Below are 72,089 nucleotides of genomic sequence, written 5' to 3'. Positions count from 1 at the left end.
CAAAATAGGTCCACATGACGAAGACGAGGAGAATAATAAGCAAAAACAAGATGATGATGAGGACGCGGATATCAATGAGTAGAATTGTTCATTTCAAGAATACTGGGAACTGTTTTATAATGTCTGTGACAAATAAATGATGAATATAATTGGATGAATTTTATATTTTGTCAACCTGCATGATAAACGTTTCTTACAGTTGGATTATGAACCTCACTGATGGGAAATGAACTCGGAAATCAACTGCAGAGATCCTTTATAATTTTCCTTGAAATTAAATAAAATTGTTTTTTTTCAATAGATTGAGAATTTAGAAAAATAATTGACTGAATTTTTACTTTTGTTTTCAATTTTCAGTTTCATGTGGACCTGAAAATTATCATTCCATTATGTAGGGTGAACCAACCAGTGTTCGAACCAGACCAGTAATCGAACTAATTAGTACTTTTTCTATAAAATAAATTAGTAGAAGGTAGAGATGCCTCGCATTATACATGAAAAATAAAATTCGGATGGGCTGTTCCAAACGCCCAAAACTATTTGAAAAAAATAAAAAAAATGAATGCTAATATCTCAGTTCATTGTGTGTCATTTTGAACATGTGGAATTCTGATTGTACGAATAATCTATATTGTCTTTCATTGATTTGTAGAATTTTAAAAATAATCTAAATATTCTTAATTACAATTTAATTTAGTCTTCTACTTTAAACGTAGTAGTTTTTGAATATGAGGATAACATAGGATAACAGCCCCCCCGACTGAGTTCAATATGGCGGATTGATTTGGTTTTAGAGTGAAAGATACAGCGAACGACTGATCGATCGAGTTTATCTCATTTTTGTTGTTTTTATTGTTTTGTTTTGGAATTATTTTTGTGGTGGTGAGTGATTGTTGAGACCTACTCCTGGTTGCATGTTTTTAATTTTTTTTTTTCTTGGTTTTCGAGCATAATTTCGGGGGATGAAATTTAGGGTTAGGATTTTGTTTTTCACCGGAATAATTTTAATTGGTTATTGCTCATTCCTTTGGCAATTCAATTATCTCGGTAATAATTGTTTTCGAGCGAAAATTTCAAGACATTTTTTGCGGAGAATTTAATTCTCTGCGAAAAATGTTCATGAATTGATTTTTTCCTCGATACGTGTTTATTTAGCATTTATTTTCATGTTGGAAACATGAAAATAAACATATATTATTCCTCACAGTGGTAGGAAAAAAACACTAATAATAATCACACGCATTAGGATTGCAATATTTTTCCGAATTGAAGGTCTTGCAGTTGTTTAGTGAGAGTTTCTCCAATCCCTTCGTAAAGAGACAAATTTTTTGTAATGGATGGCATGATAGTCATGAAGGCAGGACACTGGTCCCGATCACTGGCACTCCACGTGCCTCACAACTTTTTCAATTGATTCTTTCCTTTATGCTTCAAATAGGGTGAACCAACCAGTGTTCGAACCAGACCAGTAATCGAACTAATTCGTACTTTTTTTATAAAATAAATTAGTAGAAGGTAGAGATGCCTCGCATTATACATGAAAAATAAAATTATGATATTTCCAAATGATATTGTGCTGATTAAAAATGTCTAAGTTACCTTATTACCAGCGGAAAAAACAGTTTTCGATGACACGCCGCCAATAGCATATTCCCATTACAGAATACGCATTTCGATTACTGGGTTTTCACACATTTTCAGCTTTTTGTATTCATATCATTAATTGTATCGTCAATTAATATTCATAATATTTTTTTCTATTATCTATGGAGATGTACAGGGGAGTTATAATTATTTTTAAATGAATTTTCGACTTGGCTATATTTTTAAATCTACGTCAAAAATAACTGTGACCTTATTCGTTCGAACACTGGACGATTCACCCTATTCTTGTATTTTTTTGTCATTCCGGCCATAAGGCAGTGTTTCACGGACGCTCCGCGTCCGTAAATCTCTGCCTACGGCAGTCATGACAAAAAATATTGTTCGTAATACGGCCAAAAAAAACTTTTCTGGCGAATATGAGGTTTGCAGCACGAGCCGGAGGCGAGGGTTGCAATCATATTCGTCAGAAAAAGTTTTTTTCGGCCTAATGACGGAATATACTATTTCGGCACGCTCCGCGTGCCTAAAAGTCCAATTTCCGCCACATTGTGATGAAAAATATTGTTTGTAACTCGTGAAAAAATGTTTTTTGCACTCGTTACGAAATATACTATTTTGCACTCGTTACGAAATATACTATTTCGGACGCGAGGCCCGGCCAATGCGAAACCCATAACGTTACCGACCGAGGCCTCCGCCACCCCATAATAAAATATAACAGGCGATTGGAGTATTATTTTATTGCGCTATTTATTGCAGTAGGATTAAGACGAGCCGTAGGATTAAGATTGGAGTCAAAGATTTTCTATAGACTCTCGATTTTTCCATTGTTAATTCGTGACCACCACAATCTCATTTATTTTTATTACCAGTGCGAATTTCCACCCTCCGGGTTTTTACTTTTTTGGTGATCCCTTTACCTGGACACTCGCTTGGGGGTCGCTCCAAGGCGTCGGGAGCCCCGTTACCTGCAATTGACTTTTCCAACGATGGGGCGAGCATCGTCCCCTGCTACAGGGAAAGGCACAGAGCGCGCTTTGAGTTATGGTAGCTCCCAGACCCAATTAGCTCAGTTACAATAGATTGAATAGGCCCTTTTGTACCGGGCGTAGACTACCGGACTTTTATGACCCCCTTATGGGGCCTCGTACGGTGAAATTGACACTTCTGGAATATGTATTTTATTGGCCGTGACTATTCGCACCATTGCGTGAATCACTCCTGTACACTCCATACACTCCACGCATGCGTGAAGTTTGTGTGTTTCACGCAGCCGAATTTTCATACTGCTGTGTATTTCACGCAGTTGAACGTTGTTTAGTGTAACTGCATTTTTATTTGCAAAAATTACGCTTGTGAAGTTACTATAATGTTATGTGCCGCAAACAAAAAAAATCGTATCGTTCACCAAAACTGCCTCAACTATTTTCTTATTGTAAATCGAACTTCAGATTTTTCTCTCAGTGTTTAAGAGGGCAGGAGGTTTGAAAAAACTACTGAAATGCGGGTAGATCTGAACTCTACAAATTCTCCTTGTTTGGTGAATTCCGAGGCTCAAATGTTATCACGACTAAATCCTTAGCACCACGAAAGTGTTATGAAACAAGTTGAGGATGGGCTGAGGAGAAGAAATATTTTTAATAAATGATTAAAAATACGAGGTGGTTGACAGGTCTGGGTGTCGCCATGATGCTTGGATACCCCCTCCAAAATATTGGTAATTGAAGGAGTCATAATTTTTTGAAAATGGCAAGTTTTTGTAAAAAAATTTTTTTTTTTTTCAAATTGGCCCCAATATCTCTGCGCGGTTTCAAGCTATCAAAATGCCCTCTGACACACTCAAAGAACATGAAAAACTCTTCAAAATGAGACGTCATACATAGAGCAAACATTTTTTTTATCGCTAATTCCTCAAAAAGCTAATTTTTTATAAAGATGAAATTTTCACCAAAAATTGTCAATAAAATGACAAGAATTTTGGCGCTAATTGGAGTTTGTCTTTCGCCGTAGCTTGACGGTTATCAATTTTTTCAGTGAGACAAGTATTGAAGCTGACCGAAAATCGCTATTATTCACGCAATTATCGTCCAAATAAGGGAATATTCAATTAAATATCAGCAAATGGCAGAGATTAAACTCACTGTATCTTCTATTATCCATCTGTATGATTTTTTAAGTGAAAAATTATTATTTCTCTAATCATACAACGAAAATACATTTTTCAAAGAGCTTTCAGTTGTTGGCAGTCGAGGATTCAATTGAGTTGACTCATTTTTAATTATTCAACTGAATATTCACTAATTTCGGAGATACTCGCATGAATAATAGCGATTTTCGATCACTTTCAATACTTGTTTCACTGAAAAAATTAATAACCGTCGAGCTATGGCGAAGGACAAACTCTAATTGGCGCCAAAATTCTTGAAATTTCGTTGAAACTTTAGACGTAGGGGTTTATTGTTTTATTGCACTATCGCCGGATCACCCTCATCGATGGCGACGAGGCGACATTCCTCAAGTACGGAAATGACGCGTAAGGCCCAGAGAGTGAGCGGCAGTGGGGGGGGGGGGGNGGGAAGCTAGGAGAGTAGGGCAGCATATTTAAGGGATGAGGGAGACACGGCATAGTCAGTCGTTTGCAAGACTTGGTTATCGAAATTTGACACAGACGGTAGACCAAGTTCTTGTGAAAAGCGCCGGACGGTTTGGACGGTTAAATCGAGAAGTTGACATTTATTGTAAAATAAGTGCAAATATAGTCAATTAAAATGAAATAAATTCAGTGGGTTTATCTCTTGAAAAGTATCCACACATTGGATTATTTACGAATCGTGAATTCACCGATCGATTTTCCACTAGTCTCGGAGATTCCTCTCCCCTCGTAGATGCCAATTTTCCGAGATTACTCCCACCCCGAAGAAGGAGAAATGTCGCAGGATAGTAATAACACCGACCAGAGCTCGGTTTCCGGTGACAGTGGGGCTGAGCACAGTGACAGCGATGACTCCTCCACGATGGATGAGGATGACAACGAGCGGAGGAGAATCGAGTGTCAGGAGAAGGTCGATGTTCTCGAGAGACAATTTGTATTACTCAAGGAACAGTACGTGATTTTCCTCCAACCATATCGTAATCGAAAATATAGTCATAACAGAGAAAAATCACGAGGAGAAAATTTAATTTTGTTTTTGAATATCTTTGAAACCTAAAGGTTCAAAGAAAGAAAAATATATCATTTTTTGTGGGGAATTTCATGAATGATGTGACAATCTCTTGAAATTCTCCTTCAAACCCCAAAGTTTTAAAAATATTGATGGAGAAAAAATTGATTAATTTCATTTGGAAGCCTCAGTTTTCGAAAATATCTCTGAATCTATGAAAGATACTAAAATTTTCGTCAAGATTTTTTTTGTGCTTCATAAAATTCTTTACAAAAAATGGTATAACAAAATTTGTCTATCTCTCTTAGCTTCGAAGATATCAACTAATCACAAATCTAGAATCTCAGAAAAAAGACAAAAATTGCAATTCCTTTTTAAAATATTTTTGAAACCAAAAGATTGAAAAAAATATCAGATATTTCTTGTTGGGAATTTCACGAATGAAAGCAAAATCTTTTGAGATTCTCCTTCAAACCCAAAAGTTTTAAAAATATTGATGGAAAAAATTGATCAATTGCACTTGAAACCCTCAGTTCTTCGAAAATATTTCTGAATCTATGAGAGATACCAAAATTTTCGTTAAGATCTTTTTTGTAGCCCGTGCAATTCTCTGTAAAAAATGTCATAACAAAAATTCCGCTATCTCCCTTCGCTTCGAAGATACCAACCAATAACAAATTTCGAATTCTCCCATTCCAGACTTTATCACGAACAAATGACTCAACTAAATCAAAAAGTCCAAGAGATAGAAGACGAGACAGCCGAGGAATATTCAGTTCCCCTGATGCGCCTCCAGGAGAAGATGGAGACGAAGATGGAAGTGGCAGAGGTGCTCCAGGAGATGAGACGTAAGAACATTGAGCACAAGTACGAGGGGGAGAAAAAAGCAGCTGAGGACAATCTGAAGAACGAGAAGACAATTCTGCGAAATTCGATCTACAGCGATCTCCAGGAGAAGATCCGAAGGCTGGAGGAGGACAAGAACCTCGTGGACATCCACGAGGACCTGTGGCTGAGCTCCACCGGAAGGAGAAGACGAGGCCACAACAAGAGAAAACGCACTGTCTACGTCAATGGACCATATATCGTCTACATGCTCAATGAATCAGAGATCCTGGAGGACTGGACGCTCATCAGGAAGAGTCTGAGCTGTCGAAATGCTGGGATAATGCTGAATAAATAGTGTACATTACTAAAACCGTAGGGACTTACGCGTTGAAGTGGATGAACTCTTTCGTGGAGGAATAATTCAAGGGAACTGATCTAGTGAATAGTAATTAATTAAGTGAGCTGTTGGGCGGGTAATTAATTGAGGGGAGGCAGACTGTTGAAATAAGTGAGGTAATTGATATTGATTTATTGAGGAGACTTGAACTTCTGTAGTTGTTAGTCATTTCTTAATGGAATTAAAGAACTTTTGTATTATGAATTTATGAGGAAGGCGTTTCAACTTTTTTTTCGTGCATGAATATCCCTTCGTTCGTACCAGTTAAGTGGCTGGTAAGTAATTAGTTTTCAATTAAACGACTGAATGCAGGGGATTTTTCCTTTCGAATGGCTTCGTGGTCGTTCAAATTCAAGTTTTGGATTTTTTGTGTTACGTATGTAACAACGTTTTTCTTCAATTGTTTGCTGATGAATGGATGGAATCGAATCTTTTCTTCCAAATGTAGGCATTGTTGAGCCCTATCGATCGCCATTAATTCAAATTTAATTCAGTAGTGAAGTGGTAAACCGGTATAAGTCGGCTTTGACTATTGCCCAGTTTTCAATGAATATCTCAAAATCTAAGGGAAATAGCAACATTTTTGTCATAACCTTTTTTGTAGAGCAAATTGAGAGCTACAAAAAAGGAAATCACAACAATTCCGCTATTTCCCTTAGATTCCGAGATATTTATTGAAAACTGGCCAACAGTCAAAATCGACTTATACCGGTTTACCACGTCGCTACTGAATTCATCGATTAGTTGTTTAAATTTTCGGAGAAGAAAGGGGTAATAAGAATAATGATGATAACATTCAACTAAGTTGAAAATCTGACAAAATTAGAAAAGAAATTATATTCAATTTAATAAAATGAAATAAACAATGAATTACACATGATAGAAGCAAATGATGTGCAAAATAACCGTTATTATGCACATTGCTAATTTATTAGTAAAAATAACTGTACTATACGCAATACAAGAGCAATTCTCCACTTGTTTTCTATTCATCTGCATCAATAAATGCGAGGGGGAATTAATGAATATGAATGGACTGCAAGATCAATAAAAATATCTCGAAATCCTCATCCAGAAATTCTCATCCTCGTGAATTCAATAAATGAAAAGACAAATAAAATTGAATATTCATATTCCTTCAAAAATAATTTCATTCTCTTATGACGTGGACGTAATTTCTGCACCTTGTTTACGTATTTATGCACTCGTAGAAGAGGACATAGTGAGAGGGAATCCAAGGAATTCCCCATTCGTTAATAAAGTTCAGGTACTACTTGCTTACGTTGCGCATTCCTCGTTCCAAATCCCAGGCAACATGACCCCCGCCATTTTTTATATTTATTTATTTTTTTATTGCTATATACAGACCCAACAGCCCACGGGCCAATTATAGGCTCAAAAGAACGCATCGGATATTTACAGAATCTTACATATTTATAAAATAAAAGCTTCAATAATAAATTAACATTTGCAGATCAAGATGCGGACGATAAAATTAGATATAGGGGAGGCTTGGGTAAAATGGACACTTGACTTTTCTTCAAATGTTAATGACGGGTTGAAATGTTGATGAAATTTAGTAATTTTTGTTTTCAATACAAAACAAAAGTCTTTCCCTCTGTCATGAGCTTAAACTGATCTCAATTAATAAATTTGTTTCTGAGTTATGAATAATGTTAAAAACGTCGAAAGTGCCCATTTTACCCCACCCTCCCCTACAAAAAATTGAGAAAAAAATTCAGATATGTCGGTTATAACACATGACAATCATGGGCGGAGATTATATATATATTTGTCACTGCCTGAACTCTCGTAACTCAGGACCCGTAGGAAACCTCTCGAGTTCGCAATCAATTATTGAGGCCGTAATATCCAATCAATTCACTTTTTTCGTTTATTTATTCATTTTGCGGTAATCCAGGGGCAGTCCAATCGCTTGGAACTTAATTGTCCATTAGGGGATTCCCCTCCGGCCGACATGACAGCTACTGCCACCACTCGGCTCAAAAAAAACCGGAGACAAAATATTATTAATCTATAATTTGTCTCATCAATTGCATTTTAACGCAATTATCACTAAAGTAATCCACAGATTAACTAATAATTGATTTTTTTTTCTAAAATGAGTGACAATTCTATCTGGACATTGAAACTTTTATTTCTCTGTGGAGCATTGAACTCTTGAATAACAGAGATTTGAGACGAGGTGCGAATTTTTTTACTAATTAACATTTTGGGAGATAGCGTCCACTGTGCCTTCCAGTTGGGAAGGCCATTCTGTGCTTTAACGAGCAATTTGCGTTCAGGCGATATGTGGTACCTTCTGGTGACAATAACCCCGCACTCTCTGATGGAGAGACACCCTCAGTTAGACACATCCAATGACTCGTTAAATTAATTATGTGATAAACTCTGCGAAATTGTGGAATGAATGTACTTGTGATTGTGATGTTAAAGTGGTACGAACAGACCTTCATTTTTAATGATTAAAATGTGGAATAAATGTTAAAGCGGCTGTACCATTACGATAGATTTAAAGATTATTGAAAACTGCGATGGGTTTCCAGAAAAATCGATTGGGCTTGAAATCGTTATTTTTTTCAATTTAATGACGGTTTTTATTTTTTAGATCTCTATTTTTTCTCATAACAGAAAATGATCGACTGATTTGCAACTTCAATGATTTATTTATGAGAAGAAAAAGTTCAAAAATATATGGATATTTTACAAACTTTTGTTAAAAATAATTAACGCTGTTGGCGCTTTTACCCTTAAATAAACTAAATGAGAGAAAAATAAATTAATAAAATAGTTTCATTGATTATGAGCTGACGAGTAATATATCAGCCGTCGAAAAAGCCGACTGTAGTATTTCATTGGATGAATTTCTTGAAGAAAATGTAGAGAATAATTCCTCTTGACCACAAGTGCCGGAAATTGAGACGAGTATGTTCCCCTAACCACCCGAATGTTTGTCATGGGGAGATCGAAGTGTTTGAGTTGAGTTTCTCGGATGGATCAATGAATTTCCCACATGTTATTGGACGGAGCCAGATGTAAACAGCGTGTACAAATTTATGAGGGGGAAAGTAACTTGCCCCACATGCTTGGCACAAACTTGGCGTGAATCTACCCGGCATAAATCTACTTGCTGCTAGTGTACTTGGCGAACTGTTGATTGGCGTATTTAAGAGTATGTATTTTACGGGAAATGTACTTAACACGGATGTGCGCGGTGCAAATTTACTTGGAGCAAATCTACCCGGGAAGGAGGAATGGGTGAAGATTGGCTGAGGATGGCCCGGCCTGGGGCACCACGTATGAATTTCATTAAAAAACCTAGCGAATTCGCTAGACAATTCTGTTGGATTTCTATTTATATTTCTATCAGTGTTATTCTATAGAAAAAGTCAATAGAATTCCATTTTTCTGTGCAACTTATCCTATTGAGATATTTTCTATGGAATTTCCTCGGCTCAAATTTTCTAAGATTTTTTCATTCTATTTTTCATTTTTTCTCACCAAGAAAATCAAACAAAAAAATTTGAGAAAGGGAATTCTATAGAAAATATCTCAATGACATAAGTTGTATTGAAAAATCGGATTCTTTTGCCTTTTTCTGTAAAATATTTTTTATTGTATATTTCAATAGAATCGGCCAAAAACTAGTAGAAAGGTCAACAGAAATTCAATAGAATTGTCTAGCGAATTCACTAGGTTTTTTAAAATTCCATTGTTGTGGCTCGTTCCGCTCGCCAACCCCCATGACCCCCACGATATTTTTTCTGACCCTCGTGACCTCATTCTAGCCCTCGTGACCCTTATTTTGACCCTTAATTTTGGTCCTAATTTCGAGTACCAAATTTTCATCACCAGAAGTCGATTTGGATTTTTATAGCATAGATAATATAGACCCTTACTTTGACCCTTAATCCGACCTTTGTGAGCTAAATCAGAGCCTCATTATAACCCCCGTGACCCTTATTTTTTTACCCTGTTGGCCCTTAGTGTTTGACCCTTGATTTTTGGCTCCATGACCCTGATTTAGACTCCTACTCTAACCATTATGACCCTTAATCTGACCCTTATTTATACCCTTAATCTGACCCTTATACGCCTTACATGGGCCCTTAATCAGACCCTTATGAACCTCAATCTTAGAACCCTCGTGACCCTTATTTTGACCCTGGTGGCCCTTACTTTTGGACCCTTGATTTTATGACCGTTGACCTGACCCTTGTGACCCTTATTTATACCCTTATAACCCTTACATGGACCCTTAATCTGACCCCTTTGACCCTCAACCTTAGGACCCTTGTGAACCTTAATCTGACCCATTTGACCCTTACGCTGACCCTCATGCCCCTTATTCTGAGCCTCATGACTCTAATTCTGACCTTTATAACCCTCACTTTGACCTTTGCAACCCTTAATTTTGAAGTCTTAATTTCGAGTGCCCAATTAATCACCAAAAACCCAAGCTGTCACAGACATACACATAGACACGATCCTAAAAACATCATTTATTCCTGTTTCATAACACTCTCGGCATTTGCATTCGAAACCAGAAAACTAGTGAATCGGTCAACTAAAATGCTTCCGTTCGGAAATACCGTGAAAAGTTTTGTGAAAACATTTCAAACACCTGTAGCAGATTCCCGAGAGCATTTCAGATGAATAATGGTCATTTATCGATGAATAATTCCATTCGGTTGTGCGTGGTCATTCTATTCTCCGCAGTACCCACAACCGTGAAGTGGTTTCGCCCATTCCTCATCCACCTCATGAAACGTTCACCGCACTCCTGTTTCTGGGTAAGCCGTAAACTAATACCCAATGCAGTCGTAAGAGACTATCGTACCACCAACTAACGCACTCGTGTTTTTCCACCGACTGTCGGTGGCTCTATTGATTCCCGGAATACTAAAACGAAATGTTGTTGAACTTCCTATGTTTAATATTTATGCCAATCATGTTGCGGCTGAGTGATACCTCCGTAAATATGTCAGAAAGGATCGTGCGGCGGGCGGCGCGGTTGAATATATTCGGGAAGCGGAAAATGTTGTTTCATTTATTTCAGCGAGAATTGCGTTTAATTCATTTGGAGGCTTCAGTGGTTGCGATAATTAAAAAATATTGATTGGCAGGGGTGGTGGGTGGTTTTGTAAAAAATAAAAAAGGAGAAAGCACGCGAGCTATGCCGAGTTTATTATTAGGGACGGCTGTATAATATGCATTCGGCTATTCTGTTCTATCACAATGAAACATGAAATTGTAATGCTTGTTTTATGGTGCCGTTTCGGTGAATGAGATATTGGAGATTTTTTTATTGCTAGCAAAAAACTATTGTTATTTGGGTCGTATGGGGTTTTTCCCGTTTATTGGGTATTTATGACGAGCATTTATCAATTACACGGAAAAAAATACTTGAGTTGAGGATATTTTATACTGGGATTAAGTATTTGCGTAAATCTTATTTAAGAATAAAATATATGTGATTCAATTCGATTCGAGGATGATTATTTCGTATCAGCCAGAGTTGTACCAAGCGCTGTCAAGTGTAATGTAAGGGTCAGACACTAAGAGTGAGAATATAAGGGTCAAAAAATGGAGGTTACAAAATGAGGGTCGGAATATTAGAGTCAAAAACTGAGGGCCTGAATGTAAAGGTGAAGGAATGAGGGTCAGAATGTTAGGGTTAAAAAAAGAGGGTCAGAATATTAGGATAAAAAAATTAGGGTCAGAATATAAAAGTAAAAAAAGTGGGTGTCAGGCAATGAGGGTCATATAAGGGCTAAAAACGGTGATCAAGCATAATATATGACTTATATTTAGACCCTCATTGCCCGACACCCACTTTTTTTACTTTTATATTCTGACCCTAATGTTTTGACCCTAATATTCTGACCCTCATTTTTTAACCTCCACTTTTTGACCCTTATATTACACTTAAGAGGACTTGCTACAACCCGGCCAGATACAAAAGAATCATCTTCGAATTGAAATACACGTCCCCCAATTGAGTATAAAATATACTTTACAAGGCAACAGTATTCGATTTTTTTATACAATTTATTCTGTTGAGATATTTTCTGTAGAATTTCCCTGGTTCAAATTTTCCAAGTTTTTTGTTTGATTTTCTTTATGAAAAGAAAAGAAAACTCGAAGAGTGTTTAGCGAATTCGCTAGGTTTTATCTACTAAATTTTTTCGTGGGTGACTAGATGTCCTCAAATAAAAATAATACATCGTAATCACGCATAACTTTCAATAACGAAATTCTTTAAAATGTCCGTGAAACTGCAAAAATTCCCCCGAAGTCCGTAAAAATCTGTTATAACTCCATTTATCAACAAATTCAACAAGTATTCAACCCATCCCAACCCCTAAAAACCCCCTCCAAAACAATAATTCCCAATTCAACAGGAAAATCGATGAATCATTCCCTTTTCTCCACGTTAAACCACCCTAATTGAACGACCAGAATGCCCCAAAATACTCTAATGTTCAATCAAAGCAGGAGCACTGAATAGTACTAAATTATTACTAAATTACTCCAATATTTCAATTAATTAGAAACTGGAGACCACATTCACGCACAGTTTCGTGATTTCTACCAATTTCCATTGATCTTTCGCGTGCATTCAAAGTGTTATATTCAATTATCGAGCAATTGCATAATCCCCAGATTTAATTAGCCAATATTACCAGTACTGATACTAATGTTACCAATACTAAAGTTATCACGTATAAACACATTTCGTAGAAAAACCTTACAAATTCGCTAGACAATTCTATTGGATTTCTCTTGAACTTTCTGTTAGTTTTCGGCTGATTCTATCGAATTTTCTACAGAATATTTTCCCCTATAATAGAGTTATTTAAATATAAGTTATTCTATTGAGATATTTTCTATAGAATTTCCTTCCCTCAAATTTTCTAAATTTTTTTGTTTGATTTTCCTGATGAAAAGAAAAGAAAAATCGAATGATGTCTAGCGAAATTCCTCGAAATTTCCGTGAAACATGCGTTAAAAACTCCTCCAACTCCAATTCAAATTTTCTATAACTCCATTCATCAACAAATTCAACAAATCCTCAATCCCTCCCACCCCCAAAACCCCCCAATTCAACATCAAAATTAATTAACAATTCCCATTTCTCAATACTAAATTACCCCAATTTTACAATTAATTAGAAACTAGAGAATAAAATACATTAACGTAAAGTTTCGTGATTTCTACCAATTCTCATTGATTTTTCGCGTGTATTCAAAGTGTTATATTCAATTAACGTGCAATTGCATAATCCACAGATTTAATTCGTAAATAAATTTCTAGAAAAACCTAGAACTTATTCTGCGGAGATAATTTCTATAGCATTTCCTTGCCTTAAATTTTCTAATTTTTTTTGTTTGATGTTTTTGATGAAAAGAAAAGAAAAATCGAATGATGTCTGGCGAAATTCCTCGAAATTTCCGTGAAACATGCGTTAAAAACTCCTCCAACTCCAATTCAAATTTTCTATAACTCCATTCATCAACAAATTCAACAAGTCCTCAACCCCTCCCGCCGCCCAAACCCCCCAAAACAATAACTCCCCAATTCAACATCAAAATCAATGAACCATCCCCATTTCTCCCAGCTAAACCACCTAGGACACCCTCGTTGGACAGATGTTTGCGGATTACTGACGATTACTGACGGCTGGTTTGGCAAGCATGCGCTCTCAGGCTCCCCTGATTCCTGAGCCTCGAATACGGCATTTTTGGGGAAGCCAGTGGTGTGGGTGGGAAGGCGGAGAAGGGGCAGTCATGAGACAACATCAGGACTGTAGCGTCGGCTACATAAAAGAGGTAAGGCAAGGGCTGGTGGGGGTTGGTGAGGATGAGATAAAGGCGCGAGGGGGTGGGGGGTGGACTGGTGGGCGGAATGGGTGCTAGTGTGTCAGTTGTTCCAAGGCAGAGGCAACTCAGTCTAGTGTTAACCGTCATTCATCGCGAATGCCACCTCGATCAGGATCGCGAACAATGCCGCGATATTCCGCGCGTTCAATTCAAATTTCCATTGTGATTCTCCTCGTCGCGACCGATGTAGAGTAAAAATAAAAGGTCTCGCGATAAAAATTTTAAATTGAATTTTCCGCCATGACTTAACAATTTCAAGGACACATTGTGTCCATGTGGGCGTGTGTGTTAAACCGCGAGTCCTCGTGTACAGCAGGAAATTTTGTTATCGTCGGAGGAGGATCGATCGAGAGGATTACTCGGAGAGCTTTCAAATTATCGGAATATCCTCGCGGATACATGGGAACGTACGAGGCAAGTTCCACAGGCATGTTTTCAAAGTTGAGAAACGCTTGGGGGAAGCCTTTTTTTGGCGAGTGGAGTTGCGAGAAGGGGGAGGAGGGGGTGAGGAGGCTCGGGGGAATATTGCGAGGGGTTTTTAAGGTCGAGGGGTCAAGTAACTCGGGGAATTGCGGGTCGAAGGAGGCGAATCGCGGGATGATTATCTGGATGAGAACAGTGATGAATGGGGATATGAGTAATTGATGGAATTCAGGGGAGAATTGCGGGACTGGTTGATTATGGCTGTGAACATAACCTCGTTTTGAGTCATCATTTTTAGGGCCGCGGGGGTGAGTGGTTAGGGGGTGCGAGGACTTTTGTTTGATTGAGCTCTTGGCGGTGCTCGGGAGCGCCTGTGGAGGGGTGTTATGGGGGGGGTTGGGGGGCGATATTGGTGGGCGGGTTGGGGGATCAAGGGGATTTACTCTTTTGTGAGAATCTTGAGCGATCTTGTAATTTAGGGAATAGGTTTTAGTTGGTGGTCAGTTGGTTTTAGTGGTGGGAAGTTTGTTTTGGGAGTGCGAGATTTCTTTTTTTTTTGGAGCGATGGACATTGTTGTGAGGCTCACATTCACTGATGGGTTTTTTCGCTGTGTCGTTTTTTTAGGTGATTTAATATAGAGGACCTTTCACTGCCTGCGGGGATTTCCAACGTTTGTCAATCGAAGTGATTCGTGTCGATATACAGTCGCACCTATCGATGCGTGGCATTGATAGCATTGAGAGGCGATATTGGTTGTGAGTGATAGAGACTCAAGGGGATCTCCACTTTTGTGAGAATCTTGAGCGATCTTGTAAATTAGGGGATAGGTTTTAGTTGGTGGTCAGTTGGTTTCAGTGGTGGGAAGTTTGTTTTGGGAGTGTGAGATTTCTGTTTTTTTTTGGAGCGATGGACATTGTTGTGAGGCTCACATTCACAGATCGATTTTTCGTGATATTTCGGTTTCGTTATATTAATTTAATATAGAAGAATTTTCACTTCATGTAAAAATACTCAACTTTTGTTGATCGAAGTGACTCGTGTCGATATGCAGTCGTACCTATGGATTTGTGACATTCATAGAATTGAGAGGCGATATTGGTTGTGAGTGATGGAGACTCAAGGGAATTTCCTCTTTTGTAAGAATCTTGAGCGATCTTGTAATTTAGGGAATAGGTTTTAGTTGGCGGCCAGTTGGTTTTAGATGGCGAGAAGATTGTTTTTGAAGTGTGAGATAGCTGATTTTTTTTTGAGCGACGGACATTATTGTGAGGCTCACATTTACAGATCGATTTTTTGTGATATTTCGGTTTCCTTATATTAATTTAATATAAAAGACTTTTCACTTCATGTGAAAATACTCAACTTTTGTTGATCGAAGTGACTCGTGTCGATATGCAGTCGTACCTATGGATTTGTGACATTGATAGAATTGAGAGGCGATATTGGTTGTGAGTGATAGAGACTCAAGGGGATTTCCTCTTTTGTGAGACTCTTGAGCGATTGGTTTTAAATGGCGGGAAGATTGTTTTTGAAGTGTGAGATAGCTGATTTTTTTTGGAGCGACGGACATTATTGTGAGGCTCATAGTCACAAATAGTTTTTCTGTCATTTCGGTTTCTTTATAGTAATTTAACATAGAAGACCTTTCACTTCTCATTGAAATCCTCAACTTTTATCAATGGAAGTGATTCATGTCGATATGAAATTCCGCCTATTCCGACTGTATAGTATTGACAGATCGACGGGCGATATGGGCCGTAAGTGATAAAGCCTCGAGGATTTACACTTCTCTGAAAATCTTGAACGATCGTCTAATATCATCGGACAACTCGCAACTGATGTTCAGTCGTTTTCAGATGAAGATAAAGCTCCCTCGCAGGGTGAGATTCCTGAATTTTTGACGCGCTAGACGTTACTACCATGCTAACCCCCACAGACAGCTCTTTCGTTTCATTTCAGTCGACTCCAAGGCGTTTAAAAATAGAAACTGAAAATGGAAGATTCAATCCATTACCATGCTTCCGTCCAGAAGCAAAAGGAACAGTTTCTCGATTCATCCATGAGTTTGATTATCCCACGGTATTGACATTATTACTCCTCCGTGGATGAAAAGAGGGATAAGAAAGGGGATGCAGGAATGAATAGGATGAAATGAGGTTGAGAGTGCTCACTAGATACATTTTGGTAATTTCGACGAAATCAAATAAAGGCCCTTTTATGAGAATGTCGGCGACTGGTCGTTCTTCAAATGTCGTATTTACGGAAATGAGAAAATAATCCGCGTCTATCTTGACGTAATTTACGTACCTAACAGCGAAAATATCGGAAAAGAGTCTGTTTTCGGGGGGAAAGGGCGTGATACGCAGATGTCAACGGCGATAAGGGGAGAGCGATTGTTTTTTATGGCGAATTTTTAATGGATTCCTCATCTGTCAACGCGTGGATAACATTCCTTGTAAAATTTCAGTAATAAATTGGGGAGCTTTATTAAGTGTTGAAAAAATGGGAGCGAAATTTCTAGTTTGCAGAATTAATTTAATTACTTTGAGAAAGTGGTTAGTCAATTTTAGAAGAAAAATCCCTGGAATTTGGTACTAATGATGCACTTAGCTCAAGCGAGAGAAGTTTTGGAATGAAAAATCGTTTAGTGCTTTAATTAATTTTAGTTTTTTGTTTGATTTTCTTGAAGGGAAGACAAATTAAATGAAAAAAACTTGAGAAATTTGAGTAGAGGGAATTCTACAGAAAATATCTTGATAGAATGAGCTTCAGAGAAAAATCATGTTCTATTGACTTTTTCTATAGAATAATTTCACAAAAAAAACCTGATTCAAGTATATTTTATACTCAATTGGGGGATGGGTATTTTCATTCGAAGGTGATTCTTTTGTATCACGCCGGGTTGTAGCAAGCCCTCTTAAGTGTAATATAAGGGTCAGGCACTGAGTGTCCGAATATAAGGGTCAAAACATTAGGGTCAGAATATAAAAGTAAAAAAATGGATGTCAGGCAATGAGGGTCTAAATATAAGTCATATATTATGCTTGATCACCGTTTTTAGCCCTTATATGACCCTCATTGCCTGACACCCACTTTTTTTACTTTTATATTCTGACCCTAATTTTTTTATCCTAATATTCTGACCCTCTTTTTTTAACCCTAACATTCGGACCCCCATTCCTTCACCTTTCCATTCAGGCCCTCAGTTTTTGACTCTAATATTCCGACCCTCATTTTTTAACCTCCACTTTTCGACCCTTATATTCTCCCTCTTAGTGTCTGACCCCTATATTCCACTTGAGAGCGCTTGGTACAACCCGGCTGTTACGAAATAATTATCCTCGAATTGAAACACCCATCTCCCATTCGAGTATAAAATATACTTGAATCAAGTTGCGAATTCGCAAGGTTTTTCTATTAAATTTTTTCCAACTAAACTGGAATCTTTTTTCTCGGGGAATTTCAACAATTATCTAATGAAGATTGACGATGTGACAAACCAGAAAATAGAGAATATTTTTGATAATCATTTAACTGTGACAACTGATCACTGATTCCCTTTCAACCAAGCCATCAACATTGGCCAAAAAACTGTTTGCATGCACGGTACGCAGCAGGGCATCATATAGTGGGTGGCAATCGATATTTGACATTAAGTGATGAATGGAAAATTGAAAGAGTGAACACAGGGGCTCGCCAAGTTTCTGATACAGCGGCAGCATAAGCGAAAACATTGGGTAATGAAGCATGTTGCTTCAGGGGTGAAACCACAAGGTAATGGACGACTCCGGTGAGAGATTTGTAAGAAGCTGATGGGGAACTCCGTAATGCAACTTGCAGCGTTTTATATAACGAAGCGATAAGCAGTTAATCTCGTGAAAAGAAGTTAAGTCAGTTATATATTTAATTTCACAATTAACTCCGTAATCACTCCCACGTTAACGTCTTCGAGGGGCTTGATAAACTTTCAGCGATGTTCAGGGAAACTTTGTTGCTTCGCAAGTCTTTCCCGTGACATTATAGCTTTATTGAAAATTTTATGAAGTCTGCTCGCCGCTAAATCCGAGTAAAACTGGGGGGAAATACTTTTTCAATTACTTGTTCAGTTTCATCAAATATTAACCGGAATGAAATTCTTATTTTGAGATTTCGTAGATCTTGAATTGGGACTTTTGAAAGGATCTAATAGAGATTTTCTGGTCTTGGGAGTATTCAGGTATCTTTGAGTGTTGGTATGGATCGCATTATAGATTCAACTATTCAATCCTCATATTTATCAATTAAATTGCGTCAGAAGAATTTGAAGAAAATCATGAAGATTGAGCGCGATTAAAATTACACTTTGCACAGAATTATCATTTTTTTTACATTTGTTGTTTATAAACAAATAATTTAAATCGTTTAAACTTTCGGAAGCCTCAGAAATCTTCGTTTCTTTCCCATTCCATCAAATATTCAAATCACAAAAGTATTCTTACTGTTTGAGTAAACTAAAATAAATTAACAAAGTTTGTTTTCCTGAATAATTTCCAGAAACATTGAAAACAATAAACCAATTCCGTTGCGACTCATAAAAAATAAAGAAAATAAGAGAGGTACAATAAATTCAATTATTGGAAATGATTATTTCGAACAATAATTATGTTTGTCCTCAATGGAATATCGTCCACCCCTGAAACCGGGTAATACGCTCTCCGTTGTTTTCAAGAGCCCTTTGTCATAGTTTCGGATGCCCTCACCCGACTGTTCCCGAGACAATAGAATTATCGATGATTTTTTTGACATTCTCCACTCCTCGGGAATCGGCTCGCTGCAGTGGCCCATCGCCATTGAACCGAGTTTGCGATATGCACCGGGTGTCAGGTATGGTAAACACGTAAAATGAGGGGGAAAAAAAATCCCACGTTAAAAATGGTTCCCTGAAATCACGCGAGCAACATACGCTCTCGCGTTATCACGATAGGAGTATGACTTGCCACCTTTCGTATCCTGTAAATGGATTTTTCTGTTCTATTTCGTTGCTCAAACGATTCAATTGGCTGCTGTATCGATCCCCAGTAACCGGCTGACCCGGTTCCAGGAGTTCATAATGACAAAAACCCTTCATGTACCAGCAGATACACCAAAGGACTTCCTTGACTCGGGGGTTTTTGCTGGTGACTGAGATAGTGTCGGTTCTCCAGGTGCTCTTGATGTTTTTCTGTTGCGCGAAAATCCCATGCAGGATCCATTTTTCAACCGCCGTCGAGATTGCTGCAATGTTGAGGATGTGATTCGCATAATGAGAGGGGGTACTCAATGATTGGGTGTCACCGTGACTTGGGAATGAAGTAGATTATACGCGGTTGCAGCGGAAGGTGAGATTTCAATGGTCCAGGGTCCTCGTTAAATCAAAATGTCGTGAAATTATTCGAAGACACGAGAGGAAATCGATACGAGGACAACGATAATCCCCCGGACATGATATACGCCCTTAATCGAGAATGATGGGGCTTCACGTACTTAAAATATTGCATAAATTTGGATTTTTATGGTCATAACGTGATGTCTCCAGTCATCTCCAATATAGGGAGTTTATTTCATTTCAAATACTCAAATACAAACAGAATGAGAATCATAAAATGAATTCGATTATTGGGAATGAATTATAGAGATTCGGATAATCCGAGGGGTCACTCAATGATTGAATGTCACCATGACTTCGAAATGAAGTAGATCATACGTGATTGCAGCGGGCAGATGAGGTTTCAATGGCCCAACTTCCTCGTTAAATCAAAACATGTTGAAATTATTCGAACCCAAGAGAGGACATCGATACAAGGACGACAATAATTCGCGGTATATGATGCACGTCCTTGATAGAGACCGAAACAAAAATTTGGGAAACCTTCATGAAATGGGAATCCAGAGCTCAGCGTTTTTATGTGTCACGTTTGCGATTTAAGAGATTTCCTAGTACGACACTAAAATTCTCGGATCGCCAAGTTGAACTGCAGCCTGACTAGCGGGATGGCTTGGCTCGCAGGGGATCTAATCGGAATGTGATATCGGAAGGGTATTATACTTGAAGTAATTTCAAATAATTAAGATCTTACGGTGAATATTAATTATTTTTTCTTGAGATACATTCACTTGAATCCAATAAAACAGTCCTTGGCGTCAAGTCACATGTATTCACCACAAAAATGGAAAAGGTCTATTTTTTTAAACCCAATATAATCTCCAGTTGAGAAATTTTCTGCTTTGATGAATTGATCAAAAATTCGTACCTAGGAGACGATTACATTGAGGAATGAATTGAATGTTGTTTTCTCGAATGAAGCCGATGTTTTAATTGAGCTTTCCGTACATCACATTGAACGAAATTTGTGATATCCAAGTTTGTGTTGAATTGCCGTAATCTGTGATTCTGCTATTGTAAACTAATGCTATTTTTTTTAGTCAAGAAATATAAACTTCTTTCAACTCAACGACATCTTACTACAATCTCAAAGCTTTTTCCGCGTAACAATATTCATCCTGATTCGACATACGAAATGCTGACTTCAATTATAATTTACTTGGAACAACGTATGATCGTGTTGATTGAGATAACAACGTATTTATTCATGAGAATAATTTTGATTTTTGAGTAAACCAACGAACTTCTGGAGTTGGCAAACTTTTGGCTAGAAAGAAATCAAATACTCTCATTATTGCGACAAATGAAAGGAACTTCAATTCTAGAGAAGTTCGATTGCTCCCAATCAAATGTATCTCAAGAAGAGATAAATGGTATTCATTATGAAATCATGTTTATTTGAAAATTAAACATCAAAGGAAAGTTGGTTCCAACAAAATTCTTTTGATAAAATTAATTTTTTCTGTCAGTGCGGAGTTTCTCCGCCTCGTTCGCTGTTTTTTTCTATCTCAGCTATTTGACTCCTGCGTCAATTCAAAGTTCTTGTATACATGAAACTCCGCCGTCCCTCTTACGGCATTCATTTTTCACTTTAAAAGAAAAATTTATAAAGCTCTACGAAGAGAAAATGGGGCAAAAATTATTAGGATTCGCAAGCACATTGAGCGGATAGGCCTTGCGAAACAGTTTCGTATATTTGATATAGCGAGTATGGCAGAATGGGGCTGACTCATAATAAGAAAATATAAGCTGCATGAATATTGAGAACAGAAGAAGGGAGTTTTCTCATTGTGAGTTGAAGCAGTGACTAGGCGATATTCAGACCTTATTCATTATTCCCTCTTGCCGATATTTTTTCCTTATTCCTCATATGTTTCTGTTGTGGGTCGACTTCAAGAATTATTATACATCGAGGGAGTTATTGTGAACATATGTATCAGAATTATTGTACCGCAAGGGTCAAATTTTTCTGATGACTGACGTTAAAATAATATACTAACCCCACCTATTGCCACCGATCGGTCTTCACCGGGGAATCCCCGCTTTCTCGGTAGAATTCATTGGAGGGATAATATATTCAGACAAATGCATTAGAATTTCATTTAGTGATCGTAGACTCTTTTTTTCAAGAGTAAATTTTGTCGTCCGGTTTAACCCTAAGGATTATTAAGCATAATGAGTTATTGGGAACATCTTCCTCGAAATTATTGTATCGCAGGGATAAACTTTTGTGATGACTAACTTCAGAATAGTATACTAACCTCACCTACTGCCACCGATCGGAGCCGATCGGTCTTCACCGGGGATTCTCCGCTAGATCGTTACCATTTATTGTATTTTATATAATAAACAATATATTTTGACAAGGGTGACACCGTTTTTTGTTTAAAGAAAATACTGCAGAATAATATTTAATTCACTGATTATAACCTATTATTTTCTTAAAAGTAGATTTCATCGTTGGATATCACCTTTAGTATTATTACACAGGAGAGTTATTGGTAACATCTCTATCGAAATTGGGCTACTGCAGGGGTCAAACTTTTGTGATGACTAACTTCAGAGTAGCATACTAACCTCACCTACTGCCACTGATCGGAGCAGCGGGGGTTCCCCGTTTTCTCACTTTTTTCAATTTAGTTTTTTCAATTCAATTTTTTCAATTTATTGTATCGTTAAAATATTTTGATAAATGCCCATCTAATCAACTCGACTCCACTCTAATCAATACTTCCTGTTGATTAGAGGGGGACGCGACTTTTTAGCGCGACCATTGTATTGCTGAATCCGCGCCAAAACGCCGGCGCCAAACAGTCCTGACCCGGTTTAGATAGAATACAATAGACTCTAATCGGTAAACTCTAATCGGAAGAACTTGACACTCCCATTCGTTTGCAACGAAGCTATCGGGAAATATTTGGGCTAGAGGGGTATTTGCTGGATCCTTCTTCTGATTATGATCTCTCCTTTCAGCCCTTCGATAAAAAGTTAATAGGAAAATTGTATTTACACATACCTGAGTGAATTTGAAACATCACTTTTGAAGAAACCATCAGAAAGCTCACTCTCAGAGAAATTCAGGAAAAATTCGAAATTTTCACCAATCATCATAAAAATCAAATCAACCAATACAGCTATCGTAATCATCTTTAAACTTATACAAATTTTTTGAAAATTCTCGAATAAATCAAAATCACGATTATTGTCATCGCCTTCATCTTCGAACTCGGTCAAAGGAACATCTAAACAAATTTTTTAAGTCATCATTCAATCGATTCAGAACATTTTTTTTAGTTATCGTCGGAGAACTGATTTTCGAAAAAATTCAAAAATTAAATAAACTAGTCGATGAATTAAATTTTAATTAATGGCGATCGATAGGGCTCAACAATACCTACATTTGGCAAAAAAAATTCAATTGCATCCATTCATTAACGATCAGTTGAAGAAAAACTTTGTTACATACGTATGGACGAGGTAAAAATTGCATTCTCCGACTTTTTGGATCAAAAACTCCAAAACATGAATTTGAACAATTACAAAGCTTCCATTCGGAAGCAAAAAAACATAATACTCAAACTGTATCCCATTTGGTGTGAAATTTTTCCCCATAGTCATGCCATAATTCTCCGTCTTCCAGATAAATAATGCAGTGGATGGCAGTTACCAAGAACATCTCTGGGAATTCTTTTATACCTAGGATGATGCATTTCAATGTAACGATAGATCCTCACTCACCAGAAAGAAGGATATACGGAACATTCTCCACCGTCTCATCCGTAACATCTCCCCCAACGCTCGACATGATTCACCTGCGCAACGTGAGATTATTCTTCAGCGATGACAAGGCAAGTGTCAGTGATAGGGTGGTGAATACAATGACGAAGATTGTTGTCAGTGAAGAAGTCAATGGTGGTGACAATATGACAAGTGAAATGACTCCTGATCGTGACGAAATCAACAATTGGTGGGCAATGATCGCTATTGTGCTTGTCGTTGGTACTGCTGCTGGTAACATATTGGTGTGCCTAGCTATAACGTGGGAGAGAAGGTTGCAAAATGTTACCAACTACTTCCTCATGAGTCTCGCTATCACTGATCTCATGGTGGCTATTCTCGTGATGCCGCTCGGTATTCTGACCCTAGTGAGAGGTGAGTCCTTTCATTTTTTATAAGGGTGGGAATGAGTATTGAGAACAGAGAATAGGAACATACGGTTCCTTACACTTCATGATTGATGATTGCCAGAGAATATTTTCATTCATTTCCGAAAAAATAAATCCGCCAAATTCGATTATCACATTCATGAGACATCAACGTGGGGGAGACTATTACGTGACTGAATCAGTTATGAATTGAGAAAGATTAATGAACGTGTGGGTATAGCTGCATGAATAATTGTAGGGGGGAACTGGAATTAGGTGAAGCATGATGGTGCCGTTATCTGTTCATGAAATCTCTCACCATCTTGTCTTCAATCTGTACGGAAAAGCTATCTTACTCGTTCATAACGCTATTTGCGAGGTGAAATAGAACGAGGTAAGGGATATGTCACGGGAGATGGAATGTCTTGGCAAGAATTGGTCAGAAATAATTCTAGAAATGTCTAGAAATGTCTCCGATAAGTCTTCAAAAGGTCTCGATCGAGTCTTGAGGCAGTCTCACATGTTTCTGGTACCTTGAGAAGTCTAAACCCGAATATTTCCCTCAAAAAAATGAAAAGTCTCATGCCCCAAGACTTTTACGGTACTTCGTGCGCGGAATGTTCGAAGTGTCTCGATAGAAGACTTTACATTATGTGGATAATAGTTGGTCACGAGATTTTTTTGAGGTCATCAGACTTTTTTTTCATACTCCCTAACCACCCCCGATTAATTTCCACCCCTAGGGGCGATGATCAAACAAAAAATGGCTTCATCAAATATTTTTGGTTTCGTGCGGTCCGAAAATTCAATTTTTGAGGGGAATTATTTTTCAATCTTATACTTTTTATCACCTTCTCTGCCTACCCCCAATCATTGTCATACTCTATACATTCCACGGAAACAGACGTGTCTTTATAATTTAATATTACGACTTAAATCCCATGTTGGAGGAATTTCTCTGTTATCCTGTCTGTTTTTCTCACCTCTACATTCAGCAATAATTTTTTAGATTGATATCAATTCACCCAGGATAATATCGGAATGTACTGATTGCCCAATTGTCCACGTAACGTAGTCTTCCATCGAGAGACTGAACATTCCGCGCACGGAATGTTCTTTCTATTTTTCTGATGGAAATATTCGATTTTAGACTTCCCAAGGCACCAGAAACATGTGAGACTGTATCAAGACCGATCGAGACGTTTTGGAGACTTATTGAAGACCACAATTTTACACGGAAATTAATAATCATTTTATTTCTGGTAAATTCTTCGTAACAACATTGACTGCTTGATATTTTAGTCACTGCACATTATGTTGTACAAAATAAAGTAATGACAAGGTCATACAGCAGAAAAATAAAAGCAAATAACTAGAAACAAGCAGAGGTCGTAAATAGCCATAGTACAACAGTGGGAGATTGCAAATAGTGTGTACGCAGGACAAACAACAAGAAAAAGAGCGAAAAGGAAAAATGAGGTTGAAAGAAAGGGAAGTCATACTATCAGCAAAATAGTAACCCAACAAAATAAAAAGAAAGGGAGCATGAAGGAAAGTTTGTGAGTAACAGAGGCAAGCAGAATATCGTCGGAGTAAATATCACAACGGTCAAATAACATTTTCGGAGAATTTCCCCCAGAAAAAATTGCCCGAACTACTTAGCTAACTTCAACTTCCAGCGAATCGCATTTCTTGATGAAACTAACAAAGAAAAATTATCATCACTCGTCCTTGTCACCTGCTCCAGCGGCGCAGAACTGGAATTGTAACGCTGAATGCACACATTAAATCGTTTTCCATCAATAATGCGACCGACTGAATTGCAAAGCGCTGAGATAAATTGTCCTCATCGGCAATTGCTAGGCCAGTCGGCCCAGCTGTTGCAATTTCCAGTTTCGCACCCGCATTTCAATATTTGCCAACATCTGGGCTAGTGATGTAAAAAAATTGCGTTCTAAATGGAGATAGAATGGATTCTGGAGACTTTTTTGACGATTAAAATGTTGGATTTGTACAGCTTGTCGATGACAGTGATGAAGGACGATATGAAGACACGGGAATATTCGAAGCCATGTGATGGGCTCCAGGATTCGATAGTGAATTGAAATTCGGGGGGACCGTCCACGATTGGGGGTTTGAGAATTCCCTAGTACGTGGAGACAGAAGCCTTCGTGACTAGCATCGATTATTTTCGCAATTACATATCGTTGAATGGATCTTCGCTTCCGTTTAATGTCCGTCGAGTGGAATAATTGACTCGGGTTAATTCAGTGTTCTAGTTGGGAAAGGAAATCTTGGTTATTCTGGCCACGGGAATTATATTTAAGGCTTCAGTATCAATTGTCGACTGAAGTAAAAATTTAATTGCTTTACCACAATAGCTTGGGAGTAACGTTTGATATTAGGAATTGTTACAACATTATGCTTTCTTCGGAGAGATTACGAAATAATGACTCATCATTGTTTTCGGCAGGGTATTTTCCGCTGCCAGCGATGTACTGTCTCGCCTGGATCTGTCTGGACGTACTTTTCTGCACAGCAAGCATAATGCACTTATGTACGATAAGTGTCGACAGATACTTGAGTCTGCGTTATCCGATGAAATTTGGACGAAACAAAACGCGGAAACGTGTGACCCTCAAGATTGTTTTCGTCTGGCTGCTCAGCATCGCCATGAGTCTTCCGCTCAGTCTCATGTACTCGAAGGTATGTATTTATTGCCTTTGCTTAAATATATTCGTATAACGGTGAGTCAAACTAACGGATTGACAAAGAATAGGGTTCTAAGAGTAATTATTCCTTGAAAAAACCCAATAAACTAGCCCCAAATAAAAACAACACAGAAATTTTCCGGGAATGATTTTCTGGAAAACAAGATAATACCAAAAATAGTTATAGATCGAGTGATAGAGTGAACATCGATACCAATTCAGTAGCGAAATGGTAAAACGATTCAAGTCGTTTTGGGCCTCAGCGGAGTTTTCGATGAATATCTCCGAATCTAAGGGAGATAATGAAAATTTCGTAATTACTTTTCTTGTAGAGCGAATTGAGGACTACAGAAAAGGTCCTAACGAAAGTTCTCATATCTCCCTTAGATCCCGAGATATTCGCTGAAAACTAGCCAATAGTGAAAATCGTCTTAAACCGTTTTACCGCTTCCACGAGAAAATGATTCTTCAATTGACCAAAACTATAGTGCGAAAGATTCATTAAATTTCGTTGGAGATTCTCTTTGCTGCCTCCAACAGGAAATTATGAAATTGCTCGAAGGTAATCTTCCTATTCTACGTTTGTTCAGAATATTTTACATTCCTTTGTAGTCTTGCCTGTCATTCCTTCTCGTGCTGAATGTTTACAAATTGTGAAATATACTGACTCAAACCGGGACCTCTAGATTTCAAAAACATGCAACTGCGTGATTGATTTTTCAATTTCAAAAAGGACTTCCACGATGTTTCACACAATAACGAAATAATGAATAAAATTCGCCTTGATTCTCTCAATTACACTGTTTATTCAACTTGTACATAGAAAAAAGGAAGTGATTGGAAACCTCTTGTTGCGATAAGTTCGTACGAAAGGAAAATGACATAATTGGTTAATTGCGAAAGCTCTCCATGAGTTACTCCTCGGTATATTCGAATGGCTCTGGTGGTTCTGCTTCCTTTTCCTCATCTGGCTTGGGTCCAAAGGCTGAGCCAAAAATAATAACCGAACATTACCACCGTATCGCCTGGATATGAGAAACCAACAAGTAAAACTGAAAAATTGTACATACCAGCGACTGGTTCCACAAGCTCTTCCTCCGAATCGGGCTTGATATGTTTCAACATGACAATTCCTCCAATTTGAATATCCTTCACTGGAGCGTACTGACTACCCTCAACAAGCTGAATAACTTTGAGTTGCTGACGAAGAATTCTGGCCGGATTCTGGAGAATTTCAAAGCTCGGCTCTGGCTCTCTCTTCTCCTTTTCCTCGTCCTTACTCTTCTTCTCCTTGTCTTTAACCTCTTTGTTCTCCTTATCCTCTTTCTTCTCCTTCTCATCTTTCTCTTTTTTCCTATCGTCTTTCTCCTTGACAGAGGATGAAGTTACCGCTGGCTCTTTAATTTCACTACTTTCTTTCGTCTCTACAGTAGGTGGATCCTAAAAGACATTTCAAATATAATTTCAAAGGGAGTGAACCGCTCCGAAAAAAAAAACAATTGAGTTCACGAAGTGCTGTTGCACAGAAGAAAAATGATATCCAATATGACTGCAGTAACACCCACCGTGCACGTAAATCCGTTGATTCATTTTTCACACATTTCTCTCAAGACGAAACTGGATAATAAATTCCATCAACTTACCACTTCCATTAATTCATGTGAGTGACGTACACGTCTCTCCGATTCACGTCTTCTTGCCCTAGCAGCGATACTCAATACAGCTGTTGTAACCTTTTCACGCTCCTCACGTTTCTTCTCCTCAAGAGGTGCTGGATATGCATAAACGCTTGGACGTGCATTAGAGCGAATCTCAAGTTTTGGCATTTTGAGTTGAGCATTTAGGCCTATCAAACAGGTTGGGGTAAATGCTAGAGCAAGACAGTGAGCTAGTGGAAACCAGTACCAGTACTGGGTAAATACGAGTGCTCCTACAACGGCCAACATATTAGTATGACCAGTTCGAGATTGTAGGGAGACAGTGACGTTACGTCCACCTGTTGAGAAAGATATGATATATGAGTAAGTTTTGCTTCTAAGGAAACAATAGGGAGTGAATGAGAGGATTCTTGGAAACTTGGCGGCAATTCAACTTTTCCCCCTTTCTGGTGTCAAGGGGACGCTTCCGCATTTGGTTCATCAATTATCAGTGACCGATCCAACGTTCATGTTTTTTCATGGTTCTCTTTACCAACTTTTTTTCTAGTGGCACTCTTTCACACGCACTTTACTCAAAATGCAAACTACGGTGCAGCCCTGCGTGACGGTAGTAACGCTTGAGAGCGGGGGTATCTCATTACGCAGTGTAGTACCAATAATACAGCTGAGGTATTAAATGACACTTTATTTTTCGCATTTTCGTGCTGCTTGAGTCTTGCAAACTCAAGGCACACCTGCGATTCAATGTTACGGATTGACTACAGTTTTGGTTTGAAAAATAGACATGGATTGGTTTTACATCATGTTTACTCCCACAAATTTCGAAAAGGTTCATTCTATTGTTGTCTTTGTCTTTTAAAAGAACAACGAAAACCCCTGATGAGGGCTTCCCAGGAAGTCGAAACTTTGGTTCATCTACAAGAATTCCTCATTCAATTATTCTTTAATCGTCTAGTTGTTGAAGACCACTGAGGCCAATACAGAGTCATCAACTCAAAATGGAATACCTCAATGGTCAAAAAACCTCGACGGAAATCGCCGAGGTACACCTGCGATTCAATGTTACGACCTGACGATACTTTAAGTTCGAAAAATAATCATGATTTTCACACATGTTGAAAATCATGATTATTGGCTAGGAATTTTGAAAAGGTTCATTCTATTGGTGTCTTTGTCTTTTAAAAAAACAACGAAACCCCTTGATGAGGGCTTCCTCATTTCATTATTCTCTAATCGTCTAATTGCTGAAGACCACCGAAGCCCTTACAGTCATCAAGTCAAAATAGAATACTTCAACGGTCAAAAAATCTCGACTCAAATCGCCGAGGTACACCTGCGATTCAATGTTACGACCTGACGATACTTTAAGTTCGAAAAATAAACATGATTTGGTTTTACATCAAGCTTTACTCCTAGAACTTTTGAAAAGGTTCATTCTATTGGTGTCTTTGTCTTTTAAAAGAACAACGAAAACCCCTGATGAGGGCTTCCTCAATCAATTATTCTTTAATCGTCTAATTGCTGAAGACCACCGAAGCGCTTGCAGTCATCAACTCAAAATAGAATACTTCAACGGTCAAAAAACCTCGACTGAAACCGGCGAGGTAGAACACCAAAGCATAAACGTAGATTGTCATAATCAAACTCACCAGCATCGATGATACCCTGAGCGAGGATGGCTCCGAACTTCGCCATGACGTCCTCATGTTTATCGATCACCACTTTGGCATAGAGAGCCCGAAACTCTTTGATTCTCGGACAAGTTGCCTCAGTCTGCTGTATGAGGATCATAGCAGAAGCAATGAGGGCACCTTGTCTAACAAAATTCACTGGATCGTTGGCCATGGGATCTAACAAAGCAATTGCTTCCTTCAGACCTGTACCAGCACACGCTATTCCAAGTGCCATTGCAGCGCCATATCTCACATGTGGGTTGTAACTCTCAGCCAGAAGAGAGACAACACTTGGGCACTGCTCCGGTGTTCTGTAAACATCAATAACAACTGCATACATGAAAACAAAGCATTCACTTCTGTCAAACAGATGTAGTTAAATTCCGCGAATCTTTTCTCAATCATTCAAATCTCCATTTGAGTATTTGTGTCAAGGAGTTTTCTTTGACGAAAATAAATTATTCTCCCGTGGTATTGATCCACTGCAATGTAAATGTGTATGGGTGTTACCAGGTTAAGAAAAAAAAATAATTTATGCTTCAGGATGACGCCTCCGTGCTGGTCGATGGTGATTGTCAAATACCCGATCCACTCTATAAGCTAATTGGTAGCATCATATGCTTCTACATCCCTCTCGGTGTTATGTTACTGACATACGCACTAACAGTTCGCCTATTGGCGGAACAGCACGAGAGTCTGAGTGGTGCACGGCCAAAAGGTTAGTTGAAGAATGAAAAATTCATTAATAGTTGGTACAACTCATGCATACAACATGAAAGAGAAATAACTTTACTGACGAAGAAATAACAAGGTGAAAAGAATGCAAACAGTGTGACATTTCCAAGTTGCAGGTTTCGACCGACAAAGTACATGGCGACGGCTGTTGGGTAACAGAGAAAATGGGGCAAGTAGTGAGATACCACAGCACACATCTGCAGCATCAACCGACACCGAGCCAACAACATTAGACACACACGATCTTTGGTTACCAGAGAGTGAACCACCACCATCGGCAATGGCGGCATTACGTGCATTTGGCGCTGAAATGCTGAAACTATCGAGAGGTTTGGAAGGTGGTGCACCATTTGGACTTGGGCAAGCATCGATCGCCACATCAAGATCAATCACACAACAGCAGGAGTATGAACTATCTACTCAGCTGCGTTCCAGCTTCAGAGTTGGGTGAGAAATCGATTGCATTGTTAAATTTTCATCCAACTTTTGGTTACTCTGCAAGTTGTAGGAATATCTGGTTGGTTTACTCAGCCAGATTAGTTGGACGATCATTTTCACTCGCATTCTCGTCCTACTGCGGAAAATTATTCCCGGCCAAATACACTGGAAAAGCGGGGGGGATAGCAAAGTCGGAAGCATCTCCACTTCCATTGTCAGGGATAGAATAAAGATTTCCACTGGGACTCATTTCCGTCGGACGAAAAAAAAGAATGAAGGGGAAAAATGTGAAATGAATTGTGCCATTAAAAGGCATTAAACACCATCAAGTTACCTCGCGTATTTGCCATTCTCGGAATACCACGAACATTTGCCAAGTTCTTTCTTACCCGTGTATTACTCTACCACCCTCCAGCCGCTAGAGTAGGATTAGATGGATTGTTCTAGAGCGTTGGATGAGTATTTGCGAAGCACGTTCTGCGGGAACATTCCGCGATATGAAACACCGAGAGAAGAGAAGTGCGAGGATTGGATTTGTTAAAGTAGAGCATTCACTATTCATCACTTCTGATTCCACGTTAGCTTCCTCCCGCGAACGATGTCTTTAAAAAAAATTGTGTATCCTCATAGGTCATTGCCATTGTGTTTTCTGCGGGAGTGATTCAATTCACGCACGAGTGCACTTATTCAGTAAAAATATCCACCGAGAGAAGCCGTGAATATTTTTAATTAAAAGGGGTAGTTGAATCGCACTGAAGATCAATTAATTCCACTGATGACAATGAAAAGAATAAATCCTCTGACCGGACTCTATAATACGCTTATTTGATCATAAAAGGAGATTTGTCGTTATATGACTGCAGGGGTTGCCTGATAAAATTTCTAATCGGGTAATGCCGGAGGCCGAGGCTTTTTCCCAGAATTGGTTGGGAAAGGCCAATAAGACCGAACTGCTGCAACAGTCTGATGTACTTTTTTTTTACCATAGGGTTTTCACCACTCACTACGAAAAGTCCTTGATTACTTGGAGGTATATTCGAGACTCTATTCATCTCCTCTTGAGCCATCAATCTGGAAAGATTCAGCGATTGCTTTCAAAGATTTATCTTTCTCATCACTTATTTGAATAATATTTCAGGAGCGGTGGAAGTGCAGCCAGCAGTGAAGCAGGCTCAAAGGTTAGTTTAACAACATTCCAGGATGAGGCTAACCAACCAACACCCTGGAGATCACGGAGACGTGCATATACTTACAACGAGGCATATCTTCAAAGAGTTATGCTGGATTCGCCCAAGGAGTTGCGCAAAAGAACCTTCAGTTTTGACTCAAGCGAGTTGTTAAGGGCACCGCCCACACTCTCCAAGAATGTCGCGAGGACTGAGATTTATCGGGAGAATTCGAAAACTGGGGAGAGGAGAGATGTCACTCTCCCCACAAGATGCACATGTCCGTACTTCGGGGAATCTTCAAAGAGGCCTTTCTCCCAGAGTGGAAAGGAAGTCGTCATCATCTCAGGCGATAATTTCAAGTCAATCAACAAAACATCGGAAGTTGGCTTGCATCGGAATCCGAGGAGTGAGTCCAAGAATTGCGAGACAGCCAACTCCGTCGTAACGTGGAGGACCGGGAGGAGAGGCTCGATGATTGGTAAGTGGATAATTTCTGTTATGTGAAACACTTGAGCAGTTAGCTGTTTAATTTGATTCTAGGCAGCACAAGAACTGTGCGAACGCCTTCGCGACCCGGTGAACTTCGTCGAGCAGCGACACTGAGAGCACAAACAACATCAACGATATTATCAAAGAGAGATGCATCCTCACCCTGTTTATTGAGATACACAAGCAGTGTGCGAGACCATCATTCACGTACAAGCAGTGTTATATCCAGAAATAGCTCGAGACATGGTAGGATCATAAGACTTGAGCAGAAAGCTACTAAAGTACTGGGTGTTATATTCTTCACATTTGTGGTACTTTGGTCACCATTTTTTGTCCTTAATCTCATACCAGCTGTGTGTCCAGACTGTGAAAAACAGATTAATAAGAAGATATTTGATCTTGTCACGTGGCTGGGTTATGCAAGCTCCATGATAAATCCTATTTTCTATACAATTTTTAATAAAGTCTTCAGGCAAGCCTTCAAGAAGGTACTTATGTGCCGATATAGAGAATCATCATGACGAACAACAAGGTAGGTGGGGTATGGGCGACCCGTTGTTGTCGTCACTGAAGTATGAAGCTTTGCTCGTACCGCCTGATTTCTTCGGAAATTGGCTTAGTTAAGATGTACTAGATTTGGTGGGAACGTGCAAACAGTTGTGGAAGTACGGGTGAAATGTGAGAGAGGCTCAGAGTGCAGGAGGCAAAATAAATACGCGGAAAAAGCGATAGATCAAAATAAAATGTGAAATCACCTTTGTCGCCTTCTGTGAAGGGGAGGATGGAGAACCGAATTTCTGGATACATTGAGCGAAGGAACAATCTCTGTACATTTAGCAAAACAACCTATTTTTAGAGACTATATGATACTCTAGATTATTGTTACTGCAATCACTTTACTCGTTGATAACGATTATTTGTGACTAGCCTACTAGGGGATAATGTGGAACTTTCAATTACTAGTATGTCGTGATTAATGATGCAAATTTTTTTATAGTATTGGTTATATTTTCAAGACTGGTGTTTGATATCTGAGGTACTAACCAATTGCTGAGGAATCAAGTAGTTGTAGAGAATAGTTTCAGCGCGTTATATTAAACAAACATGAAGTACGAATTAGTGAATTATCATGTGACAAATCTGCGAAAAAGACGAAAAAACATTGTTGTGCGATATCATAATAGAGAATAGAATACCCGTGAGAAAGCCAAGACGATCATTGCGATAATCGAGATAAAAATGTAGCAATGAAATCATTAGCTGTCCGTTGATTGATTGAATTCAAACGAACTGCGTGTCATTAAATCAATAAAAAACAAATGGAAATTGAAATAAACTCGAAATGAAATTTTCACCTCGTGATTACTAACTCCTTCACACCCTATCCTTCCGATGAGCAAGACAAGACCAGTATTCTAAGCTGAAGAGGCCTATTCAGAGTGATTCGGGTGCGAGGAATGTGAACAGCTCGGATTCTATCGTCCATCACCCCTCATGTATTCTCAACTCAAGTGTTGATACAAGTCTAACAAGCACTCGCACAGTATGCGCCATTATATTTTTCGTTGAGGGTAAAAAAATCACCCCGCTAAAGGGCTCAATATTGAAGCCTTCCACACAGTTCCAGGAGTTTCACCCCCAACCTCACTCGACGCCTCCCAATATACTGCTTGACCTCGTTAGAGAGTCTTCCATGAGATATGGAGTGGACTATCCCCCGCCCACTGGGGTAGTGGTAGAAAAAGTACCTTCTCCAAAGTGTAATTTCCACTCAACTTTAGGCAGTTTTCCGCGAGGCTGAGAGGAGTTTCAGGATATTAAAAGAGGAGTGACATTTTTAGACAGTTGTTTCGTCATGAATGTTCCTTTTCAGATGTCGTGAGCTATCACATTTTAATCATTTCGAGTCGCAAGACTCTCTCAAGAGTGAAATACGATTGGAGTTATTATTTTAGTTGATAAGGAAAGTTGTGGCTACCAATGAACAGTGATTTATTCAAGATTAGGTGAGAAAAATCCCATTCACATCAACTGATGCTACGACAGAGTGAATTCTTAAGCCGCAAGTTAAGAAACTCACACTTTAAAAATGTTGATATCTCCGTTATAATAGTAAAATGGTATTAAAAATCCCTTGGCTGAGATTGCGGATGGTTAAAAAAACAATGAAAATGCATAAATTATAGTAATATCGTGATATTTCACAGAAATGGCGGCAATTAAAAGAATAGGTACAATGGAAATGGCATTGATCCTATGCTCGTTTTGCAACCAACTGTCAACTGGTAGCGGACTAAACGCATGAAAAAATCATTGAAAAGGTTGGACTGTCCAATTGAAATATAATTTCGTGGCTCGAGATATTTTTTAATGTTGCTTTATCCCAAATAGGGTACTCACGATGTAATTAGTTCGGATATAACTTTTCCATATCATTCAAATCACGAGACGATAGGGACATGTGTCAAACGTGCATGGGGACGAATGAGCGAGCGTAGGGACATGGGACTTTCCACGTTTATGGACGATTATCAATTAAAAAATGGTAATTATCATGATTATTTAATATAAGTGAATTCTAATTCTGAAGTTTTTACTTTCTGATATCTAATTTAAAACACTGCATCTCTACACTCATTTCAATAGAAATATTGGACTAATGATATTGTTACGTGTCCCCCTTCGAATCATAATTCAATTTTCCATCATCTTGAAGACGACACGGAACCCCCTTGACAACGACTGTCTTTTGGAATAACTTGGATTGATTCATTCTCTTTGGAGATCTCTTCGACGACTCATCTTCTGTAACTAACTAATTAATAAACCGCCCAACCATTTGAATATTGTGTTGTCTCCCTTTTTCACCGGTTACAGAATATGTTCACCTTAGCTACACGAGCGTAGGATCATTCACGTTATTGTGCGCAATTTCCTTCTCCTCGCGCATTATCCACCAAGTGCGGCAATTTTTTCCCAATTTCCCATGGGCACGTCATCATTTGAAATTGAAATATTGGAATCTAGAGTTTCAATAAAGCGAACTCTTTCATGCGGAATCGAGATGATCGATTTTTCCAACAATCCTCAAAGTGCACTGAATCTGCGAAAAGTCAAGTGGTAAGAAAGTTTCAATTTACATCTCAATCTGTGTTGAGGTCAATCAAAGAGGTGTTCACTAATAGGTCCATTTATGAACTATCTGGAGCCCTGTCGGATTTCAATAGAGGGGCACTTATATATCGATGGTTATCTCGACGTGCTTGGCGTCTATTACATCGAGAATCATGGTGAGTGCTTCTCTCCTATTAACATGACGAGGGGTTGGCATCGGACAGCTATGATAACGCCAATTTCAGGGGCTAGCGGTGGCCACCGTTTAGGATTTGAGTAGACATTCACTGACGCAGCTCTAGGCAAACTGTTTGGAGGATATCATTTAGATTGATGATTGTGAGAGGTCAACATGTGGTGATGATGTTGTCTTGGGTGAAATTATCTGGTCAGGGGACATAGTCTATTTTAGTGATGAGGCGGTAAAACGATTTGAGTCGACTTAGCTGAGTTTTCGCGGAATATCTCACAATCCGAGAGAGATTGCGAAATTTTCGTAATGACATTTTTTGTGGGGCTAATTAAGGGCTACAAAAAAGGTGATGATAAAAAATTTGCTGTCGGCCTTAGATTCTACGACATTCATTAAAAACCGGTAGTCTTTCTCACTTGTCCTCCTACATTGACTTTTTCATGAAATTATGAATTCTCAGTGAGAAAAATCCTTGAAATTTCAGTGAAACTATCGCTTGATAGAATCCCCACGAAGTGTATCGGAAATTTCAGCCGAAATTATTCAACACTGACCTTCATTTCTCCACAGCAACACATCAAAACGTTCACTCGGCGCTTTTTCCCCCACATATTTCATTAAAAAAATTATAAACTGCCCATATATTGACCCTCCCCCCCTTATTTTGCCAATCCCTATTCACCAAAAAGTTTGTCGCATCATATATCCGAAGTTCGCCAGTATCAAAACCGCAAATGCTCGCAGGGAGTTTGACCTGTTTCCCGCCAGCCACACACAAGAGTTTCCGTGATATATCCCCCCAAAAACTGTTTCCCCCCTCATGACGCTGAAAATGGTCATAGGTCATGTAACTGCAGCTACCGCGGAAAGCACACATTTCCTCAGTGGGAAATGAGTTACCCTACGGTTGTCATTCACGCAGGGAAATTGAACGCCCCAAGGTAGCACAAGGGAAACCGAATTTCCGAATTATGATATCTAAAGTTGCTGTGAAAACTCAACAATAAGAATTATTGACACAATACCGGGGATAAAATGAGAGACAGTATCTCGACGACAGAATAATCGATGAAAGAAATATCCGTTTTACTGGAATATCTGAGATGAGAAATGTCTGATCGTGGATAATCCCTCAAACAAAGACGCCGTCGACTTCTATTTATCCATCAAAGAGGAAACATTTCTACAGAGTTTTACATCTTTCTGACATCAGACGAAATTCCTGGATGGGATTTTCGAGTGGGTGGAATGAGCAAAAGACGGATCACTCTCAGTGTTGGTTTAGACTCTGTCATCCGTTAAGATTGTTATTTATTATACGCTGAGAGGAAGAATTAGCTTTGCCGAAAAACTTTATGTTCCACGTGAGAAAATTTGGTGGAGTGAAACAGTTTTACTTGCGAAAATTAAGCAATTTGCATAAGGTAACTAATCATTTTAATCATTTTGAGTCCCAAGAGTCTATCAAGAGTGAAATACGATTGGAGTCATTATTTTAGTTAATGAGGCAAGTTATAGACACCAATGAACAGTGATTTATTGATGAATAAGAGCGAAAAATCTCATCCACAGTGTAATAGGAATGAGAACACTTGCAAAAATCGAGGCTTATCTATCGAGAACGCTGAAAATCATGCACTAATTGCGATTTGCTAATTGGCTGCACTCGAGTGTGATCACTGCTATACTTCAACCCTCATTTGCATTCTCAACATATTATCACATTTTTTGCAACTTCAGCAGTAGAGAATAAAGTGACCATTTTTTTGGAGGAAAATTAAAAACTACACACGCACGTTTTTCTTTCCATCGTACTTCTGCTATTGAGAAATTTTCCACAGGATTTTTTTTTTGCAAAATTTCACAATTATTTCTACTTTCATTTAAAAAATTGAATAATAGAAATTGAAAATTTTGAGCAGAGAAATTGTTATAGAAAATATCTCAATACAATTCTGTTGATTTTTCTGTATAATATCCCGAGTCGAGGACCCGAGTCGAGGATTTGGTTCTGATTGGACGTACACAGGTCTTTCAAGATCTCCCCAGACCTAGATGGACCTGGTAAGTCCGAATCAGTTCTGCGACGTACTTTTCCAGAGACCATTCGAATCCTCAGTTCTTTTCGGTCCTGAGAAGCCCTCCTCGATGCTACCGAGAACGCGTGATTTTACGACCGGGTGAAGGGGAAGGCATGTATGCGGAGGGTTGAAATTTGTAGCCAACGAGGAGACAGGGTTGCAGAATATATTTTAGCCACCCTCATCTCCCCGTTTGCAGGCGGTGTTTAAATAAAAAATAGTGAACGTTGATTCTGTATTTATTGACCCCCTGATGCCAATGAAACCCTCGGAGGTGACAGAAATGGGGAAAAAAATATTTCAGTTTCACGTGGGTTAAGGGTGAAAGTCGACTTTCGCCAAAATCGAATTTTTTAGCCGGGTGAACGTTGATTCCAACTATTTAAGCGACGGGCTATTCAGAACTCTCAAAAGTATGTGGAAAAAGTGAAAACTGAAAAAAAAAATTTTTCACCCGGACCCAAAGGGGTCAGATCTTGGATTTTTCCAGGGGGAAAGTCGACTTTCACCAAAATCGAATTTTTTAGCCGGGTGAACGTTGATTCCAACTATTTAAGCGACGGGCTATTCAGAACTCTCAAAAGTATGTGGAAAAAGTGTAAACTGATTTTTTTTTTTTTCAAGTTTTCAAAGGGTCAGATTTTTTGTTTTTCTCGGGAGAAAGTCGACTTTCAACAAAATCGAATTTTTTAGCCGGGTGAATGTTGATTCCAACTATTTAAGCGACGGGCTATTCAGAACTCTCAAAAGTATGTGGAAAAAGTGAAAACTGAAAAAAAAAATTTCACCGGCGGCCACAGGGTCAGATTTTCGGTTTTTACTTGGAACAAGGGTCAGATTTGTTAACACTTTCTTTTTTTATTTGGACAATGCATGCAAGCGGAGGGGCAAGAGTGGCTAGAATAGATTCTGCAACCTTCTCCGCTTGTTGGATAAAAATGTCAAGCCTCCACATACATGCATCTCCCCTCCACCCTCCCGTGAAATGTCGATTTTCGAGATTAAAAAAAAAACAATAATTGCATTTTTTATTTCAATAACGCATGAGTAAACAGGGATATGAACGCAGATTTAATATAGGCCCATAGAATTACGGGGACCGGCAAGGATTTGGAAAGTCTGAATACAAGTTCTGCTTACACCTAACAAGTGCTGAAATGGGACATAACCAGAGGTAGAAAGGTCTCGAAAGCACTTGGGAAGAGGCATCCCAAGACCTATCCAGTTCTGAACGGAAAAACCTAAGTAGAACTTGTCAGGTCCAATTATTCGACTCGGGATGTCCCATTAAACATTTTTATTGAAAAAAATCGCATTAGAAATGCGTAATTTTTCAACAGAATCAGCGAAAAACTGATGAAATTATCCAGAGAATTCGTTAAGTTTTTCTACAAAATATATTCGTCCATGCAGACAAGCCGGTAAATTGAAAATGAAGATAATGGAGTAGACGATATTTTCATCCCGTTAAATGAGCAAAAGCATACTCCTAGCCGCCCCAGAAATCAATTAACGGCATTATTATGGAGCAATTTGCGTCATTATTAGAAATTTCTTGGCGAGGCGTGGTTATGAATAAATAGAGCCGTTGAGTTTATCCTCAAAATCAGGCGGTAACAAGGTTGCTAGGTAACATCCGCGAGACGATGCATCAACTACACATCGACAGGATACTGCTACCGTAGCAAGCCCTTTTACTGTCTGATTTTGCTGGATTAACTCTCGCGGCTTATTAATTTTATAATAAAAGTTGAACCTCATGGGCTTATTAAAAAATGTGTGCTCGGCTTTTCACTCGTAATGGCCGGCTCAACTCTTATATTATCAAATTTTTAAAGTTCTCTTGAAGAGGGAATACCGCCGGCAGAGAATGTTTTTTTTTATCTGCGGAGGGAAGTTTGAGAGGACTTCCTCGGTATTCAGAATTTGGCAGTCAATGCGAACCCAGGAATATTGAAATGATGATGAGTGACAAACCCCAGAGATGACTGCATGCACCACTATCCTTGAACGCGCAGAAAGAGGCGAGGAGAAAATTAAATCATCATACATATTGCCTTTTTGAAGCTTGTGCTATCAGAAACACCAATTCCCATCAGCAATTGACATTTCAAAAAATCAATAGCAACAATGAATGATGAAGTGAAGATGGAGCGTCTGGGATTCGTGTTTCCATCTGAATTAGGCAACATCGGTGAAGCGTTGCATCAACTACACGTCGACAGGGTACTGTTACCTTTGCAACCACTTTACTATCCGATTTTGCTGGGTTAACTCTAAAAGCTTATCAATTTTATAATAAAAGTTGAAACTCATGGGCTTATTAAAAAATGTGTGCTCGGCTTTTCACTCGTAACGGCCGGCTCAACTCTTATATTATCAAATTTTTAAAGTTCTCTTGAAGAGGGAATACCGACGGCAATTACATGGGCGATTATGAGAATGTTTTTTTTTAATCTTCGGAGGGAAGTTTGAGAGGACTTCCTCGGTATTCAGAATTTGGCAGTCAATGCGAACCCAGGAATATTGAAATGATGATGAGTGACAAACCCCAGAGATGACTGCATGCACCACTATCCTTGAACGCGCAGAAAGAGGCGAGGAGAAAATTAAATCATCATACATATTGCCTTTTTGAAGCTTGTGCTATCAGAAACACCAATTCCCATCAGCAATTGACATTTCAAAAAATCAGTAGCAACAATGAATGATGAAGTGAAGATGAAGCGTCTGGGATTCATATTTCCATCTGAATTAATGCGCTGATTAGAATTACGCTGAACCAATCTAGAGTTGCGACTCATCTCGGAGAAGGATGTCTGCACTTGTTAACACCTTGGTTACAGGTCTATCTCTATTTCTCCAACTTTGGCTCACAATGCCGCATCCCCACCCGGAGAGTCCTACACCCACTGTTTCCCTCCCTCCTGGGAACTATGCTTTCAGGCGTCTGTGACCACGAAGGTGTTAATGTCAGATTACCAAGGTGAAAACTCGCTTTCCATTAGTTGATGGCGAAATACTCTTGAGATTTGAAATAGCTGCGGCGGAGGAAATTAACTCTACATTTTTCTTCTAATTGATGTATGATCTTTCGAACGCTTGTACAGATCTTTATGCCCTTTCATTCGATATTCCTTTCTTCAATTAATTGTTTATAATCATTATGATTGCAAAAAGCTATACGACCGATGAGAATAATTTCTCCCAATTTATCAGCTGTTAAATTTTCACATTACAATAAATGATTTCTCCTGTTCTAATTCCTACGCTCACTGAATAAGATTTTAATCATAATTACAATTCAATTCCTTCTAGAACACACTTTAGAGTGTGAATTTCTGGAATTCAATGTTTGCTGATACTCTGGTGAATGTGCGTGCCCACACTGTTATCAATTTTTAGTTAGTTCTCACGGTAATTCAATTAATCTGTTGTTCATCTCATCAATATAATTGCGTGCTTAGAATATTGTCATCTCGTGTTTTCAGCACCAAATTAAAAATTAAAACTTCATTTGGAATATTGAGTCACAGCTTCTTTTTATTCATATCAGAAATTTTGTATTTGGATATTAATATTATTTGTTCAAAGTGAAAAAATCGATCATCATTTTCACTATATTGCATTCAGATTCTCCTATCCTTAACGTCAAAAATGTGAGATCATCTCATAATTCTAGCTGTTAATTCCAATCAACTTTGTTCGAAGAAAACCTTAGTAAATGCAATATTAAGAAAGTATAATTATTCTGTTTTCCTCTGACCTAAATGATTTGAACAATTATGATTCATTTATTCACGTTTCATAGAATGGTATTCAATTCTCTGTTGTTTGTTAGGCGCGCTTCATGAAAACTCGACGCAGGACGATTGTACTCATTCATGAAAACCGCCTTACTTTCTCCATTCGTTCGAGATATTTTTTCAGAAAGTATTCACATCCGAGAAAAAGGTTTCAGGACCGTAGAATTTTCAATGGACTCCCAACGAGTTTTATCATTTCAAGAGTACAACGGCAAATTGGCCCCTTGATTATGGTAAACTCAAATAGAAACTCATAAGTTTCCTCCGTCAAGTGTAGCTAATTTTGCATGTAGTTTCACTGCACCCTTCAATGAATAATTGGAAAACTTTTTCAAGTTGATAACGAAACCGAATGATGAATAAACAGGTAATCGTGGAGGTGGAGAGTTTGATAGTTGAGTTTGTAACAACTGTTGTTTGAGTTCGGAATATTCAGTTTGTACATGCAAATTTCAATTTATTATGATAATTACTCACCTAAATAGGAGGAATCCGAGACCTGTCACTGCTGCGCGACGCACATCGTCATTAACGTCAGACACCTTCAAGGAAGTAATTCAAGAAATTATACGGGCTTTTTATTGGGATGCTCTTTAAGGATAAGAGAACTTCTCAATTTCGTGCGGAGTACAAAATTTGGAAGATAAATTGCTATTTTTACTAGAGTTATTGCATTTTCCACTAGAATTCTGGTGCAAACATTTAATTCAGTTTAAGAATTTTCTTTAAAAAGTGTGATTTTAAAAATATTTTTTAAAAAATGTTTCTAACTGTTGCAAATGGAGAATAAAATCCAGATCTTTCAAGTTTAAATAACAAAATCATTGCAAAATGTTCACGATCGTAGGGTAAAATATGGGTTTAAAAAAAAGTTGAAAATTCTCGGATATTCTCAATTCCATGAAAAATGATAGAACTGTAGGGACTACATAGATTCACAAATATTCACAATGAGAAAAAAAATTGAAGTGAATATCGAAATTTTTACTAGAGTTATGGCATTTTGAACTAAAGTTCTAGTTAAAAACTTTTAATAATTTCCTAAATATTAATTAAAAAGTCGTCTGCATCTAATGGTTTAAAATGTAGAATAAAATCCAGACACTTGAATTTTCGAGAATAAAATCACTGCAAAACGTTCGCTACCCTCGGGTCAAATGGGGTTTAGAGGATCTGTTGCGTAGAAATATTTGGAAGGATTTCAACGAAACAAAAAATATATATCTAAAGCACTTCTCTAAAGTAAAGGATATCCGCAACTCGATGGGGATTCGAAGAGAATTATTTCGCCTCGAGTATACTGAACGAAAAAGAATAAAATTGTAAGACATATCGATTTGAAACTCTCCAACTCTCTTTTATACCATTGATTGAAGTTATTCACCATCAATTCTTTAACAAATCTCATCAGTTTTCTGATGACTGGACGGTTTGGTCACTGATCAGGTCCCCACGGAATTGGAAAGTGGGGGAGAGAGGAAAGATAAAACTGGGGCAACATCTCAAAGTGCTTTAAGGGCGCTAAAAGCCAATAGAATTTGTTGAGTTGATTGAGTTACTGGATCCATTACTGGAATATCTCAATAATCTAGTTGCGTTCAATATATAGATTGATTTTAGAGTCTTTTTAAATTTCATTGCATGCAATAAATTGCTCCATCGATCGATACAATTTTTTACGTTAAAAAAGGGGTTTCAGGGGAGAGCCATTTTGAGATTAACTTTTTCCCCCTTTCGTTCTAAAAATAGTATGAACATACTTTAGACGATTTGTTGAGTGCAATGAGGAAAAATGAATTGAAAATGCCCAACAAATATTTTTTCCTACATCGCGCACGCATCAAAACATTTTTATATTCAATTTTAATCATAAATGGAAAATAATTAATTTGTGAAAAAAAGTGGCAACGTCGGCCCGCCATAATACTTTGTTTCTCAGAGTTGGTAAGCCTGTCACGCCCTAGTGAAGGTTCTCGCTGTACACAGTCACGTGCATAAACGCGTGTAAATTTTTTCCATCGCGACTCGTTTATCCGAAAAATTCATCACCCACGTCGTTCTAATTTCCTATCGATGAGAAAAATAATAGTAAATGAATCCCAGGGCCTCTCTGTGAAGTAACCTCAAACAGAGATCCCTTTACATCCACGACTCTCTTTTATACACGTTTGAATTTACCGTGTTTATCCCCACCCGATCGGCAGGTGCTGCGTTGTCGCAGTTCACAGCTGCGCGCGCAGAAATTCTGATTTTTTGTGGTTTTTTGGTAATTTTGGCTAAAAAATATTCTGAACCGATGTAATTTTTCTTGCAGAAGGTGTATTTATCAATATGTCACACGTGGACGAAATTTCGTGACATTGGCTGCATTTTTACGTTCATGATGTGGATTTTTCTACATTTGCCATGAGAACACGAGTTAAATGCGATTTTTAAATAATTTATTTCATTTGAACCATTCTCTGCAGCAATCTGAAACTCCGCACAGGGCTGCGGAATATATCGAAGAATGCACTTAAAAAATTTCATAAAATTGGCTGCATTTTTTTTCTCGCCGGTTCCTCATTAATCGTGTTATTAAGCCCTTCTAAATTAATTCTGGTCAATAATAATAAATTTATTTATATCAACCCCCATTTAAACAGCATCCACAATTTTTAACTTTAACATTAAGGAATGTTCACGCTACTTTAAACTGGTAATAACCACAGAAAAAATGAAATAAATGCCTTGAGTGTCCAATAAAAATACTTACCGCAACGTGAAGAAGTTTTCGAATCGCTTGATTATTCCCAGTGCCACAATATGCCATAGCCAGAGTGTACATTCCACTCCTCCTCAGAATCGGATCTTTGTCAGCACATAATGAAGTTACGAGCGGATCAGCTTCTTCGAGACGTCCGTACATCGTAAACGCGATACCCACCGCTAGACCACGTAGAATTTTCTCGTGCTGAGTCTCCTGGGCGTACTGTAGAACAGAAAAGGACGTTTCAGGCATTATAATTGGATTTTTTTGTAAGTGAAAATTTTAATTGATAGAAGTAAAACTGCTGTAATAAATAGATTAAAAAGGTTTGGATGTAAGGGAAATGAAGGAATAGTATTTTCCTCGTGATTTTTGCAGCAATTGCATTGTAGATTTAGGTATTTTTTTGTGGAGACAATTTTTCAACGAACAAAAGGTTTTCTAATGATTGAAATTTTGATCGTTTTATGAATTTTCTTTAAAAAGTGTCATTTTTAAAATTAAAAATATGTTTTCTAACGGTTGAAAATGGAGAATAACTCCAGGTCTTTTGAATTTAAATAACAGAATTATAGCAAAGTATTTAATACTCTAAGGTCAGATGGGATTTAAAAGGAAGCTTTGATCTTTAACTGAAAATATTTCAAAGGATTTCAACGGAAAAAAAATGTTTAAAACACTCGGATATCTTCTATTCCATGGGGATTGGAAGAGCATTATTTAGTCCCGAGGGTATTGGACGGGAAAAAAATTATAATCGTACCGACTACATGATGCATTTAAAGATATTTTCACTGAGAGAACAATGCAGAGTAAATACAGTATCTTTTTTACTAGAGTTCTGTTGAAAACATTTCCATTGTTTTATGAATGACTAAAAAGTGTAATTTTATAATAAAATGAAAGTTTTCTAACAGTTTAAAATGAAAAATAATTCCAAATGTTTCAAATTTAATAAATTCAAATAACAAAACCATTGCGAAATGTTGAATACCCTGCACTGAGAGGAAACCGAACAAGTTCTCAAACAAGTCCTGTTTGCGCCAACAAAATCATTAATTTAAAATTACCAAAAAATAATTGCTTTTTCAATTAAAAAAATTGTTTAATTGAAAAATTTTGATTAATCTACGAGTCTTCTTTAAAAAGTAGACTTCGCGATTTTTGACATTTTTAAAACGCTTTCTACCGATTCAAAATGGAAAATAAAATCCAGACATTTTTAATTTTGAAAAAGAGGAGATTCTTACCGCAACCATGTCCTCAATGGCCTGAGTAGATTTAGAACCCAGCATGACCATGCCCATGGCGATTCCAGCAGCTTCTCCAGTGACAGCATCATCCTGGTAGAGATTAAACTTGAGTTGTTCGTAGACGTCTTGACGGTGGGACCCCATAGCGGCGAGACCGAGACCCAGACATCCGCCGTGACGAACCATCTGAAAAAGTCAGAATAATTATTTCATGATATGAAGGATACTAAAGGTTTCTGCGTACCGTGGGGTCTATTGCAGGCCCTCGAGACAATATGAAAATTGAATTACAAGTTCACAAACTGTGGAAAATGTTGTAGCACGTCAGAAGTGGAATGACATCTTTTAATTTTGGATATTTAAATATTCATGATGAGCGTTTCAATCATTGATTTTGATTGGATGAGAATTTTTATGAGAAGTTCTTTTTGTTTGAGTATGAAATTATGGCATCAATGAGATGACAACTGTTTGATTTTATTAGATTGACACTTTTTTTCGTCTGAACACACATAACACGTTTTATTTTCTACTCCGCAATGTTATTTTGAATCAAGTTATTTAATTATTTTTACGATGTTCTGAGAATTGAATAAAGAGAACTGAATACCATTCTATGAAACATGAATAAACGAATCATAATTGTCCAAATCATTTAGGCAAGAGGAGAATAGAATAATTCTACTTTTTTAATATTTCGTTTACTAAGGTTTTCTTCGAACAAAGTTGATTAGAATTAATATCTAGAATCATGAGATTATCTCACATTTTTTACCTTAAGGATTTCTGATATGAACAAAAAGAAGCTGTGACTCAATATTCCAAATGAAGTTTTAATTTTTAATTTGGTGTTGAAAACACGAGCTGACAATATTCTAAGCACGGAATTATATTGATGAGATAAACAGCAGATTAATTGAATTACCGTGTCAACTAATTAAAAATTGATAGTAGTGTGGGCTCACACTTTTGCCAGAGTATCAATCAACATTGAATTCCAGGAATTCACACTCTAAAGTGTGTTCTAGAAGGAATTGAATTGTAATTATGATTAAAATCGTATTCAGTGAGCGTAGGAATTAGGACATGAGCAAATCATTTGTTGTAATATGAAAATTTAACAGCTGATAAATTGGGACATATGATTCTCATCCGTCGTATTGATTTTGCAATGATTATAAACAATTAATGGAAAAAGGAATAACAAATCCGACACGTGAAAGGGCTTCTTATCGCTAATTGTAGAAAAAAAATGTACTGATATTGAAAGAGACGAAGTTCCCTTGCGTGAGTAGATAAGAATGAGAATTATTCATTCATGATGAAATCAACTTTTCAATGAAAAATTCTAGAATATTCTGGACCATTTCCGAAGCATACCGGGGAGCACATCAATCATAAAAGATCTCGTAAGCTCCTGAATTAATCGAGGAGTTTCTAGAAATCTCCGGAGATTTCCAGAACCCCGTGGGATGTGCTAGAAAGATTTATCGGGGCTTGGTAAATTGGAGAGTTTTCCGCACGATTGCCAAATTTTCCAGAAGATTATGTACAGGTCCAGATCTCTGCAATTTTTTAGAGCCTTCGGAAATCTCAAATTATCATGTCCTACGGACTGTGATTTTTCACATTACACTGGTAGAAAAAAAATATTCACAAACATTTTGCACTAAACATTTAACAAGTGCTCTGTGATGACAAATTCCTGTCGCAAAACTAGATTTAGTTGTCCCAAAAAATTATTTTCAGAAGAGTATTGTGTTGATTCAAACACCTTTAAAATGTTGATTTTTCCCCCCTCTCCATCTATTGATCGACTGCATTATTTCTTTCATGCGCTAGAATATACATCATTCCCTGAGGATCAACTGTTGGAAGATGTGTCCAAGATTTATCAATACTGAATTCCAAAATCATCATTCAAAAATATTTTCAGTCAACAATTCGGAGTAAATACTCTATTTTTTTTATCAAAGTTATCGCGTTTTTTCTAAAAAATTTCAATGGCTTCATAAATTTTCTTTAAAAAGCGTCATTCTTTAATTTTTGAAAAATTGGTCTCTAACGATTGAATACGGAGAACAACTTGAAATTTTTTAAAATTAGTTTTATCAATATTGAATTCCAAAATCATCGTTCAAAAATATTTTTCAGCTGTTCATAAGCTCTTTCATATTTTTAACACTAATGTAACATTAATCTCTTCGCAATCGTTCTCTTTTCCACCGAATTTCAAAATAATGTAAACTTTAATATGGGACAGGCCGGAGCAAAATGGACACTTTAAACCGTTTAACCACTTCGCTACTGATTTCTATGATAACGTTTTCAATACCTCATTCTGGGCATCCTTCAGCTGTCCAAGAAGATAATCTGTGATGGTAGCCCCATGATTGGCGTGAATTAACCCAAGAGCATACAAGCCACCGCCCTCGGAATACCCAGCACCAGCTCCAGTGTCACGGGGTAGATACGACTGCATCAGGGCGAGGGCTTCCTGCTCGTGGCCCCGATGGATCACACCCAACGATGCAGTGGCTGTCAATTTGGCCCAGTTCGTTGCTCGAGCCAACCATTCGAGATTATCCCTACAACCATAATAATTCTCTTATTGACAATATGAATCAAATATTCCTGATGTGGAAGAAAATATGAGTGATATAGAATATGAGAGAATGACCTTGAAAAGATAATTTTTTTATAAGACTTCATGTTATTTAACACTTCTAAATTCGCTGTCATCAATAATACTAGACATCACAACTTATAGTTGAAATTTACTTTAGATTTTAATATTTAAATTGATTTTAACATTAAAATACCCAAAAAAAAATTGCTCACCATTGATCATTTTTAACATGAATTTTAACTTGATTGAGTGCAAGAAATTAATGAATTATTGATAACATGATTCATGTCATCATTGAAATATTCCAGCTATCGAAGAAAATATGAGAGAATGCACTTATTTATTTCAAATTTTAATCTGTGATAATCGAGATGTGTACACTACTTCAAAATAATATGAACATACTCCAGTGAAGTTATGTAACAAGGAAGAATTAATTTAAAACGTTAAAAAAAATAATTGTTTACTATTAATCATCTTTAACATGAATTCTAACTTTGATGAGTGAAAGAAATTGGTGAAATATTGATAATATGAATCATGTCATCATTGAAATATTCCAGACACGAAAGAAAATAAATCAATCAAGAGACGTACCGCAGGAATTGATCACTAGTTGTGCCAGAATGCATGAATGCATTGGCAATGACAGTGGCAGTGTGACATATGGAGACCCTAATAGCATCTTTCGTGTTCTTCAGGATTAGCATGTCTGTGTGATTACTCCTGATGAGGAATTGCAGGTGAAGGTCGATGGATACTTCTCCACCGAGAATACTGGATAGGGCGTCTACACGTTCTTGCTGTTCGCGTTCTTCAGTCGTCTAACAAAAATAAAAGTTCAATTAAAGATAAAATAAATAAAATGAACGAATAAGCATTTTTTCTCAAACGTATTTTATTCTTCAACACCAGCAATTGTTACGTTCAGATTTTTTATTGAAAAATATCTGCATTTGATGGAGGAAAATTTAACCAGATGAATTATCTTGATGTTGAGATCATTTTTTATGAATACGTTTCACGAAAACATTATAAACATTATTTTTAGTTATCGTGGGACAACCGATTGTTGAAATAATTTAAGAATTAAAAAAATTATTAAATGAATTAAATTTTAATTAAAGTCGATCGATAGGGCTCAACAATGGCTACATTTGAGGGAAATAAATGACGAAAATTGCATTTTCGGACTTTTTGGATCATAATGGGTCAATATAAGCCAAAAAATCCGAAACTTAAATTTGAACAATTCCAAAACTCCCATTCGAAAACAATAAAAATAATTACCAAGCTCTCCACACTTCGTTCCACCTTCTCCTCCACAGGCGTTGAATTTTCCGTGGCCACAGGGGTCTCAGCACTAGCCTCAGTAGCTTTAACAGTGGGTTTGACAATTGGTTTAACCATCAGAGCACTGGGAATGGGTGCAGTAGCCCTCAGGGCCTGCAGAACACGCCCGAGGAACTGTTGAGTTGCTGATTCGTAGAGATCGAAGGCAATCTGATACGCCATGAGGACGCAGTCCTGGGAGCCTCTACTGAGTCGATCCAGAAGTTCAGCAACAGCTAGGGGATCGTCGAGAAAAATCAGGCACTGACACATGTTGACGTAGTCTGGGGTCCCCAGGTTGCGGTAGAGATTGACGAGGCACCTCAGTACTGTGTTTCTGAATCCTCGATTTTGAATGAGGCTCATGGCGACCTGGAAGCAGAATGAACATTTTTCAATTTCTTGTTATTCAACTTATTCTGAATATAAAGTAAAAATGCTCTTTGAAAAAATTAAGAATTCTTTCTACTTTTTTTTAATTATTCATTCATAATTTTTCAAAACTTCTGCACGATGCAGGACTTAATTGACAATTTTAGATGACGAAAGATGAAAAAAAAACATCGAGATAACGTTCGAAAGATAGTAGACCCGGGCCTTAACCTGTGCAATGATCCACTCGTTTATTTTCTGGCTTTTAAAGTTATATTTTCTCGTTACACTCAACCACTCAACGAAGTTTATACTCCTTTGAAATCGCCTGACCCTTTCTCTCTCGTATGTTATGGAATTCTTTCTCATTCTCACCTGAAAAGCGTAGGAGAGCATTCCGGCGACGTCGTCGGACTGCATTATGGAAGCCTCGAAGATGTCCATTCGTCGAGTCTCCAGGGCTAGGCCGAGGGCCTGACGGTACTGATTGTCGTCGAGACACCTCTGGAACATTCTGTTGACGATGCCCTCGAGACGTGGATCGATTCCCTTGTAGCCTGCAGGGGTACTCCCCTCGGCCTCCATCACCCGCTGTTGGGTGTAGTAGTCGATGCATTTCGCTATTGTCGTGTCCACGTACTCGTTCCTCGCGTTAACGTCGAAGAGCTCACCAGCCCCCAGGGCATACGTCAGGGAGTCCTCGAAGCTGCCTAGGTGGTAGTACACTTTACTCGCCACTAGGGCTGCCAGCTCGTGCTGATTGAAGGCCTTGTCTTCGTGGAGGATTTCACTGCGAGGTTCAGGAATTATGATTAAGGATATCCAAGTGTCCTTTACAGTTTGGTACTGATCACATTATAGACTCAACCATTTTCAATCATCAAATTTGTCAAGTAAATTGAGTGGGAAAAATGTGAAGAAAATCGTGAATTACATTTCGTCATTCAAATTACATTTTTCACAGAATTTTTTTTTTAATATTCGCCGTTTAGAAATTAATAGTTAAAATTGGTTAATCTTTCGGAAATCTTATCTTTTAGGCATGAAATGGATTTCTGGTAAAATTCTGAGTATGAAAAATTTTTTACGATTTCGAACAAATGATTCGAAAAAATCATGGTGGAAAATTGATTGTTTATAAATTATTTATAAAAAATTCTCGTAATTTTCAAGAATGCAATTTAAAAATTATTTCATTAATCTTTCCTCAAAAGTAAACTTTCTAATTTTTTTTCAGATTTTTAAAATGTTTTTTAGGAGTTCAATAATGCTCAAGTTTGGCATTTGTTTGTTTACTTGATATGACAGAGGAAATTACATTTTTGAAATTCGTGCCGGCAAAATCGTGAATTGTCAACTAAAGATTGAAGTGAAGGAAATATTTCTATTTCTATTTCTATGTATTTTCTTATTCATTCGCAAGATCATCTTGAAATGATGGAAGTTTAACTTAAAATGTTTTTTAAAAAATTTTCAATAGTTGTTCTTTTCTGTTAACTATGGAATTAACTCCGTTATGCCTAGTTTTAGACATAAGAAACCGAAATTTAAAGCAAATCGAATTCTAATGAATGAAGTAATTATTCATCTCCAACATTTCGACGAACAAAACTTATATTTATAAAAAGATAACTATGAGGCCAACTAACAATGTTTTGTTCATTCACCGAGGAAAATTATGAATATTTCAGGGATGAAATTTGAATATAAACACTTACATCTTCTCGATAGCTTCAGAAATCTCCGGCCAGAATTCATCAACAATCAGATCGAGTTTCTTCAAGGCAAAAACCTTGAGATCTGGCATGGGCTCCTCCAGGAGGGAGATTATGCCGGCTGTCATTAAAAATCAACAAATTACTGACATTCATTTTTCTGGAGAACATTACGGGGTCGATTATCTCAAAATAATGACGTTTGATGCCTCAGAAAGACAACAGTTATGACAATAGCTCCTGCAAATTGTGCATTTTATTGAGGATTTTGGGGTTAGGTGCTCCAAACCTGCAACTCATCCTCAGAATTTACGTTCAGACCTTCTGATAATTGAGAGGAATGACTCCTATTATTCATAATAATCGAGTGATTGATACCTGCGGAAGTGATATTCATCTTCATTGGCCTGAATTTACGATGAATACAGGCAATTGTAGGACTTCACTGGTAATAGAACTGATGAAACACTGAAACAACAAGAACTATATATTCACGGTTGTCAGTTCCCAAGACTGATGATGCAGGTTATGTTCTACTGCGGTCAACACCCCAAGCTCTAGTTCATTCAAGGTCCCTAGATGTTCGACGTTTTAGCCGACGTCGGTGTAGAGGATATCTGAGTAGTCGGGGCGTCAACGACAGCCGATAATTTTTCGAGAAAATTGAGTGAATTGCGCAAGTGGTCGACGGATGGAGCCACGGACTCGGTTTTGAGAGTTTGAAGATAAGGGCAGCCAAATTTATAATGTTAAGGTAGGATGAACGAGCCGTAGGTGAGTCCTTGAGTGTAGCGAGGAAATATAAATTCAAAAAATGAAAAATTATCACTCGTCGTTGATAATTTTTTCCATGAACTCTTTCGTTCATCATGTCGTTCATCATTTTTTCCTGTCGGATTCGATATTTCTTTCAATTAATTGTTTACAATAATTCCCATTGAAAAAAGCAATACGACGGATGAGAATTATATGGCCCAATTTCTCAGCTGTTGAATTTTTTTTATTCTTCGAGATTTTTTTTTAGATTTCAATCTTTTCAATCTCGAAAAGTTAATTTTCTCATAATACTCTCTGTCATTTTTGCACTTCTATATTAATTATTTTTAATATACTAGACTGTTACTTGAGCATAAACTCAACCAGAATGCTTCTATTTAAATAACTCAAACGAAGTGAATTAATTTGTTTACTTGTTTCAAAAGAAAGGACTTCACTGTATCAAATAAACAATTCATAAATTTCAAATGAAGTTTCTATTAAATTTAAGAAAACATTTTATGAATTTCAAACAAAGAAATTTTCATAGTATAAGAACAATCCTTATTTATTTATAAAGAATTTATTTCCATCAGATGATAAAAAAATGAAAAAATATGCCAAAAATAACAAAATAAAAAAAATTTATTCAACATAAGCAGAACCTGAACTAGAAAAAAATTTTCATCTTGAATGAAAATTTTATTTCAAACTATTTAAATAAATTTATTTACTTGTTTCAAATAAACCATTTTTGTGGGTATAAAACTTGAAAAAATTCCAGAAGTTTTCGTTATTGTTATGAGCTTCAATTTTGATATTATTTTGGTCGTCAGAACGTTTTTGTGAAGAATTAAATTTCCTTCTATCAAGTTGGTTAATTTCCCTCAAGTTAATCTGTTCCACTCCATCAAATATTCGGCAGAGTTAATTTTTTCTTTCAGTGTGAAAAATAATTAAAATGCTCGATAACTACTGAATTCCCTTTCGCAACAGAAAAAACAGCAATGCCAAACCCTTCTCATCCATCCCTTGTACTGAACAGTGATTTCCCTCATACAATGTCCGATGACCCATCGCCAAATACCACCCCTCTCCCCCCCCCAATATTGACAAAATGCCCGACCGTCAACGCTATCTCCCGTCTGATACCAATGACATTGCCAAGCCCACTCTTGCTTCTCCAGCAATGGCGTAGGCGTATGATCCCACGATAAATTAATTTTTATCACTTCGTGGGTGGCGGATCTTTCTATTGGCTGCCGATCAAGGCACCTCCCACTCAGTTGCGCACCCGTGTGATCTCGCGTGCGCACGACTCGTGCGAGTCTCTCTTACCCCCTCTACGACGTTGTTTTTTTCCCCCGATTTTTATATTCCGCTACTTTTTATTCTGCGACTACTTGCCATTCGCGTTCTAAATCATGATTGCATTCGTTCTTCCTCATTCTTCCTGATTTCTGATAAGTTTGGTGAAAAAATTGAGGATAGAAGATAGAAGAGACGGTGGTACTTGAAGAGAACGAAAATCGATGGAAATTTTTAGATAAAAATATTCGTGGGATAAGATTTTTGGCGTTTCTTGAAATTGATTCGTGTCAATTCATATTTCGGCTAATCGAATCAGCAATCAGCCAAATTCTGGAAATGGGTATCGTGTTCAAGTTCCATTGAAATTTCAGAAAATCTCGTCATCGAAAAATCAAATATTCCATTGATTTTCTGTTCTTTAAGAGAAATAAAATCAATGAAAATTGCCGCAGAAGTCAGTAATAATATTATCCTGAATAGCACGACATTTGAATTTTTGATATTGTGCGTTTGAATTCAATTTCAAATGAAAGTGTTCACGAAATTTCTCGTTCACCTTGAAAATTCAAGAAAATTTTGTTTTTCAGGTTAAACAACCATTGATTTTTCAATGAAAGCTTGAATTTCCAAACTCATCGTGAAAATTGAACATCACGTACAATTCAATTTTCGTGAGAAGACCCTCGGTTTGATCGCGGTTTACGGGCCTTCTGACGAAAAATTGCATTCATCACACGGTCCAAAAATATTTTCTGACGAATGTGATTATAGGCCTCGGCTTCGGCTCGGCCTACAAAGCCACATTCATCAGAAAATACTTTGTAGACTTCGTGATGAAAATAACTATTTCAGTAGCTTGAGAATTTCGACAAGTTGTTGGCTGAATTTTCAATGTTTTCCAGCACCGTATGGACCTGAAAATTGAGAATTACTTGAATCTTCAAGAACTTAACTGATTCGTCAATGAAATATGCATGAAATATGATTTTACGAAATATGCATTTCATGTAACTTTGTCGTTGTTAAAAATTTCAAGCTTTTTCACTTGAAATTTCAAGAGTAATTTTCTGACAGTGTTGCTGAAACCATTCGGAAGCATACCATCAATTTATTGACTAAAAAATGACGACGAAAGCATTAAAACATCACTCAGTGACACTCTCACTACACAGCGAGACGTATTCAATAAAAATTACGTATCTTTTCCGTAATTCCGGAGCGAAATGTGGTTTTAGGAAATTTTACGGAACTGTCACGGAATTTTTTCAGAGAATTTTTACCTGAATCTCTTGTGAAAAATTACGATACCGTCACTCAAATTTTCTGATTGTGAGTCGAGTCCGTAACCATTGAGCGAACTGTGAGTTCCGTAATTTTTACTGAACATTTCTCTCCGGGTTCAAATCTCCCTTCTGACACCAATTAAAAATAGGTTAAAATAAGTAAAGGTTTATCAAATTAATGAGGCGAAGATTGAAGGCAAAAGGATGCGTCAAAGAAGGAAAAAGAAAAGAAGAAGCAATTAAGAGACGCCAACTTAAGAGGAGAGGTGGAGAGGAAAGAAAAGAAGCAAAAATATCCTTGAATTTTCAATTTTTTGAAATTTCAGCGCAATTTCTTACTGAATTACCATGTGTACATTGAAAATTCATGGAAATTTCGGGATCTTCATGCACAGAGAGAAATATTTAATAAAAATGACGTATCTTTTCCGTAATTCCGGAGCGAAATGTGGTTGTAGAAAATTTTGCGGACCTGTCACGGAGTTTTTCCGGAGCGCTCCGTAATTTTTATCCGATTCTCCTGTGAAAAATTACGATACCGTCACTTGAATTGTCTGAGTCGATTTCTTAATCAGTGAGTGAATTGTGAGTTCCGTAATTTTTACTGAACATTTCTCTCCGTGTGGTTCTTCCACTGAAAAATCAGGAATTTCCTTGAATTTTCATGAAAACTTGTGGTTTCATAGACTTTTTCCCGTTAAATTGAATTCAGTGTCATTTTCTGGAAAATTCAGTTAAATTTTTTCAACAGTGAACTCACCCGAAATCCGGAAAATCTCCAAAGGTCAATGACAAAGCCAGCACTCACACACTGATAGAATGATTCATTTATTCCAAACGAGATTCACTAACTATTAACGAATGGTAGAGTTGAATATGACCAAATGAATATTCGTTAATAGTTAACGAATGGTTCACTTGAATGGCGAAAGTCAAGTCAAACAAGGTTCCTCAAATATACATTCGTTAACTATTAACGAATGAACATTTGGTGGAACCGAATAGACCGTAACCTCCAACCAAAATCCATTCATTAACAATAACTAATCCGGTCTATCAGTGCATTAACCGGTACGACATCTAATGCGTGCGACCTGCCAACCTGTTGTCCATAATCCACCTTATAGGAGTCCCCGTGTGTGAAGCCGGAGTTCAAGAAGGACAGGGTATCCGCGAGCTATACTAAACACAAGCCTTACATGTCTCCTATAGTATATAGAAGCGAGATAAGAGCAGACAAACAAACCTGACGCAGCAAGAGAGGCAGGGGTTTCAGTCTTGTGGCCACGTGCTTGGTGAGCGCACGCCTCGCGCCGGCCGGTCGGCAATTTACGGGTGAGTCTCACCGGTGTCCACGCGACTTGATCCAACATTTTCAAAAAAAAAAAAAATTTCGAGTCACTCGAAACCCGGGGAAAGGTCACTCTTGAATCCTCACGCAATGGATTCTACTCGGAATGTTTGAGTGACAGCGATGATTTGGTTTATGGTTTTTGTGGCCATGAAGAAGAGTGAATTGTGGATACTTTATGAGAGGTGAGGAGTTGACATTGTGCAACTGCTTTTTCTATTATTTTTGACGGCCGTTTGTGTTGGATGCCGTTATTCCGAGTGAGATTGATACTTCTGAGTGGCGATTATGAAGGAATCACTTTGCGAGGGCAGTAGTCGCGTGATTGTACGGTGAATTATGGAAATTGATAAGTTATAAAAATTGAACTTGTGGTCACGTGATTATTGAGAGTGATCGATCGGTTGTCGTTCGCCATTTCGGTACTGAGTTGACTTCCGTCGGAGAAATGTCGTACGAAATATTGAGTGCATACATCGAAATGACGCTTTTGAATAATATAAGACGCTTCATTTGGATTTGTGTTGGGAATTGCTGAACTAAAGTTCATCTCAATGAGCATTTTTTAATTACATGAAGTCGATAATTGAAAATTATTATTTGTCGATGAATTAGTTCTCTTTACTATCTAAACTGATCAAGTCTTTGTTTACATAGAAAAAAGGCAAATAAAAATAATGTTCAAGGTTGAATAAAAGCTTCATTATTCGGTATTTGGATGAATCTATCGATTTAATGAATATTAATTGTATTTAATTAAAATTTCTCCGTGTGTAATTCAATTTTGTATTGAACACAATGATTGATCGACCCTATTTTCTGCTACAGATTCGAATTTCGCGCCGAAAATTGACGACCAACAAGAATGATAGGTTAGATTGATCTCAAGATGATCACATTGAAGGATCGATGATCGATAAATTCGTTTCTGGCTTTCGATAAAATAAAAGATGTTGATTTTCTTTGTATCTAGATAGATATTACTTTGGAGGGGCGCCATTGGAGGATAATGACTGCAATAAAAATCTCGGCGCTGGATGTGGCACACGAGATTGCCCACGGTAGTTGAGGTGGAAGCCGATAATACGTATGTCCGAATGGACGTGGGGGAATCGTCGAATGCCGCTGGATTGGCGAGGACTGGACCAGCGGTTTTCGGCGCTACTCCGAGTATCGGGAGATACGCCACTGACACCAATGTGACTAGTTCAACTGCGAGTACTACCGCAAGTATACACGGTAGCACTGGGTGGTGGACACCAACATCAACTACTGTGACGAGCCCCACTAACACCGACGTGGCAAGTACAGGATTTTGTATATTCAATAGGGGGCTGCGCCCCCTGCGCGCTGCGATCGCCAATACTAGGGGGGGGGCTCGGCCCCCCCTTGCGCGGTTCGTCCAGGGGATTCTTTCGACAGCTCCATTATCCGAACTCCGTCGTAAAATTGGATACGAATATGAAATGTAAAATACTCGAATTGAGTATATTCTATACCAGAATCAAGTATATGCATAAACCTGATTAAAGAATAAAATATACTTGACTCAAGTATATTTTATACTCAAATGGGGGATAGTTGTTTCAATTCGAGGATGATTATTTCGTATCATCCCGGGTTGTACCAAGCGCTCTCAAGTGTAATATAAGGGTCAGACACTAAGTGTGAGAATATAAGGGTTAAAAAGTGGAGGTTAAAAAATGAGGGTCGGAATATTGGAGTCAAAATCTGAGGGCCTGAATGTAAAGGTGAGGCATAGGATCAGAATGTTCGTTTCGACCCTTATATTACACTTAAGAGGTCTTACTACAACCCGGCCTGATACAAAAGAATCATCTTCGAATTGAAATGCCCATCCCCCGATTGAGTATGAAATATACTTGAATCAAAAAATCAAATCATGTTATTAATTATTTTTTGAATAAGGAAATGCGTGGAAAGGTTCGATGAGGTCGTGAATGGAAATATTCACAACGATATCATTTTGCCCCGGTCTCCCCTAGATAATATTAATTAAATACTCGATAGACACCAATGTCAATGATTGTGACGAGCCCATGAACACCGATGCGACAAGCACATGATTTTATATATTCATGGGAGGGCTTCGCCCCCTGCGCGCTACGATCACCAGCCCCGGGGGGGCTTCGCCCCCGTCCCCCCTATACTCGTCCAGAGGATTTTTTCGACAGCTCCATTATCTGAACTCCATCGTAAAATATGATACGTATATGCCATGTTCAATGAATGAATAAAATGCATTCTATAGTTCATGTTAATAATGAGAATAGTTCATTCATTGCTTACGCAATTATTTCATTTCCAACTAATGAAGTCTCTGTTTGGATCAAGAAATCACTGTGCACTGAAATTTTCCGGTGAAAAACCGAGGGGCTCACGCATCTCTTTCGCCGCTCCGGCCTCGCAAATCCGTACACCTGCACCAGTGCTAATACCCGTCCAGCAAAATCTAAAGTCGACTGATAAAAATTTATAGTTATGAATAAACAAGAGACTTTCTGACTTCCATAATGCTGACATTTACCGTTCCATCATGTACATCACGTTATGTTTGTCATGAATTATATGCCTCGCTGAGACCGCCTCCCGCGTCATTTTATGGAATAATAATTCACGCTGATAATGAGGCATAACTACGACGATGATTATGATTCTTGCATTCCTCCTGTTGGAGAAAATTGAATATCTCCCGGGAAAAACTATCCAAGACTCGTCATTTGCCGACGTCCAGGGATGATTCTTAGCGACTTTTTTTTATTGAGATGCCATCAATTTTTCTGCTTCATCTAAAAGCAGAAAATTTGGTCTCCAAGAATAATTAATAATAATTAATAATTAAGCTAAACTTTTTCCATTCTGCTACCCCATTCGTCTCGTATCAGTCATCACACCTCACGATTAATTCGTGCAAATCCTCCGATTTGATTTCAGATGAATCAGTTATGCAGAGTATGCGGTGAACCAGCAGCAGGTTTCCATTTCGGTGCGTTCACGTGTGAGGGTTGCAAGGTGAGTTACATTCGCATCTAAACATATCTATTGTCCCATGAATAATTCATAGAGAACTTCATTTATGAATCTCAATAACTCGTAGATTTATAACGTCTCCGGCTCAAGAGATCTCGAATCTTGCGATATTTTCCTGAAGCCCCTTTTCCTTGAATCAGCGTAGAAGCGTTTGAAATAGTACGAAAGATATTAAATGTCACACAGTTGCGTAAATACTAGTGTAATTACCCCACCGGCGATTTCGTATTCACCAAACGCTATAATACGAAATGTCAATACCTCTCAGCTTAACTTGGTATGACGATTAAACAATCTTTTTTCTGTGTTGACCAGTCGTTCTTCGGACGGACGTACAACAATCTCGGCAGCATATCAAGCTGCAAGAATGGTGGCGTCTGCGTCATCAACAAGAAGAATCGGACTGCCTGCAAGGCGTGCAGGTTGCGGAAGTGCCTCATGGTGGGAATGTCGAAATCCGGATCGCGGTACGGAAGGAGATCCAATTGGTTTAAGATCCACTGTCTCCTACAGGAGCAGTCCCACCAGGCGCAGCAGGCTCTCCTCAAGAGCCCCAACGACTCCAATCCTGATAAGGTTCTGAATTCGTTGGACGCAGCTAACCACAATGACAACAGCTCCAACTCCGCTGCGGTATCTGGGCTGACTTCAGGGGTCGGCCAGGGCAGATTGTCGAAAGAAGAATCATCTGATGCTTCGTCAAGGCCTCCAATAAGGTCCGACCTGCTGCCCCATGGTCTCCTGATGCCGGATGCAACGAGGTTTCCAATGTGGCGGCTACCACCCTTCTTCCATCCCACACTCAATCATATGCAGTTCCTCAGCACACCTTGCTTCCCTTTCCAACAGAGACTGGTCGTGCCCTACGTCAACCAAGTCGAACCCCAGATATCCGTCACCAGTTTGTCGATTTCCTCGAGTGAAAGTCCTTCGCTGCGATCAACACCATCACCCAAAGCTGATGTAGATAAACCCTGTGATGTGCCGAATGCTACCGACAAGCGCGCAGCTTTCTTCCAGTCTCTTGGACCGGAGCAGGAGGAGCCGATGGATCTCAGTAAGAAGGCTTTTGGCGCTGAGGATGTGGGAGATGGTGTCTCCTGTCAGTCCGCGGAGAATGCTGATGAACCGGCGGGGATTTCAGATAGTGAAAGTAATGATAGGGTTATTGAAACTGAGAGTGCTTCGCTTTTAGATCTCAGTTGGAAGACATGACATCGGTGTGTGGTTTCGGGGGAATAGACTCTTCAAGGCTGATTATGCTTGTTCATTTGGTGAGTGAACAGGGACATGGTGAACTTCACTGGACGGTTAGTGAAGATTGTGAACGGATCGTGAAGTCTCGATAGTTGGAAAATGTTTCCAAAGTGCTTAGGAAGTCTTGCGAAAATTCAGGCCAGTTTTACAAGCGCTTAGGAAGGGTTCGGAAATTTCGTTTTCCATGGAGTTTATGGATGGTGCATGTACGCTGTAATTGTGATGCGTAGAAAGAATACCAGAAAGCAACAGGTTGATAATTTATTGAAAAATTTGTTTTTTTGGTCAAGTTTGTGGTCTTGGCCAAAAATGGAGAATGATCTTTTCTAGAGATGTGAACACGGAAGAAGAACAGTGAAATTTTCGGAATCGTTGATGAAGATTTTAAACGGATAGTGAAGTCTCAATGATTGGAAATGTTTACAAAGTGCTTAGGATGTCTTTCAAAAAGTCAAGCCAGTTTTTCAAACGCTTAGAAAGGGTTCGGAAATTTGGTTTTCCGTGGATCGGGCATGTACGCTGTAATTGCAATACGTGGAAACAATCACAGGAAGCAACAGGTTGATGATTTATTGAAAAATTGGTGTTCTTGGCCAAGTCTTCAGTCTCGACCAAAAATGGAAAAAGTTCTCTTTCTAAAGATGGCATCATCAAGCGAAATTGCTATGTACACATATCACTTACTTTTATCCTCTAAAAAACTCTGTATATTATTTAATCCCAATTCCAATGCTTGCGCCCAATTTATCACTCAGAATTGAATCATTCCCTGAACAGATGAAGCTGCAAGCGCGAGGTCAGTAAAACGAGGGTGATCCTCGGTAAAGATATGCATGTAAATATTTGTAGTATTTCCATAGAAATAAATGACCATAACTCAAACATTTCGTGGAGTTATTTCCAAGTAAAAATAATTCCCCCCTCCTCAAATACTCGAACGGCCTCTTTCGCATTCTAAAGTCAGTCTTTCCCATACATATCGGTGAAGAAGAAATCCAATCCTTCGCATTACCCTACTTTGTGAAAAAAAGAGTCAAGACCTCGTGGAATATTTGTCTCCATCTCGATCCTCGTATGCTCCGTGGTCGGAGTCACGAGTTACCAGTGTCAATATTACCTTTTGGGTGTAAGATCAGAACCTCGCTAGGTCTATATCGTACCACTTGACTAGGAGGAGCATTGAAGACACTTAAACAAGAGGTTCCTATATACATCTGAGCGTCTACATGAGTCACATGAACAAACAGGTGAGTTAACAACAGAAAATGGACATTCCAGCCTCGGCGAGAATTGAAAATTTGCATCACGAATAAAACAGTTCCTTAACGGTAAAAAAACGAGCCAATTTTGTGAAATTTTTCAAGTACATTCTTCGATATATTCCGAAGCCCTGTGCGGATTTTCAGATTGCTGCAGAGAATGGTTCAAGTGAAATAAATCATTTTAAAAAACGCAATTCAACCCGTAGTCTTATGGCAAATTTAGAAAAATCCACGTCATGAACGTAAAAATGCAGCCAATATCACGAAACTTCGTCCACGTGTGAAAAATTACATCGGTTCAGACCATTTTTAGCCAAAATTACCAAAAAACCACTAAAAATCGGGAATTCTGCGCGCGCAGCTGTGGACTGCGACAACGCAGCACCTGTTGATCGGGTGGAGATAAACGCGGTAAATTCAAATGTGTTTAAAAAAGAGTTGTGAATCTAAAGTGATCTCTGTTTGCGGTCACTGCACAGAGAGGCCCTGAGATTCATTTACTATTATTTTTCTCGTCAATAGGAAATTAGAACGACGTGGATGATGAATTTTTCGGATAAACGAGTCGCGATAGAAAAAATTTACACGTATTTATGCGCGTGACTGTGTACAGCGAGAACCCTCAGTAGAGCGTGATAGGCTTACCAACTCTGAGAAAAAAGTATTATGTCGAGCCGACGTGGCCAATTTCTTTCACAAATTAATTATTTTCCATTTATTATTAAAATTGAATACAAAAATGTTTTGATGCGTGCACGATGTAGAAAGAAAATTGAATAGTGATAAAATAATTATTTGACCATAGCAGACTTCAAATATGATCTAAATATTTAATTGAATAGGGCAGAATTTTTTTCATCGTCATCGCCGTTTCATCGTTAACTATTCGACGAGTTTTCATGTGACAAAGATACAGTAGCGCCTCCACAATATCGATTTACCAGAAGAAAATCAGCTGGGTATCCCCTTACAGATCCACAGTTCCATGTTACTTTCGTATTGTTGAAAAATAACTGAATAAAAGTTAACAGCTAAAATGAAGAAAAGGATAAACGAGTGAAAAGAATAAGTTGAATTGAAAAGGATAGAAGCGTTGAAGGCGATTTGTTTTGTGGGCGAATAAACGCGGCTGCCGTTCGAACAATAATTCTCCAAACGGATAAGATCGACATTAAAGCACCCGCGAAACGTTGCTCGAACGGCTGTTATCGTGAATTGAGCGAGAATCCCGAAGGGGTCCCACAATCCAGCCACGGTATACCACCATCCGGGCATATAGCACCTGTAACTCTTTACCGTCTCCTTCTTTTTCATTCTTTTCTCCCATTTTTATATCTATCTCTCTTATTCTATCTCAAAAACCAAGTATGTGGTTCTGTACCAAGCTGTTCAAGGAGGGTATCAGTTGCTGATCGATTCAACCCGTGGGTGGTCTACCAACCACCAGTTATATGTTCTGTAACCTTACTCGCCCTCTCATCTCTTACCCCGAGACCCTAAACTGGTGTCTCGGATAGACTAACGTCGAGGTGATTTTTTTATTTACGGATTGATTGGAACTTGTCTCGTGATAATCCATTTATTTTTCATGGATATATTTCATTTCACCGTTGAGGATATCCAAGTACTTTGGCTATTTTTTCTCCGGTGAAATGGTTTTCTACTTTTGCAGTCCAACTTTTATTTAGAACTTTCATTTTGGGGCGAGCGAGCGAAGCGAGCGGGGGGCGGCCCCCGGGGTTGGCGAGCGAAGCGAGCAACGGGCGAAGCCCACTAGTGTTCATAAAAAAAATAATGAAATTCGATTGATCCCTTTCAAGAAAATGTTGATAAATATGAAGAAAAAAATATTTAGTCACCCTAACACAAAACATTGGAAACTTAAATTCGAGCGATTACGTAGTGTCCATTCGGATGAAAAATCCCTAAAAATTCCCAAAAATAAATACTCAGTAATTACCAATGCTTCCCCAAGTTACTTCACTGAATAAATCATCACCTCTCATAACCCTCCATCATAAATTCCGGTGACTAACCTCGAAAAAGAGAAAGTCCCGGATAATATCAAACAGATTCACGTCGAAATGTCAATTTAGGAGGGGGGCGGAGCGAGCCAAGCGAGCGGAGGGGCGCAGCCCCCCGGTGTTGGCGAGCGAAGCGAGCAACGGCCGAAGCCCCTAGTATTCCTAAAAAAAATAATTAAATTTGATTGATCCCTTTCAAGAAAATTTTGATAGAAATGAAGCAAAAAATATTTAGTTACCGTAGCACAAAAAATTGGAAACTTAAATTCGAGCGATTACATAATTTCCATTGGGATGAAAAATCCCTAAAAATTCCCAAAAATAAATACTCACTAATTACCAATGCTTCCCCAAGTTACTTCACTGAATAAATCATCACCTCTCATAACCCTCCATCATAAATTGCGGTGACTAGCCTCGAGAAAGAGAAAGTTCCAGAAATTTCTAACAGATTCACGTTGAAATGTCAATTTAGGAGGGGGCGGAGCGAGCGAAGCGAGCGGAAGGGCGCAGCCCCCCGGTGTTTGCGAGCGAAGCGAGCAACGGGCGAAGCCCCTAGTATTCCTAAAGAAATAATTAAATTTGATTGATCCCTTTCAAGAAAATTTTGATAGAAATGAAGCAAAAAATATTTAGTTACCGTAGCACAAAAAATTGGAAACTTAAATTCGAGGGATTACGTAATTTCTATTGGAATGAAAAATCCCTAAAAATTCCCAAAAATAAATACTCACTAATTCACTGAATAAATCATCACCTCTCATAACCCTCCATCATAAATTCCGGTGACTAACCTCGAAAAAGAGAAAGTTCCTAATAATTTTAAACAGACTCACGTCCTAATGTGAATTTTATTATAGACAATTTTTAAAATCAAACACTTGCCACCCAACCCACTACATCAATCCGTCTCGAGACCTCTTACATATGAGATGACGGCGCAGAGGAACCAGAGACAAATGACGTACAGAAGTGGTAACCAACAGCCTTCCGGTGATATCGGATCTCGCCGTAAGCGTTCATTCTCCTCTTTCCTCCATCTCCTTATTTTTTTTTATTTCTCGTTCATTCCCCCTTGTTTTATCCTCCTCCTCACTCTGTATATGTACTCCCAGTGCAACTCTCCGATTCAACATTACCTATGGAAGATTATTCTTGAGAAGTTGGTTGTGGCGCCCTTCAACATCGATGCGTGGGCAGAGGATAAAACGGTCGCGATAAAAATGAAAAAAATATCGAGAAAAAAGTTTTCTTTTCTCGATGAACCTCTTCCCTCATTGCTGCGTGGTGACTGGGTGCCTATCTGGGGGCCTTACTAGTTTCTGTCTCACGGTTTTGTTGGGACTCGTGTCTCTCTTCGTGGATCTCCCGCGAAAAAGCCTAGATTTGTGTTTGATTAAATCGTTGAATGCAAATTTCCAGGGTTTATGTATTTGCATCACGAGTTGGGGAAAAATCGTCGGGATAATTTTTGATTTACCGCATGCGAAGCTCATGTTACTTTTGATAATATAAAATTATTATTAGTATTATAATAGTAATAAGTTGAGGGGTTGTGGAGATAGCTATTCCTGAATCTCATCACAGTTTCCGGCAAGATGAAACCTCATGAAATTTAATTGAAAATATTATATGGTGATGCGAGAAAATAATGAATGCAATCGTCTGAATGAAGGCGTAATTTCTGTTCCTGAAGAGGATGCGTATTAAAGTGTTCTAAATCCAGGTTTTTCGAATGGGCGACATTATTATTGTTGACAAGCACTTTGCTGGAGAAAAAATAGCCTAAGTACACTGTTTGAAAATGACTCTTGAAATTTCACGAAAAAAATGTTGAAATTTTCAACAACGAATAATTTACATGGAATTTCCATTGATCTTATTATCGATAAATCAGTCAATCAGTCTTGAATATTCAAGGAAATCTGAGCTTGATTATGAAGATAAATTAAAAATGAAGTACATGCAATGTAATAAAATAAAACTCAAATGTATATTATTATGATTCCGAATTATTCTTGTCTGACTCATTTATGTTTATGACATTTTTGTGTGTTATTTTTGTTTGTGTTGTGGAGACATGGAATCATTATTTTCGGTGAATAATACACTAAAAAAAACTTGAATTGAGTATATTTTATACCAGAATTAAGTATATGCATAAGCCTGAATCAAGTATATTTGATATTCGAATGGCGGATGGGTGTTTCAATTTGAGGATGATTATTTCGTATCAGCCCGGTTGCACCAAGGGCTCTCAAGTGTAATATAAGGGTCGGACACCAAGTGTGAGAATATAAGGGTCGAAAAGTGGAGGTTAAAAAATGAGGGTCGGATTATTAGAGTCAAAAACTAAGGGCCTGAATGTAAAGGTGAAGGAATAAGGGTCGGAATGTTAGGGTTAAAAAAAGAGGGTCAGAGTATTAGGATCAAAAAATTAGGGTCAGAATATAAAAGTGAAGAAAGTGGGTGTCAGGCAATGAGGGTCATATGAGGGCTAAAGACGATGATCAAGCATAATATATGACTTATATTTAGACCCTCATTGCCTGACCCTTATACTACACTTAAGAGGGCTTGCTGCAACCTGGCCTGATACAAAAAAATCATCTTCGAATTGAAATACCCATCCGCCAATTGCCTACAAAATATACTTGGATCAAGTGTATTTTTTTCTGCGCATTCGAATTAGCAGTGTCTTGGTGGTTAACAATCTACTCTCCCATTTTCCCCCCGAAAAAAAATTCGAGTAATGAACTTCCAGGAAGCTATTCCACCATCTCTCAATTACTTATGGTTATAATACACGAGACGGTGATTTTCAATGGTTGAAACCCGCATCCTTTATTTTCATCAGAAAACCTCTGGGCTCTCGGTCATTGACGCGAAGGACACGTTTGCTTCGTGGTGCCTTCGTACAACAATGAGATACGACATGAGGTAAGGCACCTTGCTCGTAAGTTAACCAACGCTATATGAGTATAGTTCTCCCATAGCTAACACACTTGGGATGATGGTAAGTTGGTACGAGTTCTCAACAAGGGAGGTCCCCTTGCTCTGGGTGTATGGGATGGCTTCGGAGGTGAGGTTCTATGCCTCTTCTCGGGAAAATAATAATAATAAAAAAAAAGTCGCGAGAGTTGCTGTTAATCAAGCATTCCGTTATGTCAAGAGAGGACAGGATACTTCAACTTGTCACATAGTTTATCCGCCTTGATTGAAGTATGCAAAACAATTAGCTGAATGAATTATTCCGTTATCTTCACTTTCTCTATTTTTCATGTTATCAAATTTTTTGAGATTCTTTTTTAGATCTCGGCAGATGGAAATGTGGGCCTGCAGCGAGTGATTTGGTGAAACGAAATTGTGAAATCAGAGAGTAAATGAAGAATGTTGATGCACCAAAAAGAAATGCTTGCTTTAAGATTTTGAAGCTAATTTGAGACTTTTGAAAGAGGAAAATTTCGACTTTGAGACCCGGTGTACTATCTTTCGAAGGTTATCTCGATGTTTTTTTTTATCTTTCGTCATCTGAAATTGTCAATTAAGGCCTGTAAAAAAAGGAAAAAATTCTTAATTTTTTTAAAGAGCATTTTTAATTTATGTTCAGAATAAGTTGAATAACAAGAAATTGAAAAATGTATTTGATTTACGGTGACAATCGGCGGCCTGTCACCCAATATCATGCAGGGGGAAGACTGATTTCGTAAATATTTTCACACACTGCACAGAGACATTTATTACGGAAAAGGCTCTTTGAAAAAAGTTGTAATATTTTGGAGAATTTTTTAATCACACTTTTATCACATGAAAATGGCAGATGAGTACATACCACTGTTTTGAAAATTGAGATACCTAGCTGTCACTTCCCATGAGGAGTTAGTGTTTTGTTATCCACCATGGAAAATGACAGCTAATAGATAATTTGCCACAGCGAATCAGATATTTGGAATTTCCATTTTTTTCAACTCATTCTGAATCTCAATGAAAAACGCTCTTTGAAAAAGTTCAGAATTTTTTCCATTTTTTTTTATCATTCTATCATAATTTTTGAGAATTTCTACATGATGTACGACTCAATTGACAATTTTGGATTACGAAATATAAAAAAAATCCAGATAACATTCGAAAGATAGCACACCCGGGCCTTAAATTTTTAATTCTTAACATGAGGTTTTCAAGTCTCCACTTGACACTTAAAAATCTCAACTTGTGCCTTTGGTAATTCTCACAATAAAACAATATACTTGAGAGCAAAAATTTAAAATCACTTGAAAACAGCAATTTTTTTAGATACGGGTCTGCAGCGAGCGATTTTCCTCGGCTAGAGCATAATGTCCATCTGCGATTGAATACTTAAGCCTGGATGAAGGTGTCGGTGCATCCCACGAGCTATTTCATCCGACTACGTGACCCCTCGGGTGAGATTGAAAAAAAAAGATCATGCAAAATATGTGCCGTCCAGAGCCCAATCGCAAGTCACAATCCGGTAGGTAATCGGAAAACAACGTGAATATTATCTGTGAATAATATACTCCGGTGTACGGGTATTCACAGAGCAATCACCCTCCCTACGTGATCGTAATTTGTCTCATGCATTGTATCACCGATTCATATATCCGACGTGTCCCGGCATCAAAATCCATTACGGTTTTTGTGTTTAGGGCACGTGGTATTGTTGCCACGTGGTTTGTCCAGTAATTCTCGCTGGAAATCACTGATCACGTGTCATTTTACACTTGCACGGGTCATCTCATCATGAAGGTTGTGGATGTCTTGCACAAAAAAATAAAAAATTTCAATTTGAAGCTTATGATCTTGAAGTGAGACTAATGGAAGTCTCAAATTGAGACTTTGGAAAATATTTTATTCTGGAATCAGGAATATGTATATTCCTGAATCCGGTATATTATATTTTGGATACCGGAATAATATTCCGTAATCCGGGATACTTCATCCTCAATTCCGGAATAATATTTCGGAATCCGAAATATTTAATTCTCGATTGCAGAATAATATTCCGGAATCCGGGATACTTCATCCTCAATTCCGGAATAATATTTCGGGGACTTCATCCTCATATGGGGATATTTCATCCTCAATTCCGGAATAATATTTCGGAATCCGAAATATTTAATTCTCGATTGCAGAATAATATTCCGGAATCCGGGATACTTCATCCTCAATTCCGGAATAATATTTCGGGGACTTCATCCTCATGCGGGGATATTTCATCCTCAATTCCGGAATAATATTTCGGAATCCGAAATATTTAATTCTCGATTGCAGAATAATATTCCGGAATCCGGGATACTTCATCCTCAATTCCGGAATAATATTTCGGGGATTTCCTCGCATTGAAATATTGTACGTTGCATCTACAAGAATTTAACCCTAGTCTGGTCACCCTACGCGACCCGACGACTATGATCACGTCCGTGGGGAAGTGCCGCCGTGTCATTAAGGCCCGAACGTTGCCAAATTCACTCTACACTGCCCGGGCGCGTTCAGCGAGTTTCCGGCAACGTCGCGTAACAGGCACTTTCATTCAACATGGGAAAAAATAATTACTCTGTGAGAAAAAAATTGTTTTCTTCAGGAATTTCCAGAATTATGTTGTTCTGAAACTACTCTAATTTTTTAGATACTTTAATTGGAAAAGTCAATTTTTTAAAATTTTTCCGATCAGCCATTCAATGGCAATTCAAGAAACACGACGGGCTGCGGCGTTCCCTCATATGGTGACGAATCTAGGGTCAAGTGAGATCGGGCAATAATCACGAGGAGCACTCAGAGAAGTATTTTCATACGTTCTTTCTCCGCGGGTTCGCCTTTTCGGCTGGCAATTGGGGGTTTTGCGAATTATTAGTGGGTTTCAAGGGGCAGTTGGTCGTATTTTGGGACATTCTTTCGGGATTTTTGAATTATTATTGCCACCAGTAACCTCCTGAACAGTTTGAAGTTGCTGGGAGGCCATTGAGCTCCTCACTCTGAGGACTGCTCCAAGTCACTACACGAGGTGGAGGTTTGGCAGGCCCTAAACTTGCACTTCGTCACAGTATAATTGTGTCACTTTTTTCTTTTCGTTTCCTTTCCTGTTTCCTCTTCTCTTCGCGTCACCAATTTAACGTACACTATCATCCAGAGAATGAATTTATCCTATCGACTGAGATTCCATTTCAAAATTATATATAGCAGATTCCGGAATTGAGAATAAAATTTCCCGAATTCCGGAATATTGCATACCTGATTCAAGGATATTTTTCCTGTGATAAACTCTCGATTTAAGACTTGAAAATCTCAAGTTGAGATTTTTCAAAATCTGAATTTAACAAATTGAGCCGTAAAAATTTTTATTTCAGCCATTCGCAAGTCTAAAATGAAAATCTTCGAAATCTCAAAATAAGAATTTTTTTTCTGAGTGTAGATGTCCTGACGTTCAGAGAACCGAACGGGTGAGCGTCTCAGACATCCCCATAGTGACTCTCGATTGTGAATTTCCAGTTTGCATAGAAACTGAGGCATTACCGTTCGGCTGGACCACCGGAGTTGTGGAACTCGTTAAGAGTTATCTCGCTGAAAATTTTCATGCGACAACATTGAAATATATCATCAGAAATGTTGGTGTCACGTTTCGTGATATCTCTAACCAATTCACATGAAATGCCGTGGTTCCATCAGTTTGCATTACCCCGAGACGATAATAAAGTCTAATAGGTAGATTGACACGTTTGTGGATATGATATTTCTAAGTGTTGAAACTGCTAATCTCAATGATGAATCATCGATAATTGGGATTTTTTCTCGAGACTATTCGCATTCGGAGGATTTGGAGAATGAATCAGAGGAATTTCATGAATTTTTCCACGAATATAGAGTTTAATAAGTTCTATTCATTGACGCCAATTAAAATTCAATTTTTCATTCAGATTCCAAGAACTTGATATTTTTCCAAAAATCGATTTTTCATCGATTTTTCACTCAAAAAATTGTCATAAAAATAGAATTAGTCATGGCTCAAAAAATTGATAACAATATCCTCTTGATTCTATCAGGATATGATGGGGGTCGCACAACTCGTTGTTGAGTTACAGCACATTGCTTATGCGATTTGAAAGATAAAATCGGTTTTTTCATGATTACCGAAAGAAATATCAGTAATAGCAATTAAATCAGGGCTTGAAAAGTATATTTCAATGGCTTCTTAATCAAGTTGAAAAATGGTGAGAACAGCATCATTGCTTATCAAGTTACACAATACCGTCATGAGCTTTTTATATAAAAATCTCTATTTCTATTAAACTCAGATAGCAGTCTATTATGTTGAATACTTATTCATATTGATTCATGGTCCCGACTAACTTCTGACAAAATCTGGGTTAAACTCTGGCTAAATCCTGAGTAAACCCTGATTAAATCCCGGCTATCCACTGATTAAACCTTGATTGAACCTCGATTAAACCCGGACTGAAAACGAATTCTAGTCTTGAGTATCTGAATGTAGAATTAGTTGTCAGAACGAAAGAATACGCAAAATTTCAATGACATTTCGATTGATGATAGTATTATGACATGAAAAAATAGAAGAAGAGGATGGTGAGATAAGAATTTTATCAAAGGATGATATATTTCCACGAAATTTTCGTTGCAGCCCAAACACTTCCTGATGTCTATCCCCCACTAATTGATTGATAAGTTTTTTCCAGAAAAACCAGAAATGGCAACTGCTCACGACGACCAGATTAACCACACACACGCATGTGCGTGAGGGTCACGGATCATAGGTCACACTGGTGGCTAGGGGGGAGTTAG

At 38.1% G+C, this 72,089-nt stretch overlaps 5 protein-coding genes across 5 annotated transcripts in view; 4 read left to right on the top strand and 1 right to left on the bottom strand.

Annotated features, from left to right (window-relative positions):
- The window catches only part of LOC107036728 (tRNA pseudouridine synthase A), a 4,948-nt gene extending 4,794 nt beyond the window's left edge, over window positions 1-154 (top strand). Inside the window, exon 6 of the mRNA XM_015254863.2 lies at window positions 1-154. This exon is cut by the window's left edge and continues 33 nt beyond it. Coding sequence (XP_015110349.1) covers window positions 1-82 — 82 coding nt within the window. The 3' untranslated portion in view covers window positions 83-154.
- Window positions 155-784: 630 nt separating this feature from the next.
- LOC107036749 (breast cancer metastasis-suppressor 1-like protein) lies at window positions 785-6,199 on the top strand. The gene is made up of 3 exons (XM_015254893.1): window positions 785-882; window positions 4,465-4,708; window positions 5,466-6,199. The coding sequence occupies exons 2-3, from the start codon at window positions 4,491-4,493 to the stop codon at window positions 5,947-5,949; spliced, it is 702 nt and encodes a 233-aa protein (XP_015110379.1). The 5' UTR covers window positions 785-882; window positions 4,465-4,490; the 3' UTR covers window positions 5,950-6,199.
- Window positions 6,200-23,367: 17,168 nt separating this feature from the next.
- Window positions 23,368-34,032, top strand: LOC107036839 (muscarinic acetylcholine receptor gar-2). Its single transcript, XM_015255049.1, has 6 exons — window positions 23,368-23,872; window positions 26,339-26,571; window positions 30,451-30,625; window positions 30,759-31,089; window positions 32,219-32,727; window positions 32,790-34,032. Exons 1-6 carry the CDS (start codon window positions 23,368-23,370, stop codon window positions 33,257-33,259), a joined length of 2,223 nt encoding a protein of 740 aa, XP_015110535.1. The 3' UTR covers window positions 33,260-34,032.
- LOC107036838 (26S proteasome non-ATPase regulatory subunit 1) lies at window positions 27,363-52,506 on the bottom strand. The gene is made up of 13 exons (XM_015255047.1): window positions 52,361-52,506; window positions 51,986-52,103; window positions 50,643-51,057; window positions 49,854-50,267; window positions 49,161-49,387; window positions 48,270-48,522; window positions 45,932-46,120; window positions 44,688-44,903; window positions 42,410-42,474; window positions 29,884-30,218; window positions 28,220-28,572; window positions 27,647-28,016; window positions 27,363-27,561 (listed from the first exon to the last, which is right to left on the bottom strand). Exons 1-13 carry the CDS (start codon window positions 52,383-52,385, stop codon window positions 27,491-27,493), a joined length of 3,051 nt encoding a protein of 1,016 aa, XP_015110533.1. The 5' UTR covers window positions 52,386-52,506; the 3' UTR covers window positions 27,363-27,490.
- Window positions 52,507-56,627: 4,121 nt separating this feature from the next.
- LOC107036750 (vitamin D3 receptor) lies at window positions 56,628-61,873 on the top strand. Its single transcript, XM_015254894.1, has 4 exons — window positions 56,628-56,868; window positions 57,657-57,984; window positions 59,639-59,716; window positions 60,050-61,873. The coding sequence occupies exons 2-4, from the start codon at window positions 57,721-57,723 to the stop codon at window positions 60,947-60,949; spliced, it is 1,242 nt and encodes a 413-aa protein (XP_015110380.1). The 5' UTR covers window positions 56,628-56,868; window positions 57,657-57,720; the 3' UTR covers window positions 60,950-61,873.
- The last annotated feature ends 10,216 nt before the right edge of the window (window positions 61,874-72,089 follow it).

The sequence above is a fragment of the Diachasma alloeum genome, unplaced genomic scaffold, assembly GCF_001412515.2.
Source record: "Diachasma alloeum isolate Michigan unplaced genomic scaffold, Dall2.0 Dall_scaffold_00211, whole genome shotgun sequence".
Classification (NCBI taxonomy): domain Eukaryota; kingdom Metazoa; phylum Arthropoda; class Insecta; order Hymenoptera; family Braconidae; genus Diachasma; species Diachasma alloeum.
The sequence above is the reverse complement of the archived record's forward strand: the minus strand, read 5'-3'. Positions and strand labels throughout refer to the sequence as shown.

Bases quoted from the DNA above. Each gene is read 5' to 3' on its own strand.
- LOC107036749 (XM_015254893.1), top strand. From the start codon at position 4,491: ATGCCAATTTTCCGAGATTACTCCCACCCCGAAGAAGGAGAAATGTCG. The intron at 4,709-5,465 runs GTACGTGATTTT...CTCCCATTCCAG, and splicing joins TTTGTATTACTCAAGGAACA to ACTTTATCACGAACAAATGA.
- LOC107036839 (XM_015255049.1), top strand. From the start codon at position 23,368: ATGCAGTGGATGGCAGTTACCAAGAACATCTCTGGGAATTCTTTTATA. The intron at 23,873-26,338 runs GTGAGTCCTTTC...TGTTTTCGGCAG, and splicing joins TATTCTGACCCTAGTGAGAG to GGTATTTTCCGCTGCCAGCG. The intron at 30,626-30,758 runs GTTAGTTGAAGA...TCCAAGTTGCAG, and splicing joins GAGTGGTGCACGGCCAAAAG to GTTTCGACCGACAAAGTACA.
- LOC107036838 (XM_015255047.1), bottom strand. From the start codon at position 52,385: ATGAAGATGAATATCACTTCCGCAG. The intron at 50,268-50,642 runs GTGAGAATGAGA...TTCTGCTTCCAG, and splicing joins TGCTCTCCTACGCTTTTCAG to GTCGCCATGAGCCTCATTCA. The intron at 42,475-44,687 runs GTAAGTATTTTT...ACTTCCTTGAAG, and splicing joins GAAAACTTCTTCACGTTGCG to GTGTCTGACGTTAATGACGA.
- LOC107036750 (XM_015254894.1), top strand. From the start codon at position 57,721: ATGTGGCACACGAGATTGCCCACGGTAGTTGAGGTGGAAGCCGATAAT. The intron at 57,985-59,638 runs GCAAGTACAGGA...ATTTGATTTCAG, and splicing joins GCCCCACTAACACCGACGTG to ATGAATCAGTTATGCAGAGT. The intron at 59,717-60,049 runs GTGAGTTACATT...TGTGTTGACCAG, and splicing joins TCACGTGTGAGGGTTGCAAG to TCGTTCTTCGGACGGACGTA.